We start from the raw sequence: 67,044 nt of genomic DNA, 5'->3' as shown, positions 1-67,044 counted from the left end.
GAAATTGAAGAAATGAATGAAAGACTCAGTCACTTCCTTAACGCTCACAGGTATCTGTTCCCCCTCCCTCTACCTCCTTGGCATCTCCTCAGCTGATGTCATGCTCTCTTAGCTCTAGGTTGGGATAGGGGTAGTTGTGAAGAAGTGTCATAGCATCACTGTGATGCTAATCTCCACAGCAGCTGATTACAGAGCACACACGTATTCTCCCTGACACATTTGTGCTAGCTGTTAATGCCAGACATGTGGAGAGGGGAGGCCTGTCATTACACAGGCCGAGCTGCTCCCTATAAGAGTCAGAATGATTCACTATTATGGCAGATGAAACTATTAGGATTCATCACCAAGATTTCACAACTTGTTTGTGGTCTTCTTCAAAGTGTATTACTGAAAAAAAAAAAAGAAAAAGAGGAACAAGTTTAACTTACAAGTGGTCTCTAATTTATTTATGGGTCAGGCTTTCATATATATTTGTGCGTGTAAACCACGCTAGCTTCGACTGAATCACTTGGTCACAGACAGTACGGCAAGTGAACGCGCTCACAGTCTGCCATCATTCGGCCGTCTCTGACTCATATTGCGAAGTAAATAATGAATAGAAACAATAAATGGAAAGAGAGAATTCAACTTATAACCAGCCGGACGTGAGTACGAAACGTCCAGGCAGTTTTGAATGCGGTAGCCATAAGGCCTGCCTTTATACCCAAACACAAAACCACATGCTAATAAGAGGCTCGTGACAATGGCTCCGCTCTCCCCTTTTTTTTCTGTGCAGGCAAACAGAAAGAAACGGATGTGCGTTTGCAGGTAGAGCCTTCTGCTTGTTAGCCGCCCCGACCGACCTGTAGAGCAGGCTTCTCGCTCTTATCTGCTGCCAGCCCGTCTGACAAGAAATTTGTCTCACTTACCTCACATCTGCCAGGTGACGCTCGCAAAGGTGTGGCCACAAAAAGAGCCATTTGTTTTCGCTGCGGTTAAAAGAGAAAAGAAAAGTTGATTTGCATCTAAACTGGCCGGGAAGTTGGAGAGGGGAGTTTGGGATTAGGGATTTGTGGAACAATGCTTGCAGAGTTAAGCAGAACGTTTTACTGAAGAGTAAAAGAAAAAGCAAAAGAGAAAATGGCCCAGGTAATTAAGGGTAATAAATTCAGTTCTACTCAGAAGTGGCTTGGGACTTTCCTGTAGAGGGAAGAATCTGGTCCAAAATGTTAAGCGGCGTCGTGACCTCACACAAAAACAACGAGCGAAGCTCAGTCTTCAGTCAGTGTTTGAGAAATGGTTTTAATAAAATCAGCTGAGTGGTGCTGTGTGCTAGCACAGGAGTTCAACATTTCCGAGGCAAAGTTTTCAAAGACAAAGTAAAGGCTTTTTTAAAATGGAAAATCTCTCGCAGACCATAATGTATCTGCCTTTTTTAACCCACGCTTTTCATTAATCTTGAGAAAACACAGAAAGCACATTAAAAGGAAGAAGTACCTATTATCTAGTTCAGTGACCGAGAATAGACAAAAAAAAAAAAAAAAAAGAGAAAGAAAGAAAACAATCAACCTAAAAAAATTTGCATGCGAGAGTGCATTTTTATGTTTGGGATCTACAAGGATTTGCATATTTCTTTATTGAAAGAAAGAATGAAAGAAAGAGCGAAAGAAAAAAAAGAAAGAACGTCTAACAACCACAATACTCCATATTTGGCTTAATACTGAGCACTGAAAATGAAAAACATGTAGCCATAAAATTAGTTTTATGAAGAATGTTTTCAATTTGAGAATTTCAATCAGCAAGGCTGACTGTTTGGACTGAAATGCTTTAAAATAAAAGTATATGAATATTTATTTTTCAATTGATACTTTCTGTTAAACTAATCTACTTAGTAAACTAATCTAATTAGTAATTATTAAAATGTGTGTCCAGGTGGCAAATTTGAAATAAAACCAGTAAATTTAGACATCATTGTCTCTTTAAACAGGATTATATGTGACCTAATCAACACAGAAATGATTCACTAGACACAAAGTCAACTTCACTGGATGTAAAAATAATCTGTCGGTTAATCTGAGGAGAAAACAAGAGGTGATTCTGCATGAGAGGTTGCACAAGGAGAAATAGTCAAAACCTTTTAAAAGCTCAGGCCAAACAGAGGAACTGCAATGCGATAATATATATATTTTTTATTTTCTACTGTGCATGTTGTCATTGTTGAGGTATTTGTTTTTCTTTCCAGCAGTCAAATGTCTTCCATGATGACCTATCTCTAAATGATCTAGAAAGCTTAGTAGCTATTTATGGAGTCTGAAGACGCCTGTTTTAGCCTTTGCCTTGTGTCATATTAGAAATATTTTTGTCATTTACTGGTTTTATGGATCAGGCCACTAGGAGTCAATATGGGTTGTATGCAATATACTAGAAGTCTTCATTTATGACAGCAAATGTCTTTAATATTTTGCCAGTGATCAAAACTTTTAATATCATGTCATGTTATCTGACTACTGTGCACTTATTTATTTATTTTTAACTTTCCTGGTGGAACAGTTATTTATTTATTTTACATTGATCTAATCAGATTTATTTGGGGCAGCAGAACAGTGAGACAATATACAGGTAAGTGGCCCTTGTGTAGATGCAAGCAAGGGAAACATTAATGTTCATCCTATCTCACTAAAGTGTAACAGTAACATGTTTTCAAAGATGACATTGCCTGAAAGGCAGGGAGGGACTTTAGGGATTCTTTTCAAGAAGATTCAAATCTAAACTGACATCATGCATCTCTTACCTGTGTGAACCAGATTAACTGAAACTTCTTTAAAAACAATAACACGAAGCGCTTCCCCCTTCTGCTCCCGAACTCAACATATTAACAGGGCAAAGAAATGACGGCACACACCAGCTGCCAAAAATCGGCACACCATGTTTTCCACTGTATTTAGCTCAAAACTACAGTATATACAATGAAGTTGGTCAAAAACGAAAACACTAAAACGCTAACATTAGGGGGCCATTTGAGACTAAGCAAAAAGAAAAACTGGCCATGGAAGAGTACATTTCTGGAAAAAAAAAGCTAATGTTAAGAGATTAATTTTAGATATTTAGAAGGGAAAAAAAGACATCAATTTCTGACATTAAAACTAAGAAATTCTCAGAAATGTTAAAGTCGGACAATTGAAAGAAAACACTTCACTGTCTTCAAAAACAGAAGTTTATATTTGCAAATGTTACTATGCATTTAAACAGCTTGAGAAAAGTCAGTCATGACTTTGTAAGCTTCTAATAGGTTCACAACGTTTGAGCTAAATGGGGGCACAGCAGTGGTTGCATTTTAAGCTAACACCGTAAACATCCCGCTTTTTTTTGTGGCAATGTGGTCGGCTCCAGAGAACTCTGGCAAATGAAATCACAAGTCTGGTTCATCCTTGGACACAATGCCTGAAGGTGCCACCTTCATTTGTTTCACCAACTATGTGCAAATACGGTTGGCCACTACAAGGAAGGATTCTGTGTACTAATGACTGCAGTGTTTTGTTGAGACACGTACATATCATCCTCAACACTGATTCTTGTAAAGACACCGGCTGACGTCAGCATCATTATTGAAAGTGAAATGATGTAGCTACATAAGTTGAAAGATTGCTCAAAGAAGAAGAAGCCATTACTTCAAAATCCACATAAAGGACTAGATTATAGTTATAATTTTTTCAGGGACAAGACATTAATATTTGGTGGTATGTCCAGTAGTCTGAACTTTGCTTGCATTTTGAGGAAAAGTATAAAAACTGGAGCACCTTCTAATCTTAAACCAGAATACCAGCAAGTTGCTTGATGTGGATTAAGGACAACCAAATTACTATTTAGTAGTGGCTATCTCAATGACCTCATTTCAGTTGCTGAAATGTTGTGTGTAAGCAGGGCAGCAAACAAATATGATCCGGCTACATCAGTTCTGGCAGAATGCATTTGTCAAAATTAGAGCAAACTGTTATGAGAAACTTTTAGAATGCAATAAATAATAATAATAAAATAATGTTTGACAGAATTTATAGTGTGCTAAAATTGAAATATATAAAAATACAGAGGAAGTGTGTAATAAAAGTAGACTAAGTTTAGAAAGGATTTTTGAAATGTCCTTATACAATTCTGGTATTTAGGAAAAATAATTAATTTTGGTAATCTGGTAAAATATTCAAGTCTAATTTAATGTTAGAAAGTAAAAAAAAAACTGGACTTTTTAGACAGTATTTGTAAATATGGTTTCAATTTACAATTGAACCATATTCAATTGTAATATGGTTGCAATATTACAATTGTAATGTTGTCTTCGCTAGTTACGAAGACAACATGCTAGTTGTCTTTGTAACTAGCATGTTACGAAGACAACATGCTAGTTGTCTCATAAAAGCAATAAATAAGAGATTTATTGCTTTTATGAAAGCAATAAATCTAAAATTTATTGCTGCCATCTTAGTTTTCTATTCAAAAGTTTTATGTACAAAATTTTAATTACGGAAATTAAACTGTCTATCTAGTATTTATTAAGTTCAAAACAAGCTATTTTCCTCTGACATTCTAACAGGCAGTTTGCCACGCTAACTGCTAGCAGCTAAATAGCTACTACCGCAGATATACACATCAAGACGCTTTTTAAAAATACTAAAACTGTGATGTTGTCGAGAACATTCAGAAAAAAAACAATGTAATGATGTAAGATACAGCATGACATATTCTAGAAGTCTCCAGCACTGGAAGAACTGCTCAATAGACGACGTGCCGCAGACACTGAGGTCATAAACAAGCCTTCCAGTTCTCTACATAACAAGATCACACACAGATATTCTGAATATTTTTTCCTTACAAGGCATCTTCCATATCATTTGTTTTCAGTGACCCATCCCTGGTGGTGTTATCCCAAGGACAGTCGACTAAAAGCAAAATTCAATCTGTTAGCGGAAGGGGAGAGAAGGGATTCACAAGGGATGAGCCGTGCCCATCGCATTTATGCAAACTCTCTACCTCTGACTGTGTTGTATTGTTTTAATGTCAGTGAAGCAGAGTGTGTGCGCATGGGTGTGCACTGCAGGTGGTAAAAGGATCACTCCTCTTCTCAGTGGGTCACTGGTACCTCCACCTAAAATAAACCATGATGTCTTCACACCCAGAACACTGTAAACTATTTGTACTTTACATGCACTCGTTTAGATAGTGAAGCACAGTGAACATCTTACTGAAATACACAACTTTAAAACAGAAAAAGATGGCAAATTCACGAGTCGGGAGAGGTTATTTTACGATTATAGCCCTACCGTAAGGTGATAGCGGATCACCGTTGAGTCTAAAGCAAGCCTTGCTGTGTTGTTGCCCTGCCTGATCTTTCAGCTCACTATGGGGGTAGCTGCTGCTTTACGAGGCCTATTCAGAGACCCCAAGGTGTCGCTCCTGCTAATTCCCGGGCCTCCCCCTTCTCGTTGATTCCCAACTGTCTCACACCTCCAGGAGGGTCTATTGTTACGTCAGAAGGTCCCACTTCCCATCAGGGGAAAGCCTCACTCCATGAATGTCACATGTTTGTCTGAACATGGAGTTCACATACAGATACAATTAATTGTACAATTCAGATCGTTCTGAAGTTTTAATTGAAAAAAATAGAGCAAAACATATTAACCCTCTCCCTCCGCCCCACCAAATCTCACTACTGCATAAGACGACATGAAACGGAAACTGAGAAATCTTTCTTTGGCCTGGTTTGAAACTTAAGAAAACGTTAAGTAATTTTAATTACTGGACAACAAGTAAACAACTGAACAAAAAACACATATCTTGGAGATGGCTGCTAAAACTGAGTCAGAAGCTGCTAAAGGTACCTTACTGTTAAATGGGAGTCTTTTTTTCCACTGTGGCCCCATGCATGATCAGAATGAGAAATTGCAGCAAAGTTGTTGACTTATCAAGGCCACTGACTCATTCAGGAGGAGGGATTGCTGCCTTAAACTGGGTTTCTTTGGATAGAATACTTTTTACCAATTATCTGAAGTCAAGTTTATATTTTTTACAAGAAGTAAATTGATATATGATAGTTTTAATCTGCCTACATAATTGGATTAAACTGACTATATATTTCTGTGTGTTAATTTCATTGGGGTATCCCACCCCCTACTGTACACCATCACTAGCATAAGGCATTATGAAACTACAGACCAAAAAAAAAATATGCCTGTGCAGCAAGCATGGCTCTGTAACCATCACTGCAGCGGTAATCTGAGGTAAGAATAACTCAACAAACAAGTCTCGTTAACGAACAGAAAGGCAGATGTGTGAAACGTGTCCGACTAAGAGAAGGGCTAGATTAGACGTGCAGTTCAACAAGGAAGTAAAATATTAAATATCTGAACCGGTAAGCCCAAAATGATTCAGACTCCTTTGAGCTCCAGGTTTAATCCTTTCATTTCACAAACACTTTTCTTCTGAATGTAAGTAATGCTAACATCTTAGAGAAGCCGAGCCAGCAGAAGGATATGCTTCATTTTACACATGACATTTTAAAATAAAAATTGAAATAGCTTGTAAACCTCTCTTGAGCTCTTTAGATCCAAACTAAAATAAGTTGCATTTACATTCAAAGCATGTACTGGAAGATAGTTCGAATCCTATTTTGCAATTTTATGAAGCATTGGTGCCCCCTACTGTCGAATGAAACTATTGCTCTAGATAAAGAAGCATGCAAGTGAACTTAAGTTTGTTTTTAAAATTTATTAACTTACAAAAAATGTGTGCAATATATATTACACTATATAAGTTAACATCTAGAAAGAGAAATAATGTTTTCCCATGAAAGCAAGTACTAAACTACCTTTATAACAAAGTAACACATTTAAACTACTGCTTATGAATAAAGTAAATCTGTCTCATTTCATGTATGTATTCATAAAGGAAATAAATCCTGCGAATATTTAAGATATCCTGGGTAAAGAATGCATTCTCTGCTCTCATCGGTCAAAAATACATTTTAAATAAACATACAAGGCCCATGAACAATGTTATGACGTTATACGACTTATGGGTCATTGGCACTTGGACAGAATCTCTTGACAGCTCTTGTAAACCTTCGCTAAGCAGTTGAGCCTCGGCTTGGAGCTCTGAAAGATAAAGACGGGACAGTCATCGTGACATGTTCCTGTTTGTCCTGCTAAATGTGACATCTGCCTTAACAGACTTCTAGTTCACCTGAAACAATGGGACAACACTTGAGACTACATTGGGTTCTGAAGGCTCCTTTAACAGCACACACAGGTAGTAGATGATCTGATTCTGAAAAAAAAAAAAAAGCACAAATAACCATTTAAAAGAGTTCCTGTAGACGTACAAGACTTTTTTTCCTGTTTCACAGCATGCACCCACTCACCAGATAAACAGCTTCATTGATGACAATGTCTTTGATCCTGCTCATCTCAATGAAAGTGGTGACCTCGCGACCTGACGCATAGTTTGAAGACACCTGGATACCCAGGGAGCCGATGACAAGGAGAGACTCGTGGTCCACCTTCACAAAGTGGATGTGAAGCATCATGCCAGTGAGGGTGATGAGAATAGCACTGGAGAGAACTGCAGTGTTCTGCAGGAGAGAGAGAGAGAGACAGTGAGATTTATAAAGGCAGTAAAGTAGCAACAATTACAAGGACTTAGTTATATGTAAATGCAGGTATTATAAGCCTGGCACGGCCACCAGGCTTTACTTGTGTCCCCGCCAGGCTTAGCATTGCTTATTTATTTAAGATTTTTTTTTTTAATGTTTGCATTTTTTTTCAACTTTATAGTTGGTGTTCAGATATTAATCTTCCTTTATTCCAATAACACATAATCATGAAGTCATATTTTCAAATTTTCTATCAACTTTAAATATTTTTTTAATTCAAAAACACGGCCGCTGGATGAATGACTGCGGCTTAGCAAGTTTTCTAGGGCAAACCTTGTATATAATGCTGTAATATTTATGAAATTCTCTAAACTGTCTACCGAGTAACCAAATATTTAGCACATCCTTGTGAAATAAAGATATCTCATTAGGTTTAGAATAAAAATAAAAAAGCCTTGTGATTGTGATCTGGTCAATATTAAGCGATAATTGAAACACACCGTCTTACCTCTGTGAAAAAAAACACAGCATAAGCTAAGAGCCACACAGAACAAGTGTACACCATCACTTTACCGATGGACATCTTGGGGGAGCTAACAGTGAACTCCCTGCAAAAGCTGGAGTGAGTCTGACAATCCAAAGATATCGCTTTGCCGCTTATATTAGAGAAGGCTTCGTCCTCCATTGCGGATGAAACTATTACAGAGTTACAGACGAAGAAAGGCGAGCATTGAGTGATTTATCAGAGCTAAAGTTAGCAGCAAGCTAACGTCTGGTATACACTTGGAGCCAAGGTTAACAGCAGGCTATGCTAACAAAAGGTAGTAAAAACTTAACGACGAGGGAAACGCCCATTGAAGAAAAATTGAAGGATAATGATGGCTCCCGTCAAAATATAAAAGAGGGGGAAAAAACCCCGCAATTTAATATATCAAATAACTATGCCAGAGATTTGGTGCGGAGATGTTAGTGGTCAAATCAATCTTAATTTGGGGCGTAATGTTTTGTACACCAGCGCGTCCAGATTTGCAGCTTTAACTAAAGCGGTCCTTTAATGTGCTTTATCAAGGAACAACAGTTTCATTATTAACAACATTAATCAGCACAATATAAATGTACCTTAATCACATGATATTGACCATGGGTTTAGTCATAGACACAGCTTTGAGATAAAAAGTAAACAGCATTGGCTTCGTTGCAAATAAAAAGGATACGCTAGGCGTCCGCCATAATGTGAGTGGCAAGTTCCCCAAAGTTTTCTGAAACAAACACATTTGTACTTGGAATTTATTGTGATCTATTGTTTTTATGTAAAGTATTAAGCGCTACTTTTAACACCAGTAATCAGTGATTACTATAACCAGAGATTATCAATTTATCGGTGTAACAGTTATATTTTAATTTCCTTTACTTTTAACAATTAGGATACATTACTGAAATTGTTGGACCACTGTATATACTTAAAATTGTGTGTGATTTCGTGTATTTATCACTCTGCTGCTGTTCTACTGTGAATTCTATTTTATTTTCACGCCCCGCCGCTGCGTTATTAGGTGTACGCCGGTGTTTAATACAAACAAACCGTACAGCAGCTGTGAGGCGCAAAGCATTTTGGGTAGTATAAAAACGTTCAAACTGCATCTTCAGAAAGTTTTTAATTCGCTTTTTGCAACTGTTTGTAGAGTTTAAGCAGGGGCTAAATTGTTTTGATTTCACGACAAATTAAAATTATGCTGATTGTTCCTTCGAAGTGAATTGGGTCATAACACACAAAATAAACAAACTATAATTCCCGTGATGCACTGCGTTACGCTGACTCTTGACCCTTGTGTAAAAACAAGCCGATCAGCTGCAACAACATCTAACCAGTGGCTGCTGATACAACATAGCTTAGCTTTGCCGACGGGGCAGCTATATGTGGCAGTAGGCAGGATGGTCCTGGACGGCAGACGGGTCCAGTTTTAGACCGAGTCCAGCCAGCGTTTTCAACCTGAGAACCGTCCAACGAGTGGGTGAGAACTGCTAGATACATTGACTTAAATTGTCTCCTCAGAAGTGAGTTGTCTCTTTGTGTAGTAGCTGCTGTTAGCTTACGGCTGTTTATTATTGAGTTGGAGGACCCTGACTTGAAACTTAGCACCATCTGGTGAGCTGCCGCGTTTCTTAATGTTACCTAACAGATTTTTATGTCATCATGAAAAAATATATTTTATAGGCTTGGAAAGTGTCTCCTACCACTGTTGTACTTGAGACTGAGTTATTATTATTATTATTATTATTATTATTATTATTATTATTATTATTATTATTAATAATAATAAGAGTAAAAAAACCCAACCTTGTATGACTTTGAGAGATAAATATTAAATGACACCTGCTCAATGATTCCTCTAAATGTCCCCTAAAAACAACTATTAGCTTTGCATTCAGATCAACAAAGAACATCGGTAAACATCAGCTTAGCTCCACCCATCTTCCCATCAACTCTAACCAAATTCCTGATCCCAGTAGAAAATAGTCTTATGCTACTATCACCATATTTCAGTGTTGTGTGCTCAGTTGGGTTTGCAGCAGTTTTTTTTTCTGCCACATATGGAGTTCTGCATGTTTGCCCCAAAAGCTTAATATTGATGTCATCTGACCAGAACCCCCTCCTCCACATGTTTGCTGAGTCGCCTACATGATCTGTGATAAACTTGTAACAAAGACATCTCATGATTTTCCTTCAAATATAGTTTTTCGCACAAAGAGCAAATGTGTGGAATTCATAGCCAATATTGTCCTGTCAGCAGATTCTCCCACCTGAACTGCGGATCTCTGCAGATCATCATTATCCTGCTTGTTAGCTACTGTTTGCACCTCCAAAACATTTGTTTTTATATTGCATTAAATTCCTAGGTTAACACCTTCTACTAAATTTGAAATAAGTTGGCTACATTGCATTTTATTTGGTGTAATCAGGATGAAAGGGGTGAAAACAAATGGAATCCACACTTTTCAGATAGTCTAGTGGTAAAAAAACAAAACAAAAGGAAAACCTTTCACTTCAATAATGTATGAATAATTTTGCTGCTTCTCTTCAAAGGCCTGAGTTTTTCAAATGTTAATAAGTACATTAATTTTCCTGCTTATTAAGGAGAATCAATCTGACCTTCCAGGTTTACCATGAGCGGCCAAAGTCCGGCGGTGGATAAAGGAATGAACACAGTGCTGGTCTGCCAGGAGAGCTACGCCTGCGGAGGGTCGGACGAGGCTGCGTTCGAATGCGACGAATGCGGCAGCTTGCAGTGCACCCGCTGTGAACTGGAGCTCCACCGCCAGGAGCGCATGAGGAATCACGACCGGGTTCGGATCACGCCGGATCACGTTCCCTTCTGCGACGCCTGTAAAGGCGACAACAGCTGCGCCGGCAGACTCAGAGCGGTGGTGCGCTGCCAGGGCTGCAAGATCAACCTGTGTTTGGACTGCCAGAAACGCACTCACGGCGGAGTCAACAAGCGGAAGCACCCTCTGACGCCGTACCCCCCCGCCAAGGCCCCTCAGGAGAGCAGCGTGACGGATGGGGAGTCGGAGATGGAGATCCTCAAGTCGAAGCTGGAGAAGGTGTGCAGCTTCCTGCTGGTTGATGAGAGGGAGGAAATGCAGGTAACAGTCATAAAAATTATTTATTTATTTTTTCAACAGCAGTTCTTTATTTTTTACATGATATTAGGGCTTCAACTAAAGATTGTTTCAGTAATCAATTATTCTGATCGGATAAAAAAATTGGCACATTCTTGAGATTTTTTTATTTAACCACATAAGCCCTTTTTATACAATTATATGATCTCATGCTAAAAGATGCAAATAAATAAACAATTAAATTCCCATTTTAAATGAGAACATAAAAAACATTTTATTGCCTAAAATCCAATATCGAATTAGAGCGGGGTAAAGCTAAAACTATGCCACTCAAGGAATGCAAACTGCATTATGAGGACTTAGGGCTTAAATGCAAAAATATATATAGTTTGTACAGTTTTGGCTTAATGACCACTTTCAGAATATTGCCTTTTTTGAGTCTACATACTCCTGTTGTCGATTTATCGGTTACTAAATTTGTTGACAATTATTTCAATAATCGCATCATCGTGATTAATAGCTCCAGTCCTACATGATATAATAATCATGATATGATCTAATGTGGATTCTCAGGTGAAGAATGAGGAGGACTTTGTCAGCAGAATTGGCTGCACCCCTGATGAACTCCTCAAGGTGGTCTCCATCTTTGGCAACACCGGGGAAGGCAAATCTTACACCCTGAACCACACCTTCTTTCTTGGAAGAGAAGTGTTTAAGACCTCCCCCACACAAGAGTCTTGCACCGTGGGCGTTTGGGCAGCTTTGGACCCCATCCATAGTGTTGTAGTCATTGACACAGAGGGTTTGCTTGGTGCCGGTATGGGATAAATTACTTAACTTTAACTATTTGCTTACCACCACTGTCACCTGGCCTTTGTTGACCAATTTTTATTTTTTTACTTTTTTCACTCATCAGGAGCTAACCAAGGTCAGCGAACCCGTCTTCTTCTGAAGGTCCTGGCTGTTTCTGACGTAGTTATCTACCGAACGCATGCGGACCGTCTCCACGACGATCTCTTTAAGTTCCTCGGAGACGCGTCAGACGCCTACCTGAAACACTTTACAAAAGAGCTGAAGGCAACGACGGCCCGCTGCGGTCTGGACGTTCCGCTGTCAACGCTGGGTCCAGGGGTGATTATTTTCCATGAGACCGTCCACACCAAGCTTCTAGGATCAGGTATGTAGCCTGCCGGATTAGATTAGAATCAAATAATGTATTACATTGCGTCATGTCAACTATAAAAAGTTTAAAATTTATATATCTAAAATTAAGGTCTTGAAACGTCTTAAATTCCTTTTTAAAAAGTAAGTTGGCCTTAAATATGTTGTTCAGAGGTCTTAAATTTAATCACGTATACTGTATCTATTTATTTTTTTAAATGGGACTTTTCTGTCAGGAAAAATTTGAGTCACACACAAACATCTTCATTGTACTTGAAACTGAAAAAATGTACTGACCTCCCAGTCAGTAAAATCAATTGCAATGCCTCCCCATGTCGGGGCAACTGGGAGCAATTCTGACTACCTCAAGTTACGACTTGCGTTTCAATATGGCTGCTCCTCGCATCAACAGCAGTGAGATGTGGTGGAAACATGTTTATTTGAATGGAATTTAAGACATACATCTTAAATTGTCTGAAATTCCACTCATAATGGTCTTAAAAAGTCTTGCATTTGAGTTGGTGAAACAGGATGGGAACTCCTCAGTGTGACCCGTTCCCCTGCCTCCTCTCTGTACGTGTTCTCTGCATTTAGACAAACCGACCGAGTCGGCCGAGCGTCTGCTCCAGGAACGATTCAGGAAACTGGGGCTTTTCCCTGAGGCTTTCAGCTCCATCCAGTACCGCGGGACTCGCACCTACAACCCTCCCACAGACTTCAGCGGGTTGCTGCGCAGCCTGGAGCAGCAGTTGGATAACAACAACACCCGATCGCCGCGATCCGCAAGCGTCATCTTCAAGGCTCTGCAGGTGCTGTTGATGCTGACCTTAGTCACGGCGCCTGCACATTCACGCTGCTGTGCTTCCGTTAAAACTAACCCGCTTCTGTTGGTCAGGCCTTGAGTGAGCGTTTCTGTGGGGAGATCCCAGATGAACGAATGACCAGTAACTCCTTTTTCCCAGATGAGTATTTCACCTGCTCCAGCATCTGCCTCAGCTGTGGGTATGTATGTTTTTACAAGATCATTAATGACCAAAAAAAAGAACATACATGACATTTACTGTTAATACCCAAGCGAGTGGTATAAAAGATTCACATTGTCTTTTTCTCGTCTGAAGGTCAGGCTGCAAGAGAAGCATGAATCACTTAAAAGAGGGACTCGACCATGAAGCCAAACATCGTTGCCGCTACTCTGCGCAGTACGACAACCGCATCTACACCTGCAAGGCAAGTGCAAGCAGAGCAGAACGCCTCTGAGATTATGATAAGATGCCCGTTTGCTAAGGTTCTCGGTTTCTTTGTGGACTCGCTCAGGCCTGCTATGAGGGCGGGAAGGAAGTGATCGTGGTTCCCAAGACGACGGCCTCATCCGACTCGCCGTGGTTTGGCCTGGCCATCTATGCCTGGTCAGGGTGAGTCTATGCAAGCCTTCAAAGGACGCTTGGAAATGGCTCAAAGTCTTTTGTATATTATTTAGATACAAATGGAGCTCTCCTCTCTGTGATGACACCAACACCTTTGTCCAGATATGTAATCGAGTGCCCGAACTGCGGAGTAATCTACAGAAGCAGACAGTACTGGTATGGAAACCAGGATCCGGTGGAAACAGTGGTGAGGACAGAGATCCAGCACATCTGGCCTGGGGTAAGCTCTGAGCTCAGCTGACTGAGGAGAAGCACGCAGGAAACGTGAATAAAATCAAACTTTGTCTGAAGATGTTTGTTGATATCAAAAGCTTAGTGCCTCTTTGGAAGCGTTCATTTCCGCAATCATACATTTTTTTACACCTCTGTTTGTTTTCCTCTGTTCAGTCTGATGGCTTTTTGAAAGACAACAACAACGCGGCCCAAAGGTTGTTGGATGGAGTCAAATTCATCTCTCAGTCCGTCTCCGAACTCAGCGTCAAACCTGCCAAAGCGGTCACTTCCTGGTTGACCGACCAGATTGCTCCCGTCTACTGGAAACCTAATTCCCTTATCTTGGTGCGCAGCTATAAAATAATGCATGCTGAACACACGGTACGGACTTGCTTAAATATGCCAAACTTGTCTTTTTGATATTTCTTTTTTTTTTTTTTTTTTTTTACGGTTCAAGAATTGTCACAAATGTGGGGAGGAGTTTCAGCCCAATGACACCAAGCACCACTGCCGCGCCTGCGGAGAGGGTTTCTGCGACGCCTGCTCTTCCAAAACCCGGCCGGTCCCAGAGCGAGGCTGGGGGCTCGCGCCGGTCCGGGTCTGTGATGCTTGTTTTCACAACCGAGGAATTCCAACTGGTAAAAAAAAATAAATCTTTCAATTTGGGCTTTTAATTAAGTGCAACAAACGAATTTAATAATAATAAAAAATAAGAAATGAGTGTAGAAGATGGAATTCATTGCATATTCTTCCTCATCCATACAAATTTAGAAGTATGGGTACAGCCACATATAGCTAATGGCTCTTGGTAGAATTGGTAGAGTTTATTGAAGCTGCTTTCCTGGCATGACCCATCCAGGGTCAAAGTCTCAGAGATGAATGTACCGTTTGTCTTAAAAACAGGCGTCACGGTCTGACTCATTGTTGTCTTTATCGGCTGGTTGTTTGGCACTACACATTGACTGGATATCAGTCCCAAAAATCTAGGCTCCTGATAAGAATTGATCTGTATGTGCACACATTTGAGCCTGTTATAAAATTGGCCTTGTGTGGATAGTTGAAAATCCAGCATAACTTCCAGCTTGTGCACTAAATAGTTTTTAACGGTCAACATGGGAATCATGCCAACAATAATCGCATGTAAACTTGTGATCAGGACCGTCTTATCTGTGTCCAAAGGCAAAGGAAACCAAACAAGACTCCCCAGTCCTTTTGTGCTCACTGTTATATTGGGATCTTGTGTCTGATTGGATGGTTTCTGTTTCAGAGTTACTGGACGCTGCCTTGGAGGAAGAGGGAAGCACCCTGATAGCAAGAAAGGTTGGCGAGGCAGTTCAAAACACTTTTGGTGCCGTTGTCGGTGCCATTGACATACCTTTAGGTGAGCATTACGTTGTACAAAGACTTCAGACCAAAACGTGTATTTGATTAAAATACAGTAAATGTTTTAACTATGTTTTTATTAGCATCTTATCAGGTGTCAGGGCAGCCTTAAAAAGTCTTAAATTCACGTATCTATAAAGAAGGCCTTAAAATGTCTTAAATTATGGCAAGTTGGCCTTAAATGTGATATTCATAAGTCTTAAATTTTGTCTAGGTGGGGCTTTTTAGTTGCGTATATTCTATTTTGTATTTTTTCTCGTGGGACTTTTTTTGTCGGGCAAAAGTTTGAGTCACACATCTTCATTGCATTTGATTGCTGTGTTCCAGTTTGCTGTGTTCTCAGAGCTGGAAAATGTACTGACCTCTCAGTCAGTAAAATCAACCAAACGCCATCCTAAAATCAGACTGGCCACTGGGACAGTCACGACTTTTTAAAGTGGAGTTCAATATGGCCACTCCTCGCATCAACAGTAAAGGGAAGGAGACATGTTTATTTCACAAGACTCGTGTAAGAGTGTCTCTAAATTCAATGTTACATGTAGCCCCCTGTAACTATAAACTGAACAAATTAAAAGTAGTGTTTGCTTATGGAAAGTTAAACTTAAAATGATGTTTGTAAGAGCTGCTGCTAACAATGAGTTGAAATTCCGACTCCTTAACTAGTATGTTGCTACCTTGGGTCTGGCATCACATGTAGCTCCAGGTTCCATCTTCCAGGGTAAATGGAGTGCAGAATATAACTCACTGCCATCATACCTTTATTAGCTTGCTAGCTTTTTCAGCTACTTTATGTGTAAGTCCAAATTTACCGCCATCTGGCTGGGCGAAGTTCATAGATTTCGTTTGAGCTGTAGGTCTTAAATTCCATTCATAAGTCTTAAAAAAAAAAAAAAAATCCCGTTACCCACTAAGGATTTCTTTCTTCCAGGTCTGGTAAAGGACGCTGCTCGCCCTGCCTACTGGGTCCCAGACCAGGACATCCAGTCCTGCTGCGAGTGCCAAAGGGAGTTCACGCCACGTCTGTCCATCCACCACTGCCGCGCCTGCGGCCAGGGAGTTTGTGACGACTGCTCTCAGGAGCGCCGCCCGGTGCCGTCCCGAGGCTGGGACCACCCGGTGCGCGTCTGCAACGGCTGTAGTCAGAAATCCGGGGAACTCTAGCAGGACGGCGAAGCTGGAACGCTTAAAAGACGTAAGCCTCCCGGCAATGCTGGAGGACAAAACCTCAGTAATGGGATGTTGCACCGTTCTCGAGGCTGCAGGAAAACGGGACTGTTAATTATGTTTTACTGCCGGTCTCGCATCACTTCTGTTTGATCGGACTGACGTCAATATGCCTAAAATTTACACTGTGAACACCAGTTAAAAACAGACGTGACTTGAATTTTGAAAAGAGGCTAAGTGATGCCCGCTTACGGCTGAATTCAGGTTACTTTCGTTGTCTAACCATAGATCTCCCTTTACTGTAGATTTAGGCTCCATAGCCCTTCGACAATCCTTTTCAGTATGACATTCTCATACGTTTAGCACCTTTTGTGTAGTTCGGAGCCAGTTGTATGGATGATTTGGAGAGCAAAATATGAACCGTAGTTATTAATTGCCTGCAAGTCTGTTCCTCCAGGAGTATTGTTTGCCTCATGAAGAGAAATGATGAGATATTTTCGGTTTTAACCCCGATTGACTGGCAGGTTGTTCTGTTGCATCAAGATGCATTCCAAACAGTACAATAACCTAATAGTTAATATGCAAGTAATTGTTACCTTTATCTAATAGATAACTATATGTATAAATAACAGTAATTACTACTTAATAACGGTAATTAAAGTCATTGCTGGTGTACACTCAAGTTACCCAAAACAATGCAGCAGCCTTAATAGTGCTGTCCATTTCAATTGTTTAGATTTTATAAGGACTATATAGAGCATATACAATGAAAAAGTTTACGGTAACAAGTATGTTTTTTTTTTTTAGATAGATTCTGTTTTATGTTAAAGCAAAAATAAACCCACAGGTTAAAACTCAGTAATGTTTTTATTGGGTGACCGGTTCACAGAAACAACAGTAGGAGTTAAAGACCCGTTTGAGGCTGGCTCCTCAAACCGGGAGATATAGTAGCTTTTAGTGAGCAGCGTTTGCAGCTGGAACGATCCGGTGAATTTAAGAACTTTGTGTTGGTCAGTTTGTTTTTGTTTTTCTTCTGCAGAATATCTGGGAATTATAAGACTTGACTGTACTGGCTTGATCACAAAGTCTTCGGGTAAAAGGACAGACTTTTTGACCCCCCGAGTCAGTTCTTATCACTGAATATAGACATCACATGGAACCAATCATTGACTTGTGTTCATGTATTTCTCATTCAATATGTATTAAACTGAAGAAACACTTTTATGCGTCATTTCTGTTAACTGTTGGGTATGTGTGTTGATGTTACACGTGAAAAATGCTTTCCGTCCTTCCGAATAACACAAGACACATCAGCAGGAACATCTTGAGTAAATGCACTTGCTGAATGATGCAGCCCTTTATTTTGGCACAAACGCATTTTCAAAAACAATGTTTCCCCCTGAGATTTTAAACGCCACTGAGATCATGTCGCTTTGTCCAGGGTTGTGGTTTGAAGGACTTTTTAAAGAAAGACGATTCAGACAAGGCTGGAGCGTAGTCCGCTTATAAAACCAGCTCTGGTCAGATGAAACCAAATTCTGTCCTGTGTGGAAAATAAAAGCAAAAGCACACAGTGGCACCAGCATCATGCTCTGATGAACCCGGTTAGAGAGGAGGTCGGCTTTCCAGCGGGAAAAACGACCCTAAAAACACAATGAGAGCTACAACAGAACAGTAGATCAAAGCATGTCAGGATGACGACCTAGTCAAAGTCAAAAACTAAATCCAATTAAGAATTTGTGGCAAAGCTTTAAAATTGATGCTCCCCGTAAAGTCTGAATGAATTTGAGCCATTTTGCAAAACACCTGCAACAAAAGGTGGTTCTAAGTTATTAATAGAGGTTGAAAAGGAATCCGTGCCACACTTCAGATTTGCGCTTGTAGAATTTTTTTAAACTAAGCATCCCTTCTCAATTTTTCAAAGATATGCTACTTTGCATTGGGCAGTCATCCCAATAAAACTCAGGAACGTCTGGTTGTAATGTAACAAAATTATGGAAAAGTTTTCAAGAGAAGCTGTAAGAAAAGTAAACAATGTTTAAGCTCTCGTGGCTCCGTTTCCTCCCAACACCAAGAGACGATCCAGCCAAACGTCCACACACAGCACCAATTCTCTTTAGTGTACATTTAACAGCAAACTTGTAAAGTGCGTCCCCCAAACCCAGCTCCGGTAGACAGTCGAGGCGTTCTCTGGTTGCGTTCGACTTTCCACTAAACCCAGAGCTACATTCGGTCTCCTGGGCAATGTTACTACAGCTTCAGGACATTTATTTAAAGGGACCATTTTTATGGCATCGTCTGAATTAAAGCGATGGGCTCTCCTCCGTCCTGGTAGTCGGTGTTGTATGGGAAGTAGTACAGGTCATGCTTGACGGCCATGAGCAGTCCAGGGAGCCCCCTGCTGCCACCCAAATTCGAGGAGAAGACGACACTTGGGATCATGTCGTTGGCCGCTGGATGGGGCGACGGGATGGCCCGCAACAGGTGACCATCCTTCAGGCTCCACAGCCTTGTGTAGCAGTCTTGGCCCACTGTGTGAATGTGAGTTGGTGAGTTAAAGTTTTAGTTTGCTTTATTGCTATTCAACAACCAGGAATATATCATCTTCTCCTACCTGCTAACAAAAGACCTTCTTGTTCATTGACATGAACGGGGAGGTAGGCGTGCTCGTTGTGATGCCCTTTGTACTCCAGCACAGGTTTCCTAACTCGCACATCCCACATCTTGATCTATAAGGAAATTCAAAAAGCTCTTTGGTTATTACCCAACATATTCCACTTCTTCAAAAGAACTAAAAAAGCAATTAGCTGAGCTAAAATACCAATGAGAACTTAAGAAACGAACTGATCAGACCTGACCCATCATGTCCGCCGCCAGCAGGTAGTTCTCATCCTGCAGGACTCGTACGGAGGTGATGGCTGACTCGTGGTGGAAGCGACTGGCCTTCCAGCTGTGATCCCTGCGGCCACGTTGCCGGAGGTCTATGCTGAAAATCTCCCCCGATCGGCAGCCGTTAAACAGGACCGGAACCTGGAGACGTGGAGGGAATCTAACTCCAGTGCCTGAGTTTGTTCTTCTTCTTACGTGAGAGCAGGGGACGAACATCTCACCCTGAGAGCAAAATGCTGCGCCAAGACGTCGGTGCCGACGCCGTACGTCTGCGTCCGTCCCGTCTCCGCATCCTTGACGATGACCCGACGAGTCAGGCCTGCAAACACGCACAGCGGCATTAATACAGCCACAGCGTCTTGAGTGGGTACTCATATCCTGGATCGTCTTCACATTGTGTTGAGTTACAAAAAACAAACTTTTGTGTATTTTATAAGGATTTCAACACAAACTAGGGTAAAAATGTAACGTGAAAGGGAAATGACAAATTATTTGGCATTCATATAAATCCACTTTAGTTTGCTAAGCCTAAATAAATTCCAGTGCAATTCGACCAGTGTTATGACAAATGTGACGCACTAGTCTGTCTCCTGCTTATTGCAAGCTCTAACATTTTTCTGCACCCCAATCAATGGACTGCTTTGCATGTAGCTAAACCCTAACCAAAACAAACAATTGTCCTAGAAATCTAAAGCTAAAGCTAATCTGTAACCAAGCGACATAAGTTCACCTTCCACATGCATACAAACGGCTGATCACGATATCGGATGTATTACAAGGAAAAATAATGACTGCAGAACCGACCAGTGCTGAAGGTCTTATCAAACTGAGGGTTGAAGCACCAAGCGCAGGACCAAGCTGTAGATATCTTGAAGCTACACAGCATCCCTGGTTGATCTGGGGAAAAGAAAAGTCAGAAGAAAAGAGCAATTACAGTCTGTGTTTACAACTAACGTGCTATGGTTAAGCACGAGAAACCGCAACACATGTCATCGTCTGGTTAAAGATGTCGATACAAACTACTGTCAGCGCTACAAACGGAGCCGACGAACCTGGGTTAGAGTTGCTGAAGAGCGACGCGGGGAGTAAACTAACACAGCCGGGGGTGTCAGCCGCTCCCACCAGACACAACCTAACGGTCACCCATCAAGTGAAGGTACAATACAATATGTGGTAAAAAAAAATATATATATTTCAAGCAGTTTACTGTCAATTTAAATGTACAATATTGACGACATAAAACCAGAAGGCTGAGGCGGAAGGATACAGAACATGAGAGTCGGGGTAGTTAACCGAGGCCCAGCAGATGGAGTTCACCTGAAAAACACACAGCAGACCCCTTAATATAAGTCCAACTGGTACATTTAAGAGCAATATCCAGATCTAAACCACTGATAAATGTTTAAAGGCAGCAAACCAGACAGAACAGCGAGGCAGATCTCTTTATACGAGTGTCTTCTAGGAATGCCCTACCACCTTGCGGTTGGTGAAGTACAGATTATCGCACATTTCCACGGACAAAGAGCCCCGGCTGCCGCTGCTGAAGTTCATAATGCCGTACTTGCAGCCACCGTGAGAGACATCGTTGACGGTGAACACTCGCTCACACACAGAATCCCCCTGAGAGAGAGAGACGAGGAAAAGAAAAGAGATAACAAATGAGTTATTTATTTATTTGTTTTAATACTAATTTTGATCTGAACTACACTATATCAGGAAAACAAATCGTCGTCTTTGTTTAAAACTCCAACACTGATAACGATTGTCATCAACCCTCAACTTTCTCATTCTTTTTCTTGTTTTCCATAATCACAATCCTCCCCCTGCCCCAGCCACTTCCTGTCAGGATAAGCATTTTGTCAACTTGAATCTGTATCTAATTTGTGCGTCAAGGGCAGCGAAGTCCATCCATCTGGATAAGTCAAGTTTTAACTGTGCACAGCGTTAAAACCCCTGAGATTATAAAAACCCAATAAATATGGCAGCCGAACAACATGGGGTTATACTCTTTTGTTTTCTTTTTCTTCTTTTGCTCTGTCCTTTTGGTTTCTTGTATTTCCTTTTTATTTATGTAAAGCACTTTGAATTGCCCTGTTGCTGAAAATGTGCCATATAAATAAAATCACCTTATCTTTACCAAGCAGTCTCACATGATTGTGACAAATGCACACATTGATATTGTGATAACAATTATGATTTGATATATATATTGCAGTTCCAGTTATGAAGGGCTGTGTGAAGTGCTCTCACCACGATGATCCTGAAGTTGTCTGTGTTTGGGTTGCTGTTGTCTGTGCTCTGAATCTGCAGCTTGTGGCGCCTCATTCCGCTGACTTTTACCTCGTGGACAAGCCTGGTTAGAAAAGTGAAGCCACATTAACAATCTGTCCCACCACGGAAACAATCATTTCTTCTCCATGATTTGAATTTTGATTCATTTAAAAATCCTGTTGAAGTCGATTTGTTGGGTTTTATGGGCATTTGGAATCCGACATCAAAAATTGGCCGGCAACAGTAATAGTGGCCGATATATCTTCAATAAAACTCACTCTTTTGCATGTGGAACCAACTATTTCTGAAGTTGCGTTTAGTTTTACTGGTGCTGCTTAGTGTAATGCAAGTAAAGCTGTGGGAATTGAAATGTGTGGACCCCATGTTCACCCCCGAATAGTGCGCACACAGTAGTGATCTGCTTACCTGCAATAGGAGTTCTCGGGTAACAGCCCAAGATGCCTTTTGTGCAGCAACAACGACGTGTTCAGTCCAGTTCTTGGGGCTTTCTGTAAGACACAGATGCGGGTTTAATGGCAGAGGCTCAGTCCTTAACAAGAAAAAATCTGCAAATGTTGCTCAGCTGAAATTACGAATGCAACGTCTTCGTGTGTTATTAGACTGGAAGAAGGTTGTCCATTCACAGCACACTTACAGCACACTCATCTTCTGCCAGTCTCTTATGCCTCTGCTTCTCCCGTTCCTTTTCTTGCAGCTGCTCTCTGGTCAGCGGGTTGCAGTTATTGTGCCCAGGAAGCAGACGGAAGTAGCGATTCTTCTCAGGGTCAAAGTAGAAACCGGGCAGCTCTGACAGACCAGAGAAACAACTGAAGCATCCATAATTTGTATTTTCATCCCCCTCTTAGCTTAAACTGGAACATCAAAACCAATTTATCATCAATACATTATGTAATCAACCAGGGTTATGTTTTTCCTTGTGCCTTTTTTGGTGGTTCTATTGGCAGGTTGACTTCATGGAGAGCCACAAGACTCCTTCACAACATAACTTTAAACAGTTTTTCCTTCCACTAAACTTTACATCAATATGGTATGGTGAATGGTGAACAGCAAACTTCTTTAGCAATTAACTTTTTTTTTTTTGACAACCTGCTTACTTGGAAATTTTGAGTAAGTAAGTCTGTAAAACTGAATGGTCTAGTCATTTGAATTCAGGGTTTTTATTTGCAGGAAATCCATCATCATAAAAATAAACAGAAATAAACAATGAAGAGTGTTTTGTGTGTAATGAATCCATTTAATATGCGGTTTTTGCCCTTTTGAATCTAATTACTAAAAATACTGGACATCAAGATGACATTCTAATATATCTCTCTTATTATTTTGCTCATAATGTTTGAGTTTCTACTGTCCAGTTGCACCAAAAGTCCCCCAAAAAGGGTGCAATCATTAGGATACCTGGTACTCCGCTGTTGGATTTAGAGGAAGAAGAGGCTGAGGTTGAAGAAGTTGAGGCAGTTTGGTTATCATGTTCCCTCTGAGATGCTCTGTGAGACGGCCCAGCATCATTATACTCCTGCCTATAAACAGGAGATATTAATCAAAGCCAATTCTAAGATGAGAGACAATATGTTGAGTTATAATAACGTGTGTTTTTGAGTCTTAAATGTGTGCTGTGCTTCGCTAACATGGCTACCACTGTTCGTCGCTGGATGGTCTCTGTCGATTTCCTCTGTACCACCCCTTTCGACGATCCTGTCGCCATTTCCACTTCTTCATCTCCGTTCCTTGACTCCTACAGCCAGATTTATCATTCACGTAGCCCGTGGTTCACTTCTGGGTGATGAACTGCACTGTGTTTACTCGTTAGCTTAGCAATGTTAGCTTCGGTTCTCACGAGAGCCGTTTGATTTGATTCGCAGGAGCTCAAAGCCTGCAAATAAAACGCACATTCGAAGGTTTTGAAACCTTTAATAATACAGTTAATTGAAAATAAGCCTAAGCATGTCAATATGATAATGTTAACGTTAATTATCGAATCTGAATCTCTTGAGCTCGGTAGCTAAACGTAGTGAGGACTTTGATGTACCTCGGACATAGGGATACGTTTACTAAAGAATGGAGAAATCTAATGTTCAAAGTTTGCTTTATCATAAAGATCGTGAACACTAATGTAATCTTCTTCAAGAAAATGCTAGATTAAAACATTAAACATTGTCTTTTGTTAGCATACTCTATAAAAATAAACATTCTACATTTTTCTGATTATTTGTTCTTATTTGTGTGTTTTCCGTTGATCAGTAAGTCATTTAATGCAACACCAGGTTCTCCACTGTTGCCCCGCCCTTCAGTTAATTTATTGGACAACTTTAACAAAGAGTTTCTGACGTGTCATGTATTCATTGGCTATTTTCTCTGTAAGCGTTTTGCTGCCTTTGGAAGTAACTCGAAATTCTTGACTTCTTAACCTAACCTGTCAGGAGACTAAAGAGTTAACAAGATAGGGTAAATAAAAGCCGTAGTAAAATTGGAGGGTGGCGAACTTAATGAGATAGAGAAATGTTGCTATTCTTTTATTCAAAAGTGAATTTGGAAATCCTTAGTTTTTTCCCCAGTTGAACAAAATAAGCCTCTTTAATTTAAGAATCTTTTACCTCTACAGTTAAATAAAAAAGCTTGATTATTTTCCCCAAAAATCCCAGAATATACAAATAGTAATTTATACTAATATGACTTTTCTTGTGAATAATCATGACGTTTGTCTGACTTTTCTCTATCTATTTTTGTGTAGGAGAAAAAAACTTTTCAAATGTGATGAATAGGCTTCTGATGACCACTAAGTTTTGAACCACGTTCTTCCGAATCACTAAATAAAGAAACAGACTTTTAGTTATAATTTGACAAAAATCCAGGTTTCCGTTAGGATGTGTGATATCCGAGAGTCTTTGAATGCAGCATGTTTTTCCTACGTAATTGCTTTAAAAAATGTCAAAATATGTTGAGGAATAAAACCGGACTCTAACAAACATAGGCCACTGCCTCCGTGCTTAATTCGTATACATTCTGATATAAGACACAATAAATAGGAATAAGTTAATGTCTTTTCATCTGGCAGAACCATTAAGGGATTAGACGATCCAACAAAGCCATAAAGGAAAGCCCACAATGTTAATTACTCATATTGGTTCGAAGGTTTTGGGTTAATTTAAATACATATTAATCAACTTTGTTTCACAGGATGAGTCCCGTGTGGGGTCTGTTGACATACTTCTGTGAAGCCACGCCCAATGTCTTCATGCTGGGGTTGTATTGGCACGGAGCACAGTAGACAGGACAGCATTGGCTGTTGTATTTTTTTTTTTCTACTTTTTTTTTTTTTTTCATGACGGTCCGAAACTGCACAGAGATTTGGAATATTACATTACAGCCTTGCAGAGCGAAAGATGGCGACTGTCATTCATAATCCATTAAAATCGTAAGTAGTATTTATTTATATGTTTCAGGACCTCATTATCATTGTCACAGACTAAACGGAGGATAGCGATGATTTCTTCATATTGTGCAGCTCATAAATACAGATCAGGCTTCTCGAGCACTTGAACGGCTTCAGATGTTTTCAGGTCTCCTTCCCTCTTGCATGGCTGTGCAGCCCCGGTAAAATAAAAAGCATGCACAATATGCAATCGGAATCGTGCACTTGGTAGGAAGTTCCCCACTTTATGAAGGCGGCACGGGCACAACTTTGCATTGGAGAAACGACACGAGTTACATTTGCATAGGAACTGTCATGCAAGTAATGCAAAACTTGCACTGGTGCAAACTTCAGCTCATCCTTAAAGGGAAAATAAGTCTGCGCCCACCTGCTTGTGATGTGGGGGGGAAAAAATCAGATATAAATAAGATAAACTAAAACTGTAGCATTTTGAGAGTATTTCCTGTGCACAGTCCCCACTTTACTCCTCTTCTAAAGAAGCCATTCTTTTTCTGATTTGGATGTGTTGAGTTACTTTCTGGCTGAAGGATCAGGTTCCTTCATTTTCTAGGCAGAAGCTTAAATGTTTAGTGCCAACTCTGGCTGGCCTTTGGAACTGCTTATCATTTCCGTCGTGACAAATGTTCAAGCATGATGCCGCCACCACCTCCACGCTTCTTCAGTATTGGTATGGTGTTCTTTTAGTGGTGTGCAGGGTTGTTTTTACGTTCAACATACTACATGGAATTATAATTAGACATTTATAAATTGGAATTGCCTTTTCTGGAGTAATTTCCAGTTCTTGACCATGACGTGTCTTCACTGCGCTTCCTGGTACATCTATTGCCTTGGAAATTTATTGGGACCCTTCTCCTGATGGACACATTTGGTCGAGAAGATTCCCAAATAGTGTTGTTTGAGAATCAGCGGAGGGAGCTAAAGATTAGGGCACGGAGGTCTTCCAGACTCAAAGATGTCGGGGCGCATCACCACAGATGCAGAAAACCGTGCCATCAATTAATTGCATTAATTGTTGTAATGCCAATAAAGATGCCTATTTTTGTTGTTGTTGTTTTCCAAATCTACACTCCTATATATTAGCTTCTTATCGTTTGTGTGATTTCCTGACAGAAGCAAACTTCTAGGTTGAATTAAAAACTACTTCAAAATAATTCTGTCGTAGGTGTGATAACTTTAGCCTTATCTGTATACTTAATGACAAAAATAAAATTACATTTCTTGTTATTCCAGGTCTACACTAATTTTACTGCTGCTGCACAGCTAGCTGTTCAGGAAGTTAGAAAAGTAGCAGATTAAAACTCTTATATACCAAAAGTTGTTGGGGTGTTTGTGGTCAGCTTCTGGCAACTTTGCCAAATAGTTTCCACAGAAAGTCCTTTTGTAAGAGTGTTTTCAGTAGTTTATAGTATAATCATCAATAGCCAGAAGGGTGCAAGTTCCTACAGTAATGACTATCTGCAGTGTCCATAAAAAGTTCTAGTTAGGCTTATCAATTTATCCTGCAGCTGAAATTAAGTCACTACATTTTGAATTCCGTTCTGTGTTGCTACACCATTCAATAACGGATCCCTTCTCTTGATGCACACGTTCTGTGTTTTTGTTCATTTATTTTTTTCTATAACACAAAATACTGTAATCCCCGCACTTGCCAGGGTAAAAGACAATGCTTGTATTCCATCAAAGCAGATTAGGATGTTGACAGTTTATAGCTTTTGTGTATGTAGAGCAGCAGATTAAGAGTGTCCCAGTATTTTTTCCTGAGTCCATCTGTCAGGAGAAAGGTATTGGGTAAGAAAAGGAGAGTCATAAGGGGGTCTGAGAGAGGGAGATCCATCTGCTTTTCACGTGAATTGGACCCACATGTGATTTCTGGAAGAAAAAAAAAGGAGGGGGGGGGGGCACTGTGCATTGCAAACCATGCGTGATGTATTTTTGAAAAATATATGAGGAGTGATCTGCTCAACTTTGGTTTTAAGCAGACAACCAGGCTGCCTGCTTTAAAATAATAATCTGCCCTGCTATTCTCTGATAGATTCATTAAAACTATCAGAGCCTGACAGTCACTATGTCTGCCTGGCCTTCTCAGTCGTGGTTAGCCATACACATTGTCTTGTGGGGTATTTAAAAAAAAAAGAAAAAAAAAGCAGGTACAAAGACGCCTTTGTAATGGAAACCTGGAGAGGCAGTGCAGGGTTGGGGTTTAATGAGGAGCTGACATGAGAAGTATTTAAATAAGCACCGTAATTTATATGCAGAGATGTGCATATTGCATGCCCTGCCGACATCCCGCGGTCAGGTTTGGATTTATAACGTAACAAAGAGCTCAGGTAGGAAGGGGGGCTTGCTGGCTTTTCCGTGAGGATTGGGAAGACGTGGGCTGAGATTTGAAACAGCTTGATGCGAGTGGAGCGAAGGGTTCACGTATTGGGGTTGTATTTGTTGTTTACATGTGTCGCCCCTCCCCCTCACGGTTTGTAGAAGGGGGAGTGAGTGATGAAAGTGGTTTAGGGGAGGGTGGGTGGGGGGTGAGTGTGTCTGGCTGCATTTAGGCCGTAATGCATACATTCATAACGCACCCAGAGTACAGGATTGAACCCTGGCTTTTGTCTATCCTAAACGCTCACAGGAAGAGTTTTTGGTGGTACGGATAGATTTTTTTTTTCCTGTTCTGCACGTTGAAACAGCTCGATTTTCATCACCTTATCATCTTATACAATTTTATTCATTTCTGTGGGAGCATTTTTTAAATTTATTTATTTATTTTTATATGTTGCAGCAACATAAATGTTTGGTTCATCATATGCTTCATCATATGTTCCGGATGAAGCGGAAGAAAATGGATGGATGGATGTTGCAGCAAAATCATCTCAATCTAGGTCCCAACCCCCCTCATCTTCAGCTCCTCCGTATCTTCTTTCCTTCCTCCGTCTTCACTTTTTCTTCCCTTTCATTCCCAGTGTGTGGCGTAAAAAGAATGAATGCATTCATGCATAGACATATCTATGCATTTGAGAAGGAATGAGTGTGACATGGTTTGAAAGGGAACACGTGTGCCCCAGGTCATGTCAGACCCCGTCCACCCCCACACCCCTCTGCCATTCTACCTTATCAGCTCTTCCTCCTCCCTCACTTCCCCATAGTCCCCCCCCTCCGGCTCTGCTTCGCCCAGTCTTCAGACTCCAAAAATTTCCACAGCTTTAATTGCCCATATGTAGCGTCTGCCCTCTGATTCCCCTGAGGTTTCGCACTTATTCAGGGTCACATGCTGCTCATGTTTCTGTATGTCTACAACGTTCCCAAACATATTTTACTTGTCCTATACCTAATTCATGGGGTTTTAATGTATCAACCTGCAATTTGAGACTTAAACTGCTTGATGTTTTTGTTTTTTTCAGGAGTACATTCGTAAGGTCGGACACTGATGTTGGACCAAAATTAAACTGGATTTATTGGAAACATGTGAATACAAAGGTTCCGGCTTGGGAATTCTGAAAAGCCAAAAAAAAAAAAAAGAAAAATCAGATTAATTGCGTTAACATTTTTTAACATGCTAAAATCTGTATAATAAATTAGTTAAAATGAATGTGCTACAATGCTGGCCTTAATATTTATTACAGTTTTGTCATATTTTATGTTTGGCCCTTGATTCCGAAAATTATGTTTTTGTCTATAAACTAACACAGGAACACATTGTTACTGTCTAATCTGGTGACAAATAACATTCCTTGTTATCAACTCTCTGTCTTTCCTTTGCATAGCCATGTGCATCTGGCTTACACTCAGGTCACGCTTTGCAATTTGATTGTCTAAAAATGACCTTTATCTATCAGACTCCAGATCTCTGTGCAGTATTAAAACTTACAGTTCAATGTAGCACCCTTACATTTTTCATGCACGTTTATTTTCCCCAAAAGTCCTTTTTTGAAAATTGGGGAGCAACAAATTAACAGTAATTTAATACTCTCAAGGGTTCTTTTGTATCCACCCGAGGCATACATGATACCCGTGTGGTCTCATTCAAATTCCCCGTGTTTTGACTGTACGTATGCTTGCGAGGAAGTGAATTCCTAATACATCTCTAACTAAAATTGACCTCATAAATGTATATCAATTACACACATTGACATACAATGTATGTATGTAATGGACATATGGTTTTCCCCTGGTCTGGAAGATTTAACTTCACTTTTTACTCATTGGATGAGAGCTGTTCACACCTACTGGCCGTCATAGTTAGAGGATGAAATGACTAATTCATCGCCAGGCGCTGGTTAAACCAGGTGTTTAATTGAGTCCAAATGGCATTTTTGAAAACATCTGTTGCCACGTATTAACTATCTACTAAGCGAACCATATATGGCTATTTTATTGCGGTTTGTCAGACGCCAGGTGGCGTGGGACAACGTGCGATTAGTGACTAAAATGGTTTTCCATATGTTTTACGCTCAAGTTTTGAAAACACCTCACAGACAAATGCACAGCCGCTCACTTATGTAAGAATCTACATTGATTCTCCCCCGGGAAGACTGCACAGACAGTCAGGCTGTTGAAATCAGGACAGAAACATCCAGCCAGAGAGTGATGAAGAAGATGGGAAGAGAGAGATGAGGAGAAATGCCTGCAGGTTCCACACACACACATTTCAGTTCAGGCAACAAATAGTGACGGCTGATATAACGTCTTAACCTCTGGGAATGTGAGTTATGTGACAGGAAGTCTCTTCTGAAGATCTGCACTGTGACTGCTGCTCTCGTACTGTATAAACACGTGTTGGCAAAACACCAGCTGCATTCCTCGTTTCTGTAGGTCTGTATGACCCAAAACGTCTGCCAGCAACTTCCACATGCATCTATTGCCAAAAACCACATGAGGTTGAGCAACTAGCAGCTTTGGGTTTCTCTTATTTACAGTCGCCTCTCTCAAAAATTCATAAACTGGGAACAGACATATTGTAGCTTGAGTTAAACTCATCTAGTTCTCTGGCATTTTGAGTGGCTTTTCTTCAAAGAGCAGCAGTTTAAGTGTATTGAATAATATGAAGGGGATCAAACTTGTCCAATCTTTGAACTGCTAGAATCACAGAAGACTGAAGGACACCCAAGATATGCAAATTGACTTCCCAGCGAGATGGAGAAGGATGCTCCAGACCATGCTGTGAATGTGCATTTGTATTGTAATTCCAGCTTCATAAAATATTTTCCCTCAGTGAAAATATGCGGCTGTACAATTTGTTTGTAGAAAAATGAGAACTGTTACCATTTGGATTCTATTATGGCTCTACTTGTCATGTTGCTTAAACGGTCTTCAGGAATGCTTAATATAAATGCTTGCATTTTCTAATTTAAAAAAATAAAAACACAAACCAATCATTAAAGAAAAAATGATTGGTCTGTGAATGCTTTTGGCATTCAAATCTTTTTTTTTTTTAATGTCAGTGCGATGCTATGCGACTGCAATACAATTAATTAATCAAGGATGTCAACAGAGAAAATGTCCCCCAAAAGGGTCTTTTCTTTTCAAATAACAGTCGAAGTAATTGTCGTGTTATGTAATTAATACCATTACTAATAATATATCAGGACCAAAATATCTTTGGGCCAAGCAAATGATTCACAGCCGTGGCCTACAGCACAGTATTCCAGTAGAAAGTAAGTTTGGAAAATAAGTGATTTCTGTGGTTTCTGTTTTTAGTCACATTTTAATAATACTTCCTATGTATTTTCCCCAAATACTCATTCCATTGTAATCCTCATTCATCCAGTTTCCGAAAGATAGATTAAAAAAATATTTCTGATTGAGTTCAACCCATTTTGTTGTCATTTGTAGCAAATGCTGAGCTGTAATTTGCATTGGAAAAAAAAAGGAAAACTGATAAGAGGGACATTAGTCTGCCCTCCAGATGTCTCATGCATAATTTTACGAGCGTTCCCTTCTTTCCTCCTTATGGCTACGCCCTTATGTAATCCTTTTTTTGTTTAGCTTCTTCTGTACATAAATATTTACATCAGTAATATGTTTTTATCCCCCCACCCCTCAAAACCTCTTTCTCCGTCATCTTAATTCAATCATTTAAATTCAGTTTGTTTTTAAAAGAGCCAATTTACAACAGATCCCATCTCTAGGGTCTTTGCGAGAAAATATGTCCGAAATATTTCCACCAACTGCGCTATAAATCAGCTTCATACCAATACAACGCAATCACAGGGAGATATTCGATTCAACAGCCAACTTTCTTTCCTCTGTCATCTCCACATACTGCGCATTTCTCTTCATTAGGGCTAATGTTCTTGTTTTTGCCCATTGTGCCATTTTGTGCATATCTGTTCGGGAGTATTCCCAGACTCCTCGTCTGCGCCGGTGACGGTCAAGCAGACTGACGTGTGTGCACTCTGTAAACCGAAAACCAAACACAGCCCTGACAGACTGGATACACTAAACTCTCGCAGGGCTGCATCTGCTGGCTTAAACAATGTCAAGCAGAGAAAATCTTCAGCGTGACATCAACAGCAAAGTCTCCTTTGTGTATTTCTCACGTCACACAGTTTGCAGAAGGTGCTGATCTTGGTGTCGTTTCTCTATCTTTAATTGTTCTATCCCTGAAACCTCGGCGAATGAGGCTGAGTCGGCACGAAGACCGTTTCTCAGCAGGATTTTCAAACTGACGGGCCCACCGGTGTTTCATTTTGACAGCTTTGCTTGGTTCATCTTTCTTATGTGCTTTTCTCTTCTCTGCTCGTGTCTAATTGTCAGTTCTAATGCCTTCACTCTAAATCTTTTAAGTCCAGACTCTACAGTACATAGACTTAAAGACCTGAAGCGAAACTTATTTATCTTCGTCTTTTCTTGCCTTACACATTGCCTTGCTTGCAAAACACTTTGATCCTTTTTTGTATTTTACTGTGCTACAATATAAACTGCAGGGTTTCCCCCAGTGTATTATAAGCCTGGCGGGCCACCAGGCTTTACTTGCGCCCCCACCAGGCTAAGCATTGCTTGTTTATTTATTTAGGTTTTTTTAATGTTTGCTTTTCTCTAAAACATCATAGTTGGTGTTTAGGTATTGGTAATGTCTTCCAATAACACATAATTACCTAGTGATATTTTCACATTTCCTGTCAACTTTGAATATTTTTTATCTCGAAAATATGGTGGCCCGTTGCTAACCCCTACCACTGGGATTCTGCAAAGGTTTTCTTTGTAAAAACTTTCTACAATAAAGCATCCATCCATTTTTTTACACCCTTGTCCCTTAGTGAGGTCGGGAGGGTTGCTGGTGCCTATCTCCACCTAACTTTCCGGGCGAGAAGTGGGGTACACCCTGGACAGGTCACCAGTCTGTCACAGGGCAACACAGAGACACACAGGACAAACAAACACACACACACACACACGCACGCACGCACGCACGCACGCACGCACGCACACACACACACACATACACACACACACACACACCTAGGGGCTATTTGGAGAGGCCAATTAACCTGACAGTCATGTTTTTGTGGGAGGAAACCGGAGTACCTGGAGAAAACTCACACATGCACAGGGAGAACATGCAAACTCCATGCAGACCCAGAACCTTCTTGCTGCAAGGCAACAGCTCTACCAACTGCACCACTGTGAAGCCCCACAATAGAGCAACAAAGCTGTATTTTATCACTTTTCTGGATATTTTTTTCTTTGAAAGAGAGAAAACGTAACGGCTTTATCAATAATTGGAAACGCATTCATGTCCGGAAGAATCTAAGCCAGTCCGCAAAATATTTTCCAAAACAGCTTGGGAATTATCACGATGTGTTTTATGATTTGCACTTAGTAAGTATGTGCTGGATGCCATTTTTTTGTCCAGTGTTTCTTATTGTCAAACATCAACCTTAACTGAGGCAGTACTTTGGTGGTTTCCGGGATTATTTTGTGACCTCCTGAGTCGATGTTGATTTATTTTTGCACTATTTTGAAGTTATTTTTGTAGAGTGCTCACACCTGGAAACGTTCCCTCTTGCTCCATCCTGTTCCATGTGTAGATAACGACCAACGCTGCTTTTTTCTGGAGTCCCAAAACCTTAAAAATGACAATTTAATCTTTTGCAGACTGTTTTTGTTTGACTCAACCCTTGAATTTCTTTAGTTTGTGCTATTATGTTCTTTGAGATCTTTCACTCTACTTCATGTCGTCAGACAGGATTTACACCTATTTTTATGCTACAGGTCTGGCAGCAATCACGCCCGTGTGTGGCTTGTGAAACTGAACAAAAGAAATGTTGCCGATCACAGTTAATTCCTGATTTAACAAGGAGGCAATTGTGTTTTCACAAAGGACCAAGTTAGATTTGAAACCTTGGTTTTGTGGGTTTCTTGTATTTTGTCTCTGCCTGATATCAAAGCTACAGTTGGATGACAAAGAAGAAAAAAACCCGCAAGAAATCTGTGGGAGAAATCCACCCATTTTCCCAAATAAAGCAATAAAAATACAGGTCTTGCTACTAAAATTTTTTTTACTACGCTAATATTTTGCTCCTGCAGCACTGTTTTTTTGACTGTAGGCCTATATGATGAATTTATTCTCTGATCAGAGCATCGTGTTCAACGTGTTTGCCGTGTTCCTTCTGGAAGGCTTTTCCTTTTGACAAATATTTCTCTTGTCCGCAGATCCACCCACCTCATTTGTGGATCTCTGCAGCTCCTCCAGAGTCTTTGGTTGGTTCTAGATTAGGAAAGGGGTGACAATTACTTTTTGCAAGGCTCTGTAAATTTGAACAATGCAGTCAGACGGGCTACAAGCGTGATTTTTTTTGCCATCTTTTTTTTTTTGAAGTCTAAACAAAGTGACTCACTGATTTGATTTAACCCTGTAAGAGAAATATTTTGGGCATAAGTCTTAAAATTGTTTTGAGTCTAAGGTGATTTGGGAAAATCAGCCCAGCAGCACGTGGCGTTGCCTTTCTGAAAGAAGCTTTTGCATGTTATGAATGTAATAACAACAGCATGTCATCACAAAGGAGAAGTGGAAATCACAGAAGCATGCTTTATACTGCTGTGATTGATAGCACAAATAAGACTATAAAGTTGCGGGTAAGTGTTTTTTTCATCAAATAAACATCTTCTTAATGCAGCGCAGATGTTGAGTGAATGGGGTAATTGTTGTAGAACGAAATGTAAATGAGCCTGATGCATTTTGCTGTGTTCTCGGCTGGCTCCGCAACTGTATACTCGCATTGTTGTTTGACTATATCTGCGTTCTTGTTTTCACGATTTCCTGGATTCAGGCTGGGTGACCAGTTCTATAAAGAGGCCATTGAACACTGTCGCAGCTACAATGCCCGCCTCTGTGCTGAGCGCAGCGTGCGAATGCCCTTCTTGGACTCGCAAACTGGTGTGGCACAGAACAACTGCTACATCTGGATGGAAAAGCGCCACCGCCGACCAGGTAAGAAACTCTGCAAGGGCCAAGAAACCTGCCTGGTCCTGGAAGAAAAAAAAAGAATCTCAGTTTCTCCCCCCTGCAGAATCGCATCTGGCTACATTTTGCAACCCGCTTGAAAATATCTGTATTTCATTTTTTACCTGATTTGACCTGAAATATGCTACTGGAACAGGAAGAAGACGGCTGTCTTTTGAGATAGTTCAGCAGATAGACCTCCAAAAGAAACTACAAAAAAGTCAGCAAAAAAAACCGACAAAAAAACATATCATTTTGGGGAGATGGTAACATAGATGTCACTACAAAAGTAAAAAGAGTTGTTTGTGCTAACTCGCAAGCCCTGTGGCACAGCTTTGCCACTGCAGAAAATTAGGAAAGCAGTTTCAGGTTTTGTTCTAAATCTTTAATTCATTTTAGCAACGCCAGGTGCATGAAAGCAGGTGACTGCTGCAGCGAGTGCTTTGTGTGGTTGTCTTAGTTTTGGGGGGTATTACAAGTATCCTCCAACTGAAGCACTTGTCTCAGACGTCTGAACGCTGATCTAGAAATAAAAGCACACCTAGGCTAAGATTATTTGAATTTCAGTTTCCCATATGTTATTCTTAAATTCTGTTGAGCCTGTGAACTGCAGCCTCACTTACCTGTTCTCACTGACTGGAGCGGCTCTTAGCGGGGTCTTCTGCTGCTGTAGCCCATCCGTGCTTCCCGGTAGAACCAGTCTGCTCATTCTTCTCTGACTTCTGTCCACGCCAGCTACTTGCTCACTCTATTTGTGTTTTTCTTTTTCCCTGTAAAAGCAAAGATTTACGTAGTTTGAAATCCTAGAAGGTCAGGAATAGCTGAAGTAATTAGACCAAAGAATCTTGAATTCCATTTCTTTGCCACCCTGATGGTCGTTCTGACATTCAGCAAGTTGTCTTCTGCGCATACGCACGTCTACATGTAGTGACTGCGTGACTTACGGTAAGCGGAGTAGCAGAGCGAAAATGAGGAGTCAACTCAGAAAAATTTGCAAGATACAAACTAGTGGGTGTATTTTGTCAATACTCTGATTCTGCTTCCAGGCTTAGATCAACCCAGGGAAGCATGTTAGCGCATTACCTACAATGCTTAGCTAATAGATATTTGTGATAAAAGAAAAAAAAAAAACTTTAATATGTGTATCTCATGATGAGGTGTCCATCAATGATTTATCCTGAATCAAGTGTTCAGAATTGGCCATGCACATGTGGGTCCTCTGTGCAGCCAAAGGGAACAATCTGCTCCTTGCTGAGATCTGGACATAAATAGCCCGCGCTCCATCTTGTATGCAAAGCCCTTCAGGCCCCACCCTATACTTTGTGGCAGACCTAACTCGCAATATATGCATTTATTCTGGGTTGATGCCTCCACCTCCTTTCTCTTGATTTTTAAATATTTTTTTTCTATCTTTGCTCATGTGGACATAACTGAACCCCCTCTACACCTCCCACTCCCTCTCCCTTCTTCTCTGTTTTCTCCCAAGATAATGGGAGGAGGGGGAGGGGGAGGATGAGGATTAAAGGCAGAGAAATGATAAAATTTACTAGAGTAAAGTCAGATTTCAAATTGTCATTCCTTTGCTTTAGAATACGGGTTTCTGCCCCACTAGGATGCAAACTGGAAATTCTGAAACCAACCGGAAAAATCTAAAATAAGACAAAAAAAAATTTAATGGCATCTGACTGGGGTCAGGATTTTTCTCAAGATGTTGACCACTGCACTAAACATTACTGAAATCTGGACACAATAAGTGCTGGGGGGGATAAACGGAGGAGATGAAGGGGTGAAAGGGGGGACGAGGACTCTAAGTGTTTTTCCGTGTGTCTGTTTTGCTTGGACTCGGTGCATAAATTGTTAAAATGTTGGCAGAGGTTGTTCAAAATTCCTCCACAGTGCCTGCATTAACGAGTGTATGGCTGTGTGTGTTTTGTCCTTTTTTCCTGGTCCAGGCCAGGCGGCGGGGCAGATGTATACGTACCCGGCTCGTTGCTGGAGGAAAAAGAGGCGACTCCACCCACCCCTGGATCCCCAGCTCCGCCTGTGTGAGCTCCGGCTAGGTAATTCAAACAACAACGCAGCCTGGCAGATTTACACACAGACGCTCAATTGAAACCCAGAACACTGCGAAGTAGCGACTCTGTTGTCCCATTTTGATTTGAGTTATTTTTACATGCAGCTTCCACTTTGACGTTTTTCCTGGTGCTGCTGTGTTTCCTGCACTCTGCTTGTTTTATTAATTCTTGCTATCAGGCCATCTGGCTCTGGTTAGCCTCTCTCTCACCAGGTCTCCAGGTTCTTTTTTTTTCTCCTTCGAATCAATGCCCCCTCTCACTGTTCTGTAGCTGTAGACACACACACACGCACACGCATACACACACACACACACACACGCACACGCCCACACACACACACACACACACACACACACACACGCATACACACTCATATACACCCCCACACATGACTCCTGCTCCCCCCCAACTCCAGCACAGGAGCACCCTCACTGGGCCTCTATAATCATTTGTCCATGAGGCATTAAAATGCAGCTTAGCCTTATGAGACGGCAGTACATGCTTTATTTTGTCAGTTCTCATCCCTTCGTGCACACAGCGCTTTGTCTTTTGGGGGGTGGGGGGGATATTAGAAGTGGAATACCAGGGAACCCGATAAGAGGAGGAATGAAGGCGATTCTTTGTTTCCGCTCTCTGCCACTATTGTTCCCTCTTCTGTGTCCTCCAGATGCAATGTAATACTCCAGAGCGTTCTGCAAAGAATGATTTTTTTTTCTTCACGAGGCAGAAAAGGGAGTCCTTCTTTGTTGAAAAAAAAAAACAAAAAAGTATAAGAAACTCCCCAGAGCTACAACCAACCAACCTTTAATGCCAAAAGATGAAAAAGCAATACTGGTTGTTTAACTATTAAAGCTGGAAAGCATTTGCAGGATATCATTGTGCAGGTCGGGTGAAATATATATGATACCATGACAGAGGAATGTGAATTTGTTCCTTCAGAGTTTTATCAAATGCTTCGTTTCTGTAATGCCTTCTGGATAAAGGGTTGTCAGGAATGAATGTATAATGGTGATTTCTCAGTTCTTCTTTATGTACATTTGCTGCTCTGTGTTATCGGAGCTCATCTAAAAGAGTCTGGAACCAATTTTCTGTTTTCAGGCTCAAGAAAATGCACGAGACTATAGCAGCACACTGAGAATAATTAGTTGTATGGGAGAAATCCTAAATATTAAGCTTAACGATTCTGTTCGCTGCCAGAGCCAGTTTTTGATATGTAACATGAGCGGATGCCCAGGGCGGCATGAGGAAGGGAGTGCATGATCACAACTTTTTGCATGTGCAGACAGTGAAGAGTTGGTGTCTCCAACACATGAGCAGGGAAATACAACTGGCCCGACTGACAGAGCAAGTTTGTTCAGGGGAATTTCAAAACAGTGGAAATTGTTGCAACAGAAGATAATAATAATAAAAGAAAAGAAAAAACAGCACTCCCTGTAGAACTTGCAACAAAAGTTTTGCTTTGCAACAAAGCAATGTGGTGGATCTTTCATATCTTTGCTGATAGAAAAGTCTCTACCTTTGGAGATATTCTGAATGAGTCTCTTCTGAGCCCAGCCCTGATTAAGGAAAAAAATATATATAGTTTTTGCAAAAGTTAGCTCGATCTAGTGTATTAAATAAAACTTGAACTACCAAAGCAATTCTAAATAAATTGATGGATTCTGAGTGAAGCTTGAATCTCCACAAGCCTTCACATGACCTTCCCTGACCCCAGCTCTAACCAGAGCTCAACGTTAAGGGGTTGACGATAGAGGAAAACATAAGACATAAGACTCGAGGTATTTGTTCCCACAGGTGAAAAGCAATAAAGGTTAGATATGTTTGTGCTGCTGCTGGAGGTGAGGTGGGGGTTAGCAGATAAAGAAAATGCCCTGCAAGTCTTTCTCTGAAGTCTTCGGATACCGAAAAGACTAAAGGTTTGGGCGTATCGCATGCTAAACACGAGGAAACTTTAAACACACATCTCCGCTTTCATCCTATTTTCATTCCGCTTTTAAAGTTCAAAGAGGAGTGATGTAGTGAGTTTGGGCTTTCACAAATCCACCTTCACAGAAACGAATAAGTATGGAGTGACAGGGCTGATGATGTTCCTCTTACCTTGTCTTTGAAGTGCAACTGGAACTGAGTTTACATTTTGATATCGGAGGAACAGTTGCGCTGGCTTACCGTGTAACACAAACGGGGTACCAACAGAGTTTTGTGACATACGGAAGCACATACTGAAACCAAATCCTTTCTTTCTGTTGCTCTTCGTCCCTTTACCCTTCCGCCACAGAAGCTGATCAGGCGCCCAAACGCGAGGGGCCTCCCGGGGAGGCCACCGCCTTGGAGGCGCTGTTGAGGGGGGACAACGCCTTGGAGAAAAAAAACATCAGTAAAGATGACGAGACGCTTCTGGAAATACAGGTAACTTTAAACCAACCCAGCGTTGAAAGTGAATGACTTTCTTTCTCACCTTTGTAGCATCTGACTGGTTTATGTGCCTGACGAATGACTGTCAGTTGTAAAAGTAACGTTTCTGGCTCTTCCTGCATGACAAACTCTGTAAAACCCATTAAAAACATGGAAAAAAAAATAGTGCCTTGCAACCATGATGTGTGTTAAAGTCTACACAAACCTCTGTGCTGTATTTTTAGTTTTAGCTTGTTTTTCCTTGTCTTGTTTTATTTGAACCTACTAGGGGTGTGTTTGCTCTTTTTTTTTTTTTGTAGAGAGTTCTGGAAGCAGAGGAAAACGGGGACAGTTTCCACGAAGATGAAGAGTTTGAAGGAGACACGCCAAAGAAAAAGAACAGGAATAGAGGCAAAGTGGGTAACAAAAGCCAAAAATATGTCATTCAGTTACCTTGCTTACATATTCACGTGCTTTTTTTTTTCATTACGACTAAAACACTTGGCTTTTTTTTTCGTCTTGGCTGGGCATTTGATCACTCTTCTTATCAGAATTGGTAGAGCTGATTGAAATTGGCTCTATGTTCGAAAAAAAACCCCCAACCAATTTAAATGAGCTCTGGCATTTCTGTTAAGACGAGTGGTAAGAAAAGGCGCCGACTGGTTTGTTCTTTGCCATTTGTCTGCCACCTTTACAACCTGAAGAGCCATTTTGCTCTCAGGACAGCCAAATGAAACTCGTTTGGAGTTGCAAAATGTCTCATGAAAAAAAAACAAAAGAAAAAACTTGTCAGACAAATATCTGCTTTAGGAAATTTCTTATTTTTATATAACCAGCATTTTATTTTATATTTTTATTATTTAAAATGATAAACATTAGAGAGGATATACATGTTTATACTAAAAAGCACCACATAAATTCCGATTTAATGATTAAAAACATATTGCTGGTACTCTTAGTGAGATTCGTTGTGAAAATTCTGCACAAATTCAGTGCAGGGACATTTTGAAAAATGGTTAAAAGCCTATATTTGTTATTACATTTGTATTTTAAAAACATTAACTGGTTCCTTTTCATTTTTAACCAAAGCTATTAAGAAAGTCCAATATGCAGCTGCAGAGACACAGGTTGCTGCTATTCTGTATTGTTTTGACAATGCGTGGGAGAAAGGTGGAAATAAATCAATAAAAGCCTGAAATAATATAAATGTATTACATTTAGTTCTATGAATGAGAGCAGTAACATGAACTAAACTGCTGTAATCTTTGCTTTAACCTGTAAGCGTAACAAGGTCGCACGTGTGATTAACGTTTGTTGTTTCCTTGCAGAGCAGAGGATCGACTCGCAGAAGGACAGAATCTGTTAATGCAGAAGACCTGGATAAACCTTACATCTGTGACAGTAAGGAGACGCAAAACATGTCTCCTCAGTTTATCATTTGCCCTGTCATCCTGCTGTTATTACACCTCCCAACCCCCTTCCTGCAGAAGTTCCCATGACAAAAAAAAAATATCTAAAATGTCTGTTCAAAGAGAAAATACATGTTGATGAAGAGCAGATGTAGCCTCTCAAGTCTCTTAATGTCATCCCTCCTTTTTTCTCCTGTTCCTAAAATAAGCATGTAAAGGGACTCTGATGTTTATGCAGAATTGACCAGCATGCCCCCCTTTTTGTACCTGGACGAAATCTCACCCTTCTCCCCCACCGTAGGAGTCGGGTTGTTTGTGGACTGAAACTCATGCCAATCGGTTTCATTTCCATTTTTTTGTTTCATTCTCTTTCCGTCATGGTTTGCTTCTGTGTCTCCTCTGTTCCAGATAGGTACAAACAAAAGCATAACTCAAAAAAGGCTGAAGAAGGTATCTGAATTTGAACTTTTCTCTCTCCCAGCTCCATGCTATATCGCGGTGGTCAGCCTTTTCGCTAACAGCGCAGGAATGTCTGAGAGAAAGCTTCTGATGCTGTGTGCTTGGGCTTCTCCTTGTGGATTCGCTGCATGACACTAACGCTTTGCCATGAGCTCCTGTCGCTACCGGTCGCAAGTTCTGGTGTGACTTCACCGACAGATGCATGCTGCGTCGGTTTCTCTAAAGCCGCCGAGGAAGTGTTTCCACTGGGTGCAAATTATTTACTGCTTTGTGAACTTTATGAAAGTTGAATTGTGCTTTCAAATCAAGAAATATGTTGTTTTTTTGTTTTTTTGGGGGGGGATGGAGGAAAACTACAGCTTATACAGAATTACCTGCTTCACACACACCACGTTGCAATTGTTAAGCACGGTGGTGGAGGTGTGATGGTTTGATTTGATGAGATGAAACTCCTTTATGCTTTTCTACGCCACACCAAATACCCGTTTGAAAATTGAAATTAATTCAGGATCATTGTGCTAGTTTAGGAATTCAAGGCAATCCGGCAAGCTTTCAATATTTTTGGCATGGAAATGATTCCATTATTGTTTATGTTTTACTTTTGATTAATGGGTTCAGCACAATTGGATGCCAGTAAAAAAAAAAAAAACATAACGACTTCATGCTTTCGTGCTCATATTCATAAAACAATAAACAGAACTAATCTACCAGTACATCCAAAGGTAGTTTTTAACTTTTCGGTTTGCTCTTTGCTTTTTTTTTTTTTTTTTGCTGTTGCTTTGTTTTTACATCCTCTTTCTCGGCCCTCAGCTGGTGATTTGTGCTAACGGACGCGTCACGTTTCATCCGCAGTCTGTGGGAAGCGCTACAAGAACCGTCCGGGCCTGAGCTACCACTACACCCACACTCACCTGGCCGAGGAGGAAGGCGAAGAGGAGAAGGACGCGGAGACGGCTCCGTCGTCGCCTCACAGTTCGGACAACCACAAACGTGAGACGCAGCTCTCGCAGCTGACTTCGTTATGGCGGTCTCTATCAAAAATATTCCTTTATGATGTTTTCTTGTTCCTCTGGGCAGCTCAGAAGGGCTCTGATGGAACCATCATTCCCAACGATTACTGTGACTTCTGCTTGGGGGACCAGGACGCCAACAGGAAAACGGGGCAGGCGGAGGAGCTGGTGTCCTGCTCCGACTGCGGTCGCTCTGGTGAGTTTGTCGCAAAGACAACAAAAACAAGCGAACCCCAGACGGTGCCAGAACCGTTAGAATTTGAGATGAGTTGATGAGCGCAACCGATGTGACGCTTTAAAGTATTTGCCTCCTCACAGATTTTGTGAAAATTGTGAATGTTTCAGTGTCGAATACATTTTAATACTAGAAAAAACATCACCAGAGTAAACGCAAAATGCGATCTTCTAATGATGATTCTTTTTATATGCGGATTTACGCCGGTTCAGAGGAATTTTCGCTCGAAACAAGTCATTGTGCTGTAGCTTCCTGCTAGAGACAATGACTGTGCTGTAGCAGTCATTGCTGCTACAGCAATGACTGCTTTACGACTAAAACACTTGGCTTTTTTTTCGTCTTGGCTGGGCATTTGATCAATCTTCTCATCAAAATTGGTAGAGCTGATTGAAATTGGCTCTATGTTCGAAAAAAAATCCCCAACCAATTTAAATGAGCTCTGGCATTTCTGTTAAGACGAGTGGTAAGAAATGGCGCTGACCGGTTTGTTTACCGGTTTGTAAAGAACATTGTGCTGTAGCTTCCTGCTACAGCACAATGTTCTTTTTGCCTACTTACTGTAGGCAAAAAGAGCAGTAGGCAAAAAGAGCCTACTGCTCTTTTTGCCTACTTACTGTTGTCAGACAGCTTCTATTTAAGTAATTTCTCGACTCTAGAGATCTGGCAATAATTAGGTCTGGATGTGGCAAATAAAAAAAATGTGGTTAATCGCATTTTAACAATGAGGGCAATTTTTTTTCTGCATCTTGAGCCAGGTTGGTTTGGATCCAGCTTTTGGAATAATTGTGACAGTAAAAGGAAAACGGGAGAACTATGTAAGAGAACCAAAGTTTTACACAGAAGTTAACAACATTAACAATGAATTATCTTAATACCTGGATTAACGATAAAACCTGGATTAACGTCTCCACCATGCATGTGTGGAGTGTCTCCAGTACTCCAGCTTCCTCCCACTGTCCAGAGAAAGTTAGGTTAATTGATTACTCTAAATTGCCTTTAGGTATGAGTGTGTGTGTGTGTGTGTGCATGGTTGCTTGTCCTTTGTGTCTCTGTGTTTCCCTGTGACAGAATGGAAACCTGTCCAGAGTGCACCCCGCCTCTTGACCCAATGGCTGCTGGAAACGGGTACCAGCCCCCTGGGACCATGCAAGGACAAATGGGTGTAGATGACAGATTGGATTAATTATTTTTGCTACTAAAATAGCAAATCCAAATTTTTTTGTGTGTGTGGAACAATTTAAAGTTACACTACAAAAGATTCAAAAGATTTATGAAAAATGTAAAGATTTATCATAGATTTTTACAAAGTCTGAACTTTAAAGAGGTTTTCAGACCTTTAGAAAAGCCCACACTGTTTACCCACCTTAAATGTTTTAGCACTCATTAAGCTCGGCTTGGATGTCGACGTACGACGTACCGTTGTGGAGGTTTCTTGTTATAGACAAATACAGGTAGAGGAAGTGATGTAATGTATTATTAGTTGTTTGTGCATTTGTATTTAGCCACATTGAGTCCACAACCTGTAGAATAATCTTTAGCCGTAGCTGTAGCCGCAAGTCTTTTGGGAATATGACAGATTAAATATGAAGAAAAGTGCCGATCAAGGTCAATTTCAAAGTTGCCACAAAACAAGCGTTTCTATTTTTGTGGGTTATCAACGACCTCAATAAGTGAGACTGAACAGCTGAAAAACCGATATTCCCCGTCTTTTAATATCGGCTGCTTGGTTCAGTTCTGCTTGCCTCGTCTGGCTCCATCCCTCCGTGAGGATTTCTGCTTTTAGATGACATGCCGTCACTGTTTGTTTTCTTCAGCTTCGTGCATCATGATGCCGCAGTTGTCTGCGTCTCTTCCTTCCGCATCACATCCCGCCTCCCTCAGCTTTGTTCATCCCTGCAAATCATATCTCAGATCACCTGCAGGGAGAAGGCGGAGAAAAGTGCATTTGAGCGAACAAGCTTTGTCAGGACAGGAGAACAGCGAGCCAAGCGTGACGTTGCCTGTGTTCCTCTGACGTGGATGTTTTCATTTTGGCTGGAAGACCACAATTATATCTTCGTGTTTAGTCAAGTTAGAACCACAAACATCAATTTATTTTGTTAAGATTTTATGTGATGAACCAATACAAACAGTTAAATAATAAGCAAAGTAGATGGACGGGGGTACGTTATTGTAAAATAATGGGAAACGTTTTTGTTTTTTTGACATAAAAAATTATTTGTATTAAGCCTTCTCAAGCCTGCAGAAAGAGATGTGGTCAGCTAAAAAAATTAAAAAAGCCTTTTTGATCATGCAATACACTAAATTTGATGATCACCTGAATACAATACCGATACAGTCAATTGTGATTGTAGGGATGCTTTACACAAATTACTTACACAAGGGTGCATAGACATGTTCGCACAGGTGAAATGAGAGTTGTATTAATTTGTAAATGACTTCAAAAACCCGAACGACAGAAAGTATTTTTATAAACTAGAGGATAAACATCACTTGCGGTGGAAACTTCTCGTAAAATATGTCCAATAATGTCTTTCCTTGTGTGTGTTTTTGTTTTTTGTTTTTTTTTTACCTCGCTGCCCCTTCAAAGGTCACCCCACATGTCTGCAGTTCACAGAGAACATGATGCAGGCGGTCAGGACGTATCAGTGGCAGTGCATCGAGTGCAAGTCCTGCAGTCTGTGCGGAACCTCCGAGAACGACGTGAGCATCGTCACGCTAAGGCTCGTCGTGTCGGGAACCGTCGCCGAAAATCTCTTTCTTCTCACAATGTCGAGTGTGTGTGTGTGTGTGTTTCCGTTCAGGACCAGTTGCTGTTCTGCGATGACTGCGATCGGGGATATCACATGTACTGTCTGAAGCCTCCGATGACCCAGCCTCCTGAAGGTGAGAGCCTGTTTTTGAAGGTTTTCTTTTTTTTTTACACCAAAGACATCAGTGGACTCAAAACTTTTTAGGTTATGTACTTTATGTTTGAGAGAGGCTTCAGGATAAGGCTATATATGGAAAGAGAGAGGCGAGGTGATTTTTCACTGTGTCTTTCCAGGGAGCTGGAGCTGTCACCTGTGTCTGGACCTGTTAAAAGACAAGGCCTCGGCTCACATAGAAGCATAATAGGAACCATGGGATTATTCACATACACACAGCACCATGGAAAAGCATTGCTACCCCTTCAGAAAACCTTGAAAAGTGTGGCATGCCCCAAATCCAAACTTTAGTTTGACTCTTTTCACTCTTTGGTTAGCACAAAGTCCAAACTCAAGTCTTTAGATGACACCAGTCATCTGTGGCATCTTCTGGTGGCTTTTCTATCAACAAACGTAACATTCTCGCCCTCAGCACCGCCGTTGCCGACTGGTTATGTTTTTGTGATCTTTTTTCTATCTTGACCTTATTGATATTTAAAAGGTAGCTGACTTTTGAAGGAGAATCTGCTGCACTGTGTTTTATTTAGTAATGTCAAAGTAAAGGGGTTCGCTAATACAAATGCATTCCGCACAATACAAACTTTTATTTGGAAAAAAAAACAAAACACATTTGCTTTTCCTTTGCACTACTTTGTGTCGGCCAATCAAAAAAAAAAAAAAAAGACTTTAAATGAGGCCATTACTTTAGCCTGATGTGGAAACTTTTATCCCATTTTTTTTGCCGGGCATGGTACACAATAAGTATTTGTACATACCTTTTGCAGTTTGGTAGAACCACACATGTGGAGCAAATTTCCTGGACAGAATTTAAAAACCCACACAGAGATCGCAAACGGCTCTCAAAATACCCCCACATGCACACATTCCAGTACATTAGCAGCTTCCTGTTTAAGAAGACAAAACCTTTTACCTCTCATGTAGCCGAGCAACACTCAACAGATGCACATGTCATCAGCGTGCAACCTCGACCGCAGGTCAGCGAACAGCAGGTCTACCGCTCAAGCACATCTCTACCTCAACACCCAGTGGACGTCAAGGAGCCAAGGCAGAACCAATAACCCGCTGTTGTTGTTCGGTTTACTTAGGACATGCGTGATAAGTGTTTAGAAGGTGGCGTATCACTTCTTTTCCTCTGCTGCTCTGCGGTCTCCAGCCGGGAGCAAGCTGAGTTAGTTTGACTGATTTCTGTTTAAAGTGCTCCCTCCAGCTCCGCTCCGATGTTTAGACTCTGCAGTGACATTCCTGGCTTATATCTGGGAAGACTCTGCACTGGTCTTCCCAGTTTTTCACCGGGTGGTGTCAAACCTCGCAAATTTACATCCAGAGCCGAGAGGAAATGAACGGATTGGAAGCGCTTCGACTATCGTTTTTTTTTTTTTTGTTGTTGTTTTTTTTAATCCACGTCTGTCTTCTGTATCCTTTGAGTTAGTGTTATTTCTGGTGCTTGGCAAACAGATGATTTCACCTTTCTTTATAATTATTTATATGTTGCTGATAATCGCTAAGTCATGCTGTCAGTGACCTCATTTACTCTAAATCACGGATTCCCAAACTGTTACTGTTCCCATCTCAACAAAGTACTATTTATGGCACAACTGCGTCATCTTTTACAGATAAATTATACCATTTTCTTAATTTACAAAAAATAACCTTTGCTTAGATTACGTCCAAAGCATGAATGAATAAAGACAAACAAATTGTAAATATAACTCATCAGCTGTGTCATCACTAAGCTAAAGCTTCACTCTGTCAAATCGTTTAATTTTACACTTAATGCTGGATTCTGTTAAGCCCAAAGATGACGCCTCTTTAATTAACGCTACGGCAAACTAAACTCTAGTTCTGAAAAAATGTGTTCTTCATTATAAACTCTCACAGCAACTGAGATTTAGGCAAGACTTCTTGGTTAAAAGGAGCAAAAGCTGCTGAAATATGCAGCTTGCAAAACAAAACCCTCAGGCAAAGATGAATAGAAATTATTCATATCTACAGATTTATCTTCTTTTTTTTTAGCAGAAGTAGAAACTCATGCTGGAAGTTTGGAAAAGAAAAATCTTGACTTTGAATATATTCAGTCAGGAAAAAAAGACATTAAAAAATCATCCTTGTTGACACAACCATTGGTGCCACAATAATTGGTATATCTGTTGTTAGTTTTATTTGTATTATTTTGCACTTAGAAAACCTAAGGCAGCTACAGACAATGGTTGCTTCAGTTCAGACAGTGTACCAGATTTTAAAAAAATATAATAATCAGGGAGTCAGGCCCACAACATCACAGATCTTCCTCTTTAATATTTTTTTTAAGCGCAAGTAAAAATGAAAAGTAGTTCTCCAAGAAAATTACTCATGTAAGTATTTGGTAACACGGCTACTTACGTATGAGTAACTGATCATGACAAATTACGACAAAAGAAACACATTTCCAAATAATTTTTAAAAAAATATAAAACTTATTAAGCTAATGTTTACAGTACAAAATGTATATATATGTAAGTACTTCTAGTGACAATAGTGTTTACTGTATCTTTTTTGACCTACAAATGGCACAAAGGCTCTGCAGACGGAAAATAACGTTAAAACAACAAAGCTATTGTACAAACAAGAGGTATCACTCCGACATAAACCCTAGGTTTGTCTCTGTGTCTCAAATATTTTTGGTTGACATATGTTTGTTCTTCATTCTGTGAAGTTACTCACGCTGGGTAGAGTATCCAGAAATTTTACTCAAGTAAGAGTAGTGACACTTCCTATTAGCATTATTTAAGCAGAAGTAAAATGTGGCATAGTAAAACTGCTCCTAGAAGTAATTGTTGTCCAAAAAGTTACTCAAGTAAACAACTACAGTAGTTCTTACCCACTTCTGTGGATTACTTGATTTACTTTGATGTGGGATTTCCTCTCCTGCTAAATAAATGGACTCAGATTTCCATCATTGTTAATATTATATTATCTGAGACGATGCCAAGATAAAATAAAAGATGGATTTATTTGAAAAACCTTCAAACATCCTAACCACAGGCTGAGTTTGAAGGGATGTGTGGACAGAGAAACTATCAAGAATATTTTGCTTATTAAACACAGTCTTCTTGTTTAGCTACATGTCTGTGTGTGAACAGTCACGTAAGATGTTACACCTTTAAAAAGTTTATTATAGTTTTATATCCTTTTCCTGGATTGTTTTTTACTTTACTGATGCCACTGCTTTAAATTAACCAATGTGGAAATATAAACCTTAACCTCAGGCTCTCAAAAAAATAAAAAGTACTTCAGTGCCCAGGTAGAAATATATCAAAGTCTTCGTAATGCATTTCTGTCAGTTTAAAATAACAACATTTGCTCTAGTTGTACTTGAGATGCTTCAGTAAACGTTTAAAACTCTTCAGCCGTGCTTTTGTTTGTATACTGAGCTAAACTGGTGACAAAGCTAATGCTTGTCTAAAAGTAAGTCTGTCCAGTAAGCACCACAAAAGGAAGAAAAAATAGTAAAAAATTAAATATTGTATTTGTGTCTCGTTGTCGCGTGTTTGTTTTTGATACTGCTTTCCACGGACAATCAAACTGTAGCATAGAAGTAGTATGTTTATAACAACGAAAGATTTCCTAATCGTTAATAAAATCTGTTTTTTTTTTTTTAAATAAGTCAATGTGTTTTATTGTATAATAATTTCACTAAATGAAATTTTGTGCAGCATTTTGTTAATCTAAATTGTTCAAATTGTGTCTGAATAAAGATTTATCCATAACTCCTGTTAGAAGTGTTTTTACAGACATAAATGAAGGATTTCTTTCTGTATGAATATATTTATATGTGTATATAAATATTAAAAAAATTTTAAAATCAAAATCACTATCACTCAACAACTACAACAGCACCAAACCAGTGAAACAATAGAGAACTAATACTTAAAACTTTCCCTAAAATTCACATAATCTTACTTGAAGAGATACATGTTATTTTTTACATGACCACTAGAGGTCAGTAATGAGCTACTGAAAATCTCTGTATTATCAGTGGTTTTCAAAACATTTAAAATAAGCAGCACATTAGAAAGTACAACGTTTAGAAATTACGACTGTTGCCCTAAAATCCAATATGGCTGCATTGCATGTAAAATCTCATGACAATTGCAACACAAAAAAAGGTTAATCTACACTTCAAAACTGTCCTTTTTTGTGAACATGTAGGTTAGAAAAATAATTTTCTTAAAGTGCCTTGAGACAATGTGTTGTGAATCAGCCCTACATATAAATAAATTAAATTACATTTATTTTTCGGCATTAACCAGGACATCACTTTCTAATATTGACTCTCTAGACAACACTCCAATATAATCAAATGAAGACAGAGTATTCATTTGTTTATGTTTTATGGGTTTACATAAATTGACAAGAGTTACATGAAGAACATCTGCTCTGATCCAGAGCAGATCAACAACCTGTAGTGAAGGTTTTCCTCCTAATTTCATGAAAAAAAACCAACAATATTTTAGGCGCTAAAGGGACTATGATCATATTGATGTCACAGTGTTTCTGATTTTGTATTTTTGTGTTCATCTCAGCAGGCGGTAGTCATCTCTGTGATGAAGGACAGGAAAGAGCCTGTGGGGAAGCTGGGATTTGTTAGCAGTTGCTCCAACAGCTCTTTGCCTTTTTCTCTAGTAGTCACTGAACACATCGCCCCTTTCCACATGCGAACCATTGAGCCGCCTGACAGAAGAGAAGATCATTATCAACCTTTGAGACTTAGTGATCCAAACTGAAGACATTTTCCATTTTGTTTGTGACTGTGTGTCCTACCAAGAATGGTATTGATGCTTTTCATCCAGGAGAAAATTTTCAATGAGTTGTTCTCCTCTTGAGTCAGATCGTCAATGTTTGGGGCTACATCCCCCGCCTACATGCAGGAGTAAAAAAATAATAGACGAATATTCAGTGAAATAGAGATATTAAAATAAACACGTCAGTGACGATATAAGTACCCGTAAAATTCGGCCCGGCAGAGGATTCAGGAACAGCACAGACTTTTCCAGGTTGGAGTGGAAATGAGCTGCGGCAACATACTCTGCAGAGTCCAACCAGCTGTCTGCAAATGACTGCTCCTCAGCGGAGTAGTGGCTCTTCCTGAAGGAACAAAAGCCAGGAGATGACACAAAAAAATATTTGGAAATATAAGATTTTGACCATCCACTACATCATGTAACATGCAAATTCTATGGTAAGGCCAACATTCAAATTCACGGACGGATGGATTACTTGACGTTGCATGTAGAAGAGGCATAAGTTGTAGCCATTTGAGCCACCCAGTAGACACCAAGGATGGAGTCTTTCTTCTCGTTGTCAGGTAGAGTAGACTCAGATGTTGGCTTAAGAGCCTTAAAAGACGCATGTTGATCATTAAAGTCATAGACGTACAGCTCAATAACTTGGAACATCATCAAATATGGAAAGTGTTTAGGTCACTCAAATAAAAAAAGCGAGAAATGCTCACAATACACATTCATGTCGCACAGAGTGATTTATTTCAAGCATTTGTTTCTGTTATTTTTGATTAATCTTACTTACTGATAATTTAAACTTATAGCTAAAAACATTTGAATGTAACATTGTGCCAATTTAAAAAAAGAGATTTTTGAAATGGAAATGTTATTGCCATACTGTGTCATTCAAACTAATGGGAAGACTGCCTTACCCTCCACAAGCAAGGTAAGATAACAAAGGTTACATAAAAAAAAATGTGTCTTCGCATAATACTGCATATTATTGGAGAGCTTAGTAAAAGGAAAGTGTTGGTAGAAAAAGGTACATAAACGACACTGGCTGCATTTCCAGCGTCATTTTAATACCTGGAAAAAAGCATCCCACTTGGTCATGGCATCAGAGTAGCTAGCTGAACATTCGGTGTAGGTCGTACAAAAGCCCTCTACACCTGCAGGCACCTGCAGCTTGATCTGGAAACATAACAAGAATCATTGTATCCACCACTATCAATATTCAGGTTGCGTCTTTTATGGTGACAAAAAAAACAAACAAACTACAACCTGAATGTTTTCTCCCAGGAAACCCTGCTGTGCAGCAGACAGGAAGGGCAACGCTGAGGTGAAGTAGTTCATACCTGGAAAAAAAACAAAAAAAAACATACAGAGATGTGTAGTGATTTCTGTGAGTGCTTTGTGTTCAGATTTGGTTTGTTACACTTACAGCCCCAAAAACTCTCGGGTGAAATACACATGGCGTCTCCTGTTTGTAGACCGCAGGTTGTTGAACCAGACGGGTCGGCAAGGCGACCTGCAGAAGCAGCAGATTTACACTATGTCATTTCCCAGTGTTTGGGGATGTTTGGTAAATAATAAAAACACAATCTCAAAAAAACAAAAACAACAAAAGGCTGTGTTACCTGAAGATTGCATCCATCCAAGCTGCAGTGCCAGCCCCCAAAAGGGATTCTCAGTCTGGGTTGTCCCCATGTAGGTCAGGTAAGGGTCTGTACCTGCAATCACCAGACGATATAAACTCTGGCGGTTTAGGTAATTCCAAGGATTGGGAGTCAGAATCCCATCTTGCATAGGTAGTTCAATCACTTGGCCGGCGGTTTGCGACCAAAGGTTCGGCAGGCCATTTTCCAGGACAACAGCAGAGCTGCTTAAAGTCACCGCCAAAGCGAGGAGGAGCCCAAGGGCCGCCAAGCGCAACATGATTGTCCTGGGTGATGGAGAACAAGTGAGCCAAGTGTGTGCACTCAGGACTGACAGCTGTTTGAGATAACAGGGCTTATGTACTCTCGCTGTTCACATTTCTACACTCTAACTACAATGAAAAAAGCGAACACACACAATTTAATGCTACAGCCTGGTGACCCGCAGGTCAACGGACTCTTGCAGACAAAAAGATAAGCGGGTTCGAGTGCACACAGCTCAATACTGTCCAAATACCCAGACACAGCATGGTCCAAAGTACAACTGGCCATGTTATGTCTCCTTGAGCGTTTAAAATGCACATTTTAGCAAAAGAAAAACAATGAAGAACATTGGCTTTTGAAACCATTTGGTTCCATAAAGAAAGACAGAAAACAAAAACGCCTACATGATCTGGAGCTTTTAAAACCCACACCGGATCTGCAAGCATCGTCACGTAAAAGGATGATCTATCGAGCCGATGCAACCTGTCAGGACCACATTTTGTTTACATTTACCGGTGATCAGAGTCTGTCAGAGGTTATGTAATGATTAATGACAGACTGGTCCATTGATTGATTAAACTCACTAAACTTTGATGTGCTAACACTGCACCTGTCTGTTGGTAACGGCATGTAAGAACAGATGCTGTTATCTAAGGTATTATAAAGAGCATGTCAACACTCAATCCAAAGTACCAATGGGCAGAATGTTCCTGCAGAGTCTGAGACTATGAAAAAAAAACTCACAAAACAGCAAGCGGATATGCAGGGTGGTAAAGCACACGTTGTAAGGGAGGTCAAAGTAATACTTTGTAATATTTCTTGTTTCGATAATTATGTCTAAAAGATAAAAATCCAAGATTCAGTGTTTCAGAATCTTTTGGCATGAATTACTGCATGACTGCGGCACTGCTCAGGCGCTAGCAGCTTTCATGCTATGTGCTTTGTTAGGTCTGCTGTCTGTCATCTTCCTATTGACAGTACTCCATAAATTCTGTGTGGACTTGAAGTCAAGCCAGTTTGCTGGCCAGTCAGGCACTGTAACACGATGATCATTGAACCAGTTTTTGGTGCCTTTGGCAGTATGGGCAAGAGCCAAGTCCTATTGGAAAGTTAAATCACCATCTAAATGTGTTGCTTCAACTAAGCTTTCCAAGAACATGCCCTTTGAACAAGCAGCATATTTAGCAACGATCATTTGTGGCTCACCCTCCATGTGAAGGTTGTAAAAAAAAAACACTCTCCAGTATGTTTCCCATTGTGTAATTATTTCATTTAATGTAATATTTAAAACAAATATTGTAAACGAGTTCTAATATAAAAAGTAAAGACTTCAACTACAACTCTTATCCCCTACACTGCATGCTATAAAAAAAATTTTTGTTTAAACGTCACGAATTCATCTTGAATGGAATGTGCTCTGATCTTTCCCATTTTGTAGAGTATAAAGTCCTCTGTGTCACATTATATTTGTTGCCCTGTGAAACAGGAAGGCATGGATTCCCAAGTCTCGTATAATTTTTTAAACGTAATTTCATTCCCTCCATTTTTTTTTTTTTTTTTACAGAAATGAATGTAACACATGGGATTTTGTTAAATGTTCTACTTTGCTTATTTTACATTGATAAGCTTTTTTTTTTTTTTTTTAATGGGGCTTTATTTTATTACAATTTTTTTTTCTATTTGCTGCTCCTGAGATATTTTTTGTTGTTGTTGTTGTTGTTGTTGTTCCATTATTAAAGTCCAACCAAAACGATGATGTGATGGCTGAGCGCAGACGACATCATGTGACAGGGGAGTGGCTCCAAATCAGGAAACACACACCACAGCTGCGAGTCTCCACAAAGGTAAAGTGCTAAACTTCTCCAGAACCGAGCCGAATCTGGCAGTGACACAGCCCACATATTAGGATTAAAAACTCGCTTTTACATCGCCGCTTTATGTTTAGCAGCAAAACGAAAGTTAATATGTAGGCTTCGGCAAACTGAATGCAGGGTGGACTTTGTTACTCACTTTTGTACTCTCCGTGTTCGTGTCAGCTGTTAACGTTTGCTAATAATTGTTTCTACGTCTAAAATAACTGGTCTTTTCTATGTGAGGTAAAGTCGTTTTGAATTTGTCCCGTTTTCCTGAGATTTAAATCGCTCGAGTGATTTCCGCATTGCTTCTGCTCCCAGTGGGACACACTGACATGGCAAAAATGACACAAAATGAGACGTAAATAACGTCAGAGGAGAAATATTACGCAACTAAGAAGCAGAAAGGTTGTCTTAAGGTTTTATGCGACAGGTTAACAGCTGGTTCTCAGCAGGCCGGGTTCAGTTCCCTTAAGTTACAGGAAGTGTGCATGGCTGACCCACATTATGATTCCTCTGGCCCAACCCTGCTACACTGCAGCAGATAAATCCTTGAAACCAAACTAATCCTTACTTGTTTTAATTCAAGGAGCCTCTTTCTGTGGGTGGGCGCCGCCGAGTCTGTGTGCTTTAATCAGTTGTTTGCATTTTGTGTTGGCAATTTGCTTTGGGTAAACTCATGTTGTGTTATTGCAAAACGTAGTTTGTCTGGCTGCTGATTTCGAATAACTTTTATAGTACGTATTGACCGACTTTTATTGCACTTTGGTCAGCATTGCTGTTGTTTTTGAAGTGCGTTTTGTAATAAAGTGATATGCACCAGTAAGCCTTTTACTGACACAATGAAATCCAGTTTTTTTTGAGGTCCCGACATTCTCATTCTGATTTTATCTGGTTTAAAAGAAAAGTGAAATGTTGTGTTGTAGACGGGTTATGTTTTTTTTAAATACCCGAGACAGTTTGGAACAAAATGACCAAAACTGCTGAAGCAGGAAATGGGGAGAAGATGAAATAACCAGGTTTCACCCAACATATATTAATTTTTTTTTTTTATTATGAGTTCTCGTAGCATGATGGCCTTTAGAGAAGTTGTGTCAGTTTTAGCTTATTGTGGTATTCATGCAAAAATGTACAGCAGAACTGCATGATATGATTGTATTGATTATAATGGAAACAAAAACTGCATAAATAACTTACTGAATTTAACCTAATTTGTTATTTTGATTGGGGTGCACCTATTAATCGGCCAGCTGATTCATGATCAGACGATACTTGCATGTGAAACCGATCATATTTGAATTGAAATGAATTAAATTACCACAAAGCTGCTACATTTGGACGTTATTTTTTTTCACTACAAGGAAACCTAAAACTTTGGACACCTTATTGGTGTTGGCTTGTCCTCAAGTAACCTCAAACTTTGTGATAATGTAAAAGCAAACTACTGCTGTGCACTTTAATTTTGGTAAGGGCCTCAAAACAGACCTGCAGTCTAAACCCGTTGTACAGGTTTTGTTTGTTTTTTTAAAATGTCACAAACACTAAAGGAACCGACCATTTTAATTTAATTAATTCAGTAGTTCTCGCTCATGTGCAGTGGTAGTATTTCACAGTTATTGTTCAAAATAAGATTGGAACATTGACGATGTTTTGGGACGGTGTACATTAAAATGGATACGTTCAAAACAAAGACAAATCACAGAACATAATCAATTGGTGTCACCACAAAAAATGATGAAACTATTTCTTAAGATGATCCGCATACATCTGAAGTTATGGCTGGTATTAAACCACGGTGGACCCTGAAAACTCCCATGCATATTCCCACAGATGGAGGCTAAATGCTAAAAGCTACGGTCATGTGTTAGTCACGAGAGCAGCAGAGCGCAGTAGCTATGGCAATGAAATCTCAGCGTGACTTCATGAATGAGCTCTGATTGTGTTGCCGCGTGTCACCGCAGCTGTCGCCATGGCGTACCACGCTGGGATTCCGGAGGATCCCAATGTTTTGGTCCAGAACATCAGCTCCAACATCCAGAGGATCACGCTGCTGAGTAATGCAGACACGATTATCATCAGCGGCACCCTTGCTGAGGTCACAGCCGCTTTTCTGAATCACAGAATTTGAGATCGTGACGTTTATCTCTCCCTTCTTGCTCAGCCTCGGAGTTGCAGAGAGCGGTGTTCCTGCTGGGGACCGACCAGGACAGCAACCAGCTCAGACAGACGCTGTGAGTAATTTAGGCTTAGTTGGAGATGCTGCTTGTCTGTTTTTAAAATTATTTGACTAAAACTGCAGCTTAAAAGTACATTGAGGCACCACGGAAAAACCTACCCACACATGTTTATGTAGATAAAATAAATCCTTCTAACTTTGAACCACAATAGTTTTTTTTTTTCAAATAATAAATACTTTTTTTCTGCACTAGTCAACAAAAACAGCAGCAAGGCAACCAGCTGGCAAAAGACACCGACAAACTGATGAAAGTCTTCACTTCCCTTCCTATTGGCCCAGACCAGGTACACATTTTTAAATGGCTGTTTTCACCTGTGAGAAATCATAATAGTAATTTTTTATTTAGTTGGAGATGCTGCTTGTCTGTTTTTACAAGCAGCATCTGTGAGAAAACACCTGTGATTACTCACAGGTGTTTTCACCTGTGAGAAATCATAATAGTAATTTTTAATTTTCTCCTCTTTGTGTTTTTGGTGGCCTTAGCGGCAAAGGAAGCTACAGAAAGATCGGCTGCTGAACGACTTCTCCGCTGCTCTGAACAGCTTGCAGAAGACGCAGCGGCAGGCGGCTGACAAAGAGCGGGAGTTTGTCGCTCGGGTCCGAGCCAGCTCAAGACTGTCGGTGAGCAAGTAGTGGCCTCCTCACTGGATGGATGACCGTCGGAGTTTAAGAGCTAACGAGCAGCGTTCCATGTTCCTGTAGAGATTGCATTGTTTTAAATGTTCAAAGGGAATTCTTTTTAATCGAATTTTTAATGGAATTTAATGGCGCAAATTATAGTTTTTTTCTTATTTCACTGTCGTGAACATTGTTTCAGCAGCAAAGTTGTTCTCTTCATGACTTGTGCCCTTCTGTACATATAGTTGCCAAAAGAAAAAAAGAAATCAGAGCAACTCGGGAGACTTTTATACTGCAGTTTACATGCATGTATTTCACACTGTTGAAGAGAAACAGTGTCTTTGGATATGATGATTTCTTCAGAGGTGAGAACAAAGCTGGAGCAGAAACTCTTGAGGTTTATGATTTAATCTTACAAAAGTTGAAACACAATTGATTAAAAAAACTACTTTTAGCTCCGCAGCATGAGTGTTTTCAGTTTCAGACCCTCTGATGGTTGATATAATGCTGAACACGGGCAAACTCATGCAAAACGTATACTTGACGATACAGTGAATGTGTGTGTCCTCGTCCACAGTTAAGCTCTGGAACTGCTGGTTGAGGCTCAGAAACAAATCACCGATGTCTGGGAACTATCCTCATATTCTATGGAAACGGCTTGACGCAGATGTAGTTGTCGCCATGCCAATGTGATCGGATGGCCAAGAAAGCTACAAGTAGATGTCTGTTTGCTTTTTGCTGCTGGCACACTGAAGAAGAAGTACGAACCTGAAGTACAAAGTCCTCTAGAAAAAAATCACCTAATTTATCCCCCATCTTCCTGAAGATTTTACTGAAATGTGGAAATTGGACTTGACATCTAACCGGGCTCCCGTCACGGTCGAAACAAAAATAACTTGGCTCATCTTGCATCCCCTAAAAAAACATTTGTAACAATCTTGCATAACACCAGATGTATGAGAAGTTCAGTTTTATAAGCGGCTCTCATGTTTCCTTTCTCTCATGCAGTTCTGTGTTTAGACTCGGATTCCTTTGGGGGAGCCAACTTGCTTGGCAACTCTCTTCCCTCTTCGCTTATCTCACCAGACAGAGAAGCCTCTGTACCGACGTTTTTCATTTTAATAAGCAGGATCAGTGACTTTCTGCTTCAAGTAGCGCCTTAGGAATTGTACTGCTGATGCCACATGAGGGTTTATTTGATGAAGCATTTTGTAGAGATTACACCTTATGCTTACTGAATCAATGTTTGGCTTAAGGAAACTGCTCTCTGATCAGACTTTCAAAATAAGGCACATAAATATGTACTTTTATCTTTTTAACAGGGAGGTCAGCCTGACGACAGCTTCGGAAATGCACCTCCAAGGTTGAGTCAGAAGCTTTTAATAATAATTCATATTCCTTCTGCTGCTGCCGTTGTAGTTTAAAGTATAATTTTCTGTGCGTGTGTCAACGCAGTTACTCCCAGGTGCAATCACAAGCTGAGATCATCACCGAAGAAGACCTGAGACTGATCCAGGAGAGGGAGTCGGCCATCAGGCAGCTGGAGGTAGGATCCACACATGAAGCGAGCGTGACGCCTCAGCTCTGTGTGTCGACAGCCAAAGATGCGAGCAGCACCTCATTGCCTTGTGTTCTTTGAATTTAGTCCGACATCACAGACATAAACGACATCTTTAAGGATCTGGGCATGATGGTTCATGAGCAGGGAGACATGATAGGTGAGTATCAGGTACTTTTGATGTCATTTTTTTTTTCTGTTGTAAGGCTAAAGTACAAAAGCCCCTTGGTTTGTCGTTTACTCCCAGAAAATGTTATAACAATTGGCAGATTGCATAGAAATAAGAAAAAAAATGCATACCATAACCTAGTCCCATGGGTAATAGTACTTTTCCAGGTGGTGTGGTGGCGCAACCCATACATGGCTATACCTATAAGCAGAAAACGCATTCCCACATTTTAATCCTTTGCTTCCTGCTGATCCCATCTGGAATTTTTGTACCTGAAAATGTCAGTGTTTCCAGGTAAAATCCCAGTAGAGTTTAGCAAAGCTTGTTATTAAGACTTGTTCTCCCAAAGCTGAAAACTCTTTGCTGCAGTTATCTAACAGTGATGTTTGGAAAAAGAAACTCTTTCCATTTCCATCATCCCCATTGTTGATAGCTGGCAAAATAAATACAGGTCTTTCAGCGTATTGACCTGTGGCTTAAAAAATAGATCTTTGTGTGTTTGTACACAAAGAAACAGAACTAGTTAGACGTTCCTAGAAACTCTGATCAACTCAAAAAGTAAAATATAAATCAGAAAAGCCTCCCTTACATTTTTAAAAGGATTGTTAGGAGTTTCAGTATGTTTGGCTCTGCTAATTTTAAAACTTCCTTCTTCATGTTGGAGTTTTTTTTTAAATAAAAATTTTCAAATTGCATCTAGACCAGGTGTCAGCAACCTTTAAAACCCTGGAATCTATTTTTGTCTTCTATCCAGCTGAACAAAATTAGTTGATAACCAAAAAAAGGGACATAATACAAATTAACTTATTTTTACACTATTGGAATTTTTTTAAATTTTTTTTAATTAAAAACACATTTTATTTATTTTTAGAAAAATCATCAAACTTTTACAGGGAGAATGAATACATTTTCTTCATTTGACTGTTCAATTTTTTAAAATGGAAAACATTGTTTAAAAACGCACATAGATTGCACCCAGTAGACAAAAATTATGTCATCAATAGAATATTCCCGACAACAATGGCATCATTTTGTATTTCTGTTCAGGCCTCTGATCTAAACAAAGGAACACATGAAGTTACTATCTTATTGTTCTCCACCACTCTCTTATTGCTTCAGCATCTGGATCACTAAGATCTATATCATAAGAGTTGAAAGTTCATCCAACTCGTCCAATATATTATCAGCAAACGAAATGCTGAGATGTTGCATCCAAGCTCTTCTTTGTGATTTCGATTTTGCACACACTGAAATTAGGATTTGATATATTGTGCAAGTCCTACTGATTAAAATGCAAAGACTAAATCTGTGTGGTTGCTGATGTGTTGGCAAAATAAAATTTGTTGGCAAAGCTGATTTTGTGTGGTTAGCTCACTTGTCTTCTCTTCAGTGAGTCTAGGAAATTTAGAGTTAATGAAGCTGGTTTATAGTTTGGGATTATGTCCAGCTCTAGTACCTAATATGATGTGAAAACAGCATAAATATGTGTGCATGTTTTTGTGTTTTGCAGACAGTATAGAAGCTAATGTGGAGAGCGCAGATGCCCATGTCCAGTCTGGCCAACAGCAACTTGCAAGAGCTGCAGAATATCAGGTGAGGTATTAAACAAGAAGAATGTGCATAGCTGAGATAAATAGCTCAGAAGTAGCTTTTAAATATTAGAAACATCAGTTTAAGATCGCTTCTCCCTCCATAAGAGGGGAGACCTGTGAAGCAACACCATTAGTCACTGTGATTTCATAAATAGCGGCACAGAAAAAAAAGGAAGCTTGCTCACTTCTAGGTACTGTGGATGATCCATCTGCAGGATTCTTAAACAGTCTGAAAGCTACAAAATGTTACTTTTATTTTCAAGACATTTGGGTAAAATTTGAAATGTTCTTTTGAGTTTGTGCTTCACTTATTAATCATATTGGAGTTTTTTCATGAATACAAACAGGGAATTACATTGCCTTTTTTAGCCTCTTGATCATTTTAGTTCTGGATTTTAAATTGTTGTTGGGGGCGAAAAAGGATTTGAAATTTCAACCTGATCTTGTGAAATTCTTGCATCAATTAGCACAAAGTGATTTAAAGATCTTTGAATTTAAACTCAAATGAACCCGTTTTCTAAATGTGACGGCTCCAAAGTTTTTGTAAGGATGTGGAAAACAAAACCAATCAGCTCTTTACCACACTGGTTGAATCGGACGCAGGTTTGAAAAGCAGATGTTAAAAATGTGGAATTTCAAAATAAAGGGTAAAATATGTATCATGTATTTTAATAATAATTTAAAAAAAAACTAGTTTTGATCCTTACAATCCCCGAGAAACTTTTAATTTTCTTGCTTCCTTTTTTCAGCGGAGCTCCCGGAAGAAGATTTGCATCCTGCTGATAGTGCTGGCCGTTGCTTGTGTCGTAATAGGACTTATTATTTGGGGCGCTCTCAAAAAATAAGATCTTCCTCTTATTGTTGATGTCGTCAGACAAAATATGAAACACAATCCCTCTCATCCTGAGTTGTCTCTCCATCTTACCCTCTTCGGCCTATTACAAAATCTGTTTGCCTTGTTTTTGACAGTGATGGTAGTTTTATTGTGAAGGGTGGCCTTAAGTGAATCATTTGATTTAGATGACAGTGTTAATGTTTTTTTTTTTTTGTTTCGTTTTCCATTTTATTTCATTTAATAAGTGAATCCACAACTATTTTCCAAGTCTTTCCTTCAAATTTAATGATTATATAGATTACAGATCACGTCTTGATAATAGTAATATGGAGGGAAGTTGATCATCCTTCTCGGTGCTTCTTCCTGTCAGGTTATAAATGACAATTTCAGACAAACCAAATTCACATGATCACCTAATACCTGTTATGCTTCAAGTTAGAAATGTGCACGGCAACTGAAATGATTTAGAGAACGCACATTTAGCAGATTGAGCTATATTTAACACGTTAAATTAAATTGAAAATATAACGCCGCCTAACATTCCAGACAACAGAGGTGAGATTTATTCCTTTGGCTCTTTATTTCCAATCCAAAAAATGTATTTAAATAAGTTTTTGTTGGTCAAATAATGTATATACTGTCCATCCTGTACATAATTCAACTGGTGAGGGCTGAGCAATTCTGAGAAAAGTTTTACTTTGTTTTCCCCGTTTTTTTTGTTGTTTTTTTATGTTTGTGGTTTATTTTAACCCACTGACATTTGACACTCCTGTGCACCTTTACAATATATATATATGTTTCTGGTTGATTTGATCTCATTCATTTGTAAAGGAAATTACTGTAGTTCAGTAGAAGTTGTGTGATAATCATTTATTGGACTGCTACCTATTATTCGCTGTATCTTAAACTGTACATGACCAATTGCAAACTCAAGCCAAAGCCCATGAAGGCCTGGTATTTTATGTACAGTCTTGTAATAAAAGACAGACATTAATGCTACAGTTTCAGAAATGATCTAATGCCTTTGTAAAATCTTTATGCGATGTATAGTATGGAGGTTTAAGATCTGATTGTAATTCTCAATAAATTACAGTACAAAACGAGTGCAGATTCCCTCTCACTGGATGGAAAAGCTCTGTATGGTATACATACGGGTTTCATAACCACCTCCATCTTCTAAACCTTTTTTTTCTCAGCTGCAGCCTCTCTGACTGGACCGTTGAACTTTGACATCAGCAGAGCTGTGCATGGCGTTCAAGCAAATAAACTCTAGATACAAGAAACGTCCTTTTGTTTAGCTGATTTTGATCTTTTTTTTTTTTTGTTTGTTTTTTAAGCACAGTCAGTCCTCGCTAAACTGGACCTGTCCAAAACCCGCATCTGGACTTTAGGTAACTTTCTGTGCAGCAGATTCATTTGTTCCCAATCATTTTGGAATATTTTGACTCTGAATCAAATTGATTATTTTATTACTATAACAATCCTGTGGGATGACATTGCACAAAGTGTAACTATCCGTGGTCTATTAAATGTTACTTCTCCCTTAAAATTAATCTTTTTTTAATAACTACTTTAGCAATGTCCATAACTACTCTTGCACAAATAACGACAGAAAAACGTACGCACCAGACACGATCTGAAGCACAGATAAACTCTGTTTTCTAATGTCAAACATTGATCACAAGATGTACACATTTAAAACAGATTTAAGATTTATTTCCTGGTGCAATACTTACTCATATTGCATCGCGCAAAAACCTCTTAAACTACTTGGAATTTCTTTGTACAAGCCGACGTTTAGATCAGCTGCTCTTTAGGCTCCTTGAAGGATCTTTAAACTTTGACATTTTCTTTCTGTGCATACTTTGTACTTGACTTTTATTTTTTTTACATAATGTGCAGTGTACAAATAATGAGGCAAGTAGACAAGGGAAGATAACTGATACTTTTTCTCTAGAGGAAGTATGAAGCATCTGAAAGTCTTGACTGGGAGAACGGGAGAGAAAAAATAGAAAAATGTCCTCAGAGACACATTAACCAGGAAGGAGAGGTGACTATAGTGAACGAGTTCAGCTCAATAATTAAGGTCGAGGAAAGAAATTAAAATTTTTGTGCAAGGCCTTGGAACGAAGCCGCTAATAATTCTTTCCGTTTATCCATTCGGGTTTCAGAGAGTTGGAAACCACACGGCACATTATGTCCTTTCGTTGTTTATTGTATGAACTGAATGAAGTAATGGCCAACAGAGCACAGGCCGAGGGAACAGCCTGGAGTTGTTACCTCATGCATGTCAGAGCAGACGGTGTTGGAGTTGGACTTGGACTTGGAAGCAGCAGGCTGCCGTGACGCTGGGGGGAGAGAACTTTCCTTGGCAGGATGAGAGACGAGGTAGATTTGGATCTTGAGTTTGTAAATACAGTTTGGCGTCAGGAGGACGGGGAATAATTTCTGGGGTCAAACTTAGAAAGTTGCAGGTTGTTGCGAAGAGCTGAGCAGGATTTTCCATTTCCAACCAAAGTTTCGCAGCTTTGTGGAAGCTCAGGAAAGCTTTTAAGGAGTTCAGAGAGACAATTTTCGCATGTTTATTTTACCGGATAATGTGCTAAAAGTGGAGGGTAGGACTGGAATCACAATACGTAAAAAGGTGTTTATTTTTGGAAGTGTGATAAATTACTGTCTTTCCAAAAAATGCCCTGGGGAACCACAAACAATCCCAGGAGCTGGACTAATCCCAGACAGCCGATTTACCTGAAGTCTGAAGTCATCTTTTGTGATGAATAGCAGGAGCAACTCATCTGCACAAACACTGAGCTCACTGACATCGGGCTTGAATTTACGTCATCGTTGAAATGGCAAGCGGCTCCTAGTTTTCCTTTCCACAGGGAAGCTGCAACACGCTTTTTCCTGAAACATCAGTTTAATGGAAGGTGACTCTTTTCCATGTAAACAATCAAGAAAGAGGAGACTTTAATTTGCAATTGGCGCGATGGCAGTATTTAAAGTCAAATATAGAAAGTGTTCTTCATAATTATAAAGTCCTAAAGCGTTTTCTTGGAAACTTAAAACACCCGTGTCTGTCCAAAGGGTTTTCGTGTTAAATGGAAAGGTATTTCTCCTCTATGACTTACTAAGGCTTACATCATGCATTCAAAATTATTTCCATCTTGTTAAAATGCTATTATTTGTTATGTAAAGAAAAAAAACATGACAAAAATCTGATGTTAAAAACATACAATGATATGTAAACACTTTTTAAACTGATGCTTTAATGAAGCATATATATATATATATATATATATATATATATATACACACTGCTCAAAAAAATAAAGGGAACACTTAAACAACACAATATAACTCCAAGTAAATCAAACTTCTGTGAAATCAARCTGTCCACKTAGGAAGCAACACTGATTGACCCGACGAGGGTCCCCGTTGTCAATCAGTGTTGCTTCCTAAGTGGACAGTTTGATTTCACATAAGTTTGATTTATTTGGAGTTATATTGTGTTGTTTAAGTGTTCCCTTTATTTTTTTGAGCAGTGTATATATTTCTTTGGAGTCTATCAACATCCTACATTTTTCTGACACGGAAGTATTTTCTAATAGAGTCATGGAATATGGTAAAGTCACACTGAAACTATCCTTCTGATAAACCTCTGCTTTTTGCTCATCTGGGTGCGTGCTTTGACTCTCTAGACAGACATCTGAAAGTTTAGGAATAAAAACCTGAAAAAAGAAATAACTATTTAATCTGAAGAAAAGAAAGTATGATGTCACACTGTGTGTGTGAGGTGTGTTTTCTGACCCTGACATTAAGGATGCAAATGACAAATCCTACTGAGATAGTTAAACTTTACTTTAGTTTAGCGACTACTAAGATAATATTCACTAAGCTTAATCAATATTTGATGTCTGGTGTGACTAAACACTGAAACTGAAACGACAAAAAAAAAAAACAGTTTTACCAAATTCTTTATTTGAGGGTTTGGATACGTAGGCAACCAGATTATTTCACATATCTACATTTTCTTACCTAAATATTTTTTTCAGGTAATTTGCACATAATATGTGTTATTAAATGATTTATTGTGGTCCTCTTTTGGCTCCCAACAAAACTAGCAAGAACTAGCAAAAATGTCGTAGGTATTTAGTCATTTAACCTTGTTCATCTCATCTTTTTCAGATAAGTAAAATAAATAGCTTTTTATAGAAGGCTTGTGTTGCCTACGTGAACGTTTCTTGAAAATAAATAAAATAACAGGAACTGTTTTGCGCCAGTGTCTAATAAAAAAGAAATGCTGCCACCAGAGGGCAGTGTTGCATCACTCGTAGATTCGCTAGTTGCATAAAGTCCTATGGGGAACTTCATTGAATGTTTTCCAGTTAAAATAGCACAGCTAAATGTTTTGGTGCAAATAGTACTGAACAGATTTCCCCGACAACAGCCACTCAGCATAACTGCAGTGCAGATAGCAAACGGTACGCATTGAGCAGAAACGTATTTGACACACTTTCTGAAATAAAAAAAAAAACAGTTGGATGAAACAATCCTCCGATTATTGAAGCAATGCCAGTCCGAGCTTTGATTTTTCCCTTCAGTGGGTTTTTAGCACGTCTGATCATCAGCTTTGATCTGTTTCAAAACCCGCTAAGACCGTCACGGTGAGATTGGTGTGCCCCTGGATCAAGACAGGGATTTTCAGTCTAGCTCTGAGGCTAAAACCGATGATCAGTTTCTGCAGAAAAGAGCACAAACGTATTGCATTTTTAACCATATTTCTCTTTCCCTGTGCTCCTCCACTTTCCACCTGCAATGCTGAATCAGCCCGCATATTTTGCAGTCTAACGTTGTTTAACATTTTTCTCCTACCAGAAAAAAATAAGATAAAAAAAAAAAAATCAATGTAGCATTACAGAATAAACGAGAACACTGTTTTAAGGACATTCTCATTCATTAATGCACTCATGGACAAACACTCTTTCATTAAAAGCTGCAGACGGGGTAAAGTGTGTTGTTGACATCGTGTGTTATCCGTCCTCTTGTAATCCTCGGGGATGTCCGGAGCTGTAGAGGGCAGCATTCCTACCTGAGACCCAGGAATGTGGCATTTATTTTGGAGTGCAGCGTGAGGAATGCACTGTTTGCTTCAAAAAATGTCCTCTCTGTGTGGTGGATGAATATTTAGAGGAAAGTCATAAATAAAGATGAGATACAGTTGGCACTGATGGTATGACACCTGGCAGCACAACAGAAAAATGTGCCATCAGGTTTGGAGTTTTGTTTGTGGGGTTTGGGGAGGATTTGGAGGCTTCTTTTTATTCTGGTAAATATTGATGTTTTAAATGAGGAGGAAGTAGCCTTCGGCTATGAGACAGGATGTTCTACGCATGATTTATCACCGCTGCACTCACCTGTTGTTCTTTTTGGTACATTTAAGCACTTTCACTGAGTTCGGGTTGGGTCCAGTTTGCAGGCAGAGCAAGAAATGAAGTACATTTGCAGCATTTCTTCAACACATTGTAGCTGTCCTGGCCTGGCCATTGAAGTTTGAGTAGCTGAAGGTCACTCAGAAAGAGGCCCCTGTTCACTTAAAATCACAAAGAGCCAAATTCAGCACTTAGTGTGCAGCTTAAGGAGAGGAGAGAACAGGAAGCTCATGTGAACTTCTAAAATACCAACGCTATAAAAGGTTCCCAGATGCTGTTAATCCACCAAAAATAAAGATAAAAAACATTTTTGGGAGAAAGGCTTCGTGGGACAGCCAGCGTTTGCTCTGCTTCCATACAAAAGCTGCCAAAAAGTCCTTATCTGTTTTGGAGGGATCGGTTCTAAGTTCAGAACAACAAAATCACATTTTTAATTAAGTTTTAGTCAGATTTGTTTCATGTTTTCACTCACTTCTGATTGACTGAGGAATATCCAGGTTGTATGTACTATAATCCATAACATAAAGAAGCTGCAAAAATCAACATTTAACAAGCATTTGTAGCATTTAACTATTTTGTAGCACTATTTGCCCTAGCTTGATGCATTAATGGTGCATTTTAGTACCAACATCATCATTCAACCAGGCTAGTAATATCTCCAATACCTTATTTAATCAGATACTTATCGTTAGAGATATAACCTATCACTGGAAAGGCGTACCTAATAAAGTTGCCAGTGAGCAGCCCCACCTTGTGGAGGTTGAAGGACACAGCGATGTAACTGGCTTCAGAAACATTCAACATTTTCTAATACATAATAACACACTGAAAAGAATAAAACAAACAAACAAACAAACAAACAAACAAACAAACAAACAAACAAACAAAAAACCCTGAATCCTCATTTGCTGTACAGGCAAGAGTCAGCTTCGCAG

At 39.8% G+C, this 67,044-nt stretch overlaps 6 protein-coding genes across 13 annotated transcripts; 3 read left to right on the top strand and 3 right to left on the bottom strand.

The window, feature by feature from the left end:
• Positions 1–6,715: 6,715 nt before the first annotated feature.
• On the bottom strand, positions 6,716–8,625 carry pigh (phosphatidylinositol glycan anchor biosynthesis, class H). The gene is made up of 4 exons (XM_008398414.2): positions 8,127–8,625; positions 7,388–7,597; positions 7,210–7,293; positions 6,716–7,121 (listed from the first exon to the last, which is right to left on the bottom strand). The coding sequence occupies exons 1-4, from the start codon at positions 8,301–8,303 to the stop codon at positions 7,047–7,049; spliced, it is 546 nt and encodes a 181-aa protein (XP_008396636.1). The 5' UTR covers positions 8,304–8,625; the 3' UTR covers positions 6,716–7,046.
• An 808-nt stretch (positions 8,626–9,433) lies between these two features.
• zfyve1 (zinc finger, FYVE domain containing 1) lies at positions 9,434–17,804 on the top strand. 2 transcript variants are annotated; one of them, XM_008398416.2, is made up of 13 exons: positions 9,434–9,626; positions 10,777–11,263; positions 11,813–12,056; positions 12,156–12,416; positions 12,995–13,209; positions 13,296–13,402; positions 13,519–13,627; positions 13,715–13,812; positions 13,927–14,044; positions 14,212–14,382; positions 14,495–14,675; positions 15,305–15,418; positions 16,349–17,804. In XM_008398416.2, the coding sequence occupies exons 2-13, from the start codon at positions 10,784–10,786 to the stop codon at positions 16,579–16,581; spliced, it is 2,331 nt and encodes a 776-aa protein (XP_008396638.1). In that variant the 5' UTR covers positions 9,434–9,626; positions 10,777–10,783; the 3' UTR covers positions 16,582–17,804. The 2 variants fall into 2 exon arrangements, with proteins under 2 accessions (XP_008396638.1, XP_008396637.1); XM_008398415.2 differs by having other exon boundaries at positions 9,434–9,630.
• Positions 17,805–17,913: 109 nt separating this feature from the next.
• On the bottom strand, positions 17,914–23,821 carry wdr21 (WD repeat domain 21). Of its 3 annotated transcripts, none has more exons than XM_008398418.2 (13): positions 23,391–23,821; positions 23,161–23,282; positions 22,400–22,551; positions 22,171–22,253; positions 21,724–21,826; positions 20,947–21,093; positions 20,741–20,790; positions 20,526–20,605; positions 20,278–20,370; positions 19,695–19,792; positions 19,438–19,614; positions 19,199–19,313; positions 17,914–19,115 (listed from the first exon to the last, which is right to left on the bottom strand). In XM_008398418.2, the coding sequence occupies exons 1-13, from the start codon at positions 23,465–23,467 to the stop codon at positions 18,871–18,873; spliced, it is 1,542 nt and encodes a 513-aa protein (XP_008396640.1). In that variant the 5' UTR covers positions 23,468–23,821; the 3' UTR covers positions 17,914–18,870. The 3 variants fall into 3 exon arrangements, with proteins under 3 accessions (XP_008396640.1, XP_008396639.1, XP_017157818.1); XM_008398417.2 differs by having other exon boundaries at positions 23,399–23,820; XM_017302329.1 differs by having other exon boundaries at positions 20,950–21,093; positions 23,399–23,820.
• A 1,202-nt stretch (positions 23,822–25,023) lies between these two features.
• On the top strand, positions 25,024–49,618 carry dpf3 (double PHD fingers 3). Of its 4 annotated transcripts, XM_008398423.2 has the most exons (12): positions 25,024–25,177; positions 34,462–34,622; positions 36,587–36,694; positions 38,985–39,115; positions 39,421–39,516; positions 40,429–40,501; positions 40,918–40,959; positions 41,821–41,958; positions 42,046–42,174; positions 44,804–44,916; positions 45,018–45,099; positions 45,260–49,618. In XM_008398423.2, exons 1-12 carry the CDS (start codon positions 25,146–25,148, stop codon positions 45,325–45,327), a joined length of 1,173 nt encoding a protein of 390 aa, XP_008396645.1. In that variant the 5' UTR covers positions 25,024–25,145; the 3' UTR covers positions 45,328–49,618. The 4 variants fall into 4 exon arrangements, with proteins under 4 accessions (XP_008396645.1, XP_008396646.1, XP_008396643.1 ...); XM_008398424.2 differs by lacking the exon at positions 40,918–40,959 and having other exon boundaries at positions 25,026–25,177; XM_008398421.2 differs by lacking the exon at positions 25,024–25,177 and having other exon boundaries at positions 32,748–34,622.
• Positions 49,494–51,946, bottom strand: leg1.1 (liver-enriched gene 1, tandem duplicate 1). Its single transcript, XM_008398419.1, has 8 exons — positions 51,538–51,946; positions 51,342–51,428; positions 51,182–51,255; positions 50,987–51,091; positions 50,397–50,515; positions 50,123–50,264; positions 49,941–50,037; positions 49,494–49,850 (listed from the first exon to the last, which is right to left on the bottom strand). The coding sequence occupies exons 1-8, from the start codon at positions 51,833–51,835 to the stop codon at positions 49,699–49,701; spliced, it is 1,074 nt and encodes a 357-aa protein (XP_008396641.1). The 5' UTR covers positions 51,836–51,946; the 3' UTR covers positions 49,494–49,698.
• A 1,645-nt stretch (positions 51,947–53,591) lies between these two features.
• stx7l (syntaxin 7-like) lies at positions 53,592–61,783 on the top strand. 2 transcript variants are annotated; one of them, XM_008398426.2, is made up of 10 exons: positions 53,592–53,663; positions 55,634–55,726; positions 55,834–55,903; positions 56,102–56,192; positions 56,392–56,529; positions 57,849–57,889; positions 57,982–58,072; positions 58,172–58,244; positions 59,764–59,846; positions 60,595–61,783. In XM_008398426.2, the coding sequence occupies exons 2-10, from the start codon at positions 55,642–55,644 to the stop codon at positions 60,688–60,690; spliced, it is 768 nt and encodes a 255-aa protein (XP_008396648.1). In that variant the 5' UTR covers positions 53,592–53,663; positions 55,634–55,641; the 3' UTR covers positions 60,691–61,783. The 2 variants fall into 2 exon arrangements, with proteins under 2 accessions (XP_008396648.1, XP_008396649.1); XM_008398427.2 differs by lacking the exon at positions 53,592–53,663 and adding an exon at positions 53,697–53,915.
• Positions 61,784–67,044: the final 5,261 nt, after the last annotated feature.

Source organism: Poecilia reticulata, linkage group LG21, assembly GCF_000633615.1.
Source record: "Poecilia reticulata strain Guanapo linkage group LG21, Guppy_female_1.0+MT, whole genome shotgun sequence".
In the NCBI taxonomy this organism is placed as follows: domain Eukaryota; kingdom Metazoa; phylum Chordata; class Actinopteri; order Cyprinodontiformes; family Poeciliidae; genus Poecilia; species Poecilia reticulata.
This window is presented reverse-complemented; position numbering and strand designations above follow the sequence as displayed.

Coding starts and splice junctions, on each gene's coding strand:
- pigh (XM_008398414.2), bottom strand. CDS start 8,303: ATGGAGGACGAAGCCTTCTCTAATATAAGCGGCAAAGCGATATCTTTG. Junction 7,598..8,126: donor CTGTGTTTTTTTTCACAGAG/GTAAGACGGTGT, acceptor TCTCTCCTGCAG/AACACTGCAGTTCTCTCCAG. Junction 7,122..7,209: donor GTGTTGTCCCATTGTTTCAG/GTGAACTAGAAG, acceptor TTTATCTTTCAG/AGCTCCAAGCCGAGGCTCAA.
- zfyve1 (XM_008398416.2), top strand. CDS start 10,784: ATGAGCGGCCAAAGTCCGGCGGTGGATAAAGGAATGAACACAGTGCTG. Junction 13,403..13,518: donor AGCATCTGCCTCAGCTGTGG/GTATGTATGTTT, acceptor TCTCGTCTGAAG/GTCAGGCTGCAAGAGAAGCA. Junction 15,419..16,348: donor TGCCATTGACATACCTTTAG/GTGAGCATTACG, acceptor TCTTTCTTCCAG/GTCTGGTAAAGGACGCTGCT.
- wdr21 (XM_008398417.2), bottom strand. CDS start 23,481: ATGAAGAAGTGGAAATGGCGACAGGATCGTCGAAAGGGGTGGTACAGA. Junction 22,254..22,399: donor TGGCAGAAGATGAGTGTGCT/GTAAGTGTGCTG, acceptor TGTGTCTTACAG/AAAGCCCCAAGAACTGGACT. Junction 21,094..21,723: donor ACAACTTCAGGATCATCGTG/GTGAGAGCACTT, acceptor TCTCTCTCTCAG/GGGGATTCTGTGTGTGAGCG.
- dpf3 (XM_008398421.2), top strand. CDS start 34,355: ATGAGCCTGATGCATTTTGCTGTGTTCTCGGCTGGCTCCGCAACTGTA. Junction 34,623..36,586: donor AAAGCGCCACCGCCGACCAG/GTAAGAAACTCT, acceptor TTCCTGGTCCAG/GCCAGGCGGCGGGGCAGATG. Junction 40,502..40,917: donor TAAACCTTACATCTGTGACA/GTAAGGAGACGC, acceptor CCTCTGTTCCAG/ATAGGTACAAACAAAAGCAT.
- leg1.1 (XM_008398419.1), bottom strand. CDS start 51,835: ATGTTGCGCTTGGCGGCCCTTGGGCTCCTCCTCGCTTTGGCGGTGACT. Junction 51,092..51,181: donor TCCTGGGAGAAAACATTCAG/GTTGTAGTTTGT, acceptor TTATGTTTCCAG/ATCAAGCTGCAGGTGCCTGC. Junction 50,265..50,396: donor TCTTCTACATGCAACGTCAA/GTAATCCATCCG, acceptor TTGTTCCTTCAG/GAAGAGCCACTACTCCGCTG.
- stx7l (XM_008398426.2), top strand. CDS start 55,642: ATGGCGTACCACGCTGGGATTCCGGAGGATCCCAATGTTTTGGTCCAG. Junction 55,727..55,833: donor CCAGAGGATCACGCTGCTGA/GTAATGCAGACA, acceptor CTTCTTGCTCAG/CCTCGGAGTTGCAGAGAGCG. Junction 57,890..57,981: donor TTCGGAAATGCACCTCCAAG/GTTGAGTCAGAA, acceptor GTGTCAACGCAG/TTACTCCCAGGTGCAATCAC.